General features: G+C 45.9%; 1 protein-coding gene across 1 annotated transcript; it reads right to left on the reverse strand.

The window, feature by feature from the left end:
• Positions 1-837: 837 nt before the first annotated feature.
• OASL (2'-5'-oligoadenylate synthetase like) lies at positions 838-32,758 on the reverse strand (the record flags this gene model as incomplete). Its single annotated transcript, XM_084253203.1, has 12 exons — positions 838-1,352; positions 2,798-2,942; positions 5,246-5,493; positions 10,249-10,424; positions 11,458-11,731; positions 16,166-16,379; positions 23,142-23,620; positions 25,603-25,744; positions 26,236-26,477; positions 27,930-28,108; positions 29,190-29,478; positions 32,564-32,758. The coding sequence occupies 12 exons, from the start codon at positions 32,756-32,758 to the stop codon at positions 852-854; spliced, it is 3,084 nt and encodes a 1,027-aa protein (XP_084109329.1). The 3' UTR covers positions 838-851.
• Between the last annotated feature and the right edge of the window lie 39,331 nt (positions 32,759-72,089).

The raw sequence follows: 72,089 nt of genomic DNA on the forward strand, positions 1-72,089 counted from the left end.
TCCTTACCCTATAAAACCCTGCTTCCCCCTAACAACGTGCATGGCTTCACTGACCCCCACCTTGGGTGTGTGAGGTCCGCCCAGGGCGCAATGAACTTTCCCTCCCTTTGAGAAATTTAGCCTGGCTCTCCTTTTCTTTACCGCGGAACCTTTCAACTATGTCACCCGAACCTTTCAACTATGTCACCCTCGCTTGTTCAGACTTTGCCTCTCTTTGTCTCAGTTTCTTTATAGTCTTCACTTCCAGAGTTGAGAGGCTCAAATGATTAAGCAATAGCAACTGGGATGGCATTAGCACTATGGAAATAAACAAAGGACACCTAAATGAGAATGAATAAAGGTTATTTATTCCCAACTCTATAGAAGGGAGTCAGTCATTATCCCATGTGTTTAGCAGAGACTTAAAGACAGGTATGGCAGTGGGAAAGCTTTATAGTGGGATCAGAAAAGATCCTGATTAAGGTTGTTGGCATGGGGTAGGTGTAGGTAGGCTAACAAGCAGCGGGGCATCCTGAGTGACTGGTTAGGGAGCTTATTTGGCTTTTTCTGTTGGGCTGGGGATTAGGGAATCTGTCAATTGTTGACCAAGTCTTGATGGTTTTGGGTTGACTACTGCAGAGATTGTGGTCAGGATTCTATTGTCATATATGGTCTGGCCATTGTCCATTTGTATGTCTGATCTTTCAAATCTCTCCTCTTTCCTCTATTGGCAGAGCTAGGATAACTATTTACAAAGTTGGTTGTGACATGGGACCTCCCCAACAGAGAGCTGGAAGGACGGCTTGATAGGATGAGTCCAGGATTAGAGTGCCGTCAGAGGTAGAAACTACAGAGAGGTTTCCCAGAGGAAACTAGCTGGGTGGGAGTAGAGCCTTTCCAGCTATTTTCCTGGAAAGCATGATGATGTCATTGTTTTGGATACCATAGTTCCTAAAAACCAACCAGTCCTGCAGGACCTGGCCTCGGAACTCCAGCTGTTGCTGATTTTTGAGCAATCCCTGCTTGTTTTCAATTTGCTGCTTCAGGCTCAGGATTAAGCTGTTGGGGTGGAGGGTATAGGCGTGACTCCCACCATTAGGATTCTTCACAAAGATCTGGATTTCAAGGGAGATATTCTCCTCCAGACAGATGTCAGTGTCATAGAAGATCCCGTAATCAGCCAAGGAGCAGTGGGTTTTGAGGAACTGCCTCTTGCCACTCGGTTCCTGGAAGGACAGATGATGCTGGTCGAAGTAGCCCCAGGCCCGCTGAACTTTAATTTTAATGTTCTTTATGATATCATAAGGGTTCACCCAGAGGGTCAAATCTGAGGAACCCCATTGCTCCACCGTCACTTGGATGTCTCGTGCTCCCTGGAAAGGAGAGGAAAGAGGGGTTGAGTGGAGCCCATATTCCTCTGTCTGATGTGCAAAAGTTCCCTTCACCTGTTCTTATCTTTCCAACAACAGCAAAAGCAGCAAACATTTAGGGGATGCCACCTACCTTCTAGTTCCCATGTCACACACTTTTCAGATTCTTAGTGCCTCTTATTCTCAGTCTGAGGACTGGTTCTACGAGTATCCCGTTTTACACAAGAGCACAATGGAGCTGAGCAGGGCGAAGTAATTTACCAACCGTCATAAGGTAGTGACAGCAGAACAGGTATTCAGACTGAGGTCAGACATACATTGGACCTTCACCAAAATTCTGTCCTTTTAACACCCGGGCCCACCTTCAAGGGCCTGAGAGTCCCTGGGGGCTGAAGAACATCTGGGCTCCTGGGGAGGGCTGGACCTCTAGCAGATGTATGCCTGGCATTGCCAAGTCTTCTAATTTTTCCAGATAAAAATCTTTGCACGGTACTTTCTTTACTCAGGAAAAAACAAAAGGCATGTATATTTCAGTCTCATTTGCTTTCCCAGCTTGTAATCTCTGCACCTTATTAGAGAGGCTCTGTTCTGCTTCTGCCTTTTGCTTCAAGCAGGCCAGTCTTTTGTTCCAGCCTCCATCTCCATTCAGCCCTTTGCCCTGGCCCTTTACCAGGGGGAGTGCCCTATGGTTTGAGTGTCTACATCCACCCACAGCTTTTAGGGCCCAACTTCAAGCCTCAACTTCTTCAAGTAGTCCACTGCAGTGACTTCAGATAACATTTACTTTCCATTCCCAGAGCCCCACAAACTCCTGGGTGTGAAAGCTGGCTCTGTTGCCTCTCAGCTGAGTGACTTTGGTTAATTAACCTCTCTGTGACTCGGGTTCCTTATCTGCAAAATGGGGATGATAATCATGATGATAATCATGATAAAGTACTTGATCTTTCTACTTTACAAAGATGTCCCCGTCAAGCACTTTGCGAATTGTAAAGCACCACGTGAATAAAACAGATTGTTAACAGTATTGGCTACAAGCACAGACGTTAGAGATTTCGTCTCCTGTGTGAGCCCCCATTAACCAGGTCTTGTTTCTATCCTATGGTTGCCCCCTTTCCTCCACCTTGGGGCTGGTGCAGTAGAGCTCGTTCACTTGATTTGCCTGGGTTCAGCTCATGCAAAGAATGATCGGAACCAGGACTGGTTCTCAGATAGGTTATGGGATGAAGAACCAGAAAAAAAAGGCGGAGGGATAGGGTGAGGGAATAAGAATTTGGAGGTAAGAAATCTGAAACTCAGAGAGTTAAACAATTTCTCTAAGCTCACTAGCCTTAAACTATCTAACTTGCAAGCCCTGTTTGCTGCATTGAGGCAGGAGTAAAAACATAAATACTACATAGTTATTTCATTCTCAGTCTCACGCTCCTGGCAGTCCAGAGCTGTGTCATTACCCTCACTTCCCAGGTGGGGACTGGGTCCTCCCCATCGTAGCAACAGTCCTGCTTCAGGCAATGGCTGGCGCGCTGGGCAACTATGTCCCATCTGTATCCTTCTGCCACGTTGTGGGTGGGGTCAGCTGGATCCAGGATGATGGGCCTGCAACACAGGAAGAGGGTGATCAGGCTCCTTGTTTGGAAGCCGGAAGGAAGCCTTCTCCAGAGTCTTCATTTCAAGCCACTGAGCATCCGCTACATTCAGAGTCCCGGGTTGTGAGTGCTGGAGGGCGGAAAGCAATAGCAGAATGGAATGGAGATGATTCTTTTCCCAGGAAATTCTCTTGGGAAGAATAGGGGTCTGCAAGACATTTTGGGGGTGGGACCCCAAAAGCTATGCTGGTCAGGGGACCCAGAACTGGATGCTCTGGATTCTGTGTTTGTTCCTCCCAACATCCCTGGACCATTCCTGCCTGGAAGAGTCTGGCAGCAGTGCCAGGCTGTCTCCAGGCTGGGGGCCAACATGCAGGGCCTGTGTGCACTGATCAGACTGGCTCCTTTGGGGGTTTGCACCAGGGTTGATGGAAGTCCCTCACCAACAGGCAGTAGGAGAGCTGCGGGACAGGTGGGCGAGAGAAGCAGAGCATTGAGGGGAGAGGGCACCTGGGCCACGAGAGCGTGAGAAGGCGTCTACAGGCTTGTCTAGGCCCCAGCAGTTTCCAACCTCAAGTTTCTTGGCATCCTTGCTAGTATCCTCTTTTCATAAGGAAACTGGATTTTTCTTCTGTGTAAAATAGCACCCAAAACTCACGTAAGGGGCCATAGACATTCTGGTGACACTGATCATACTGACCTGGAGCTTCCAATATAAAAATGGCTTCTGCTGCTGGGTCCCCCCCAGGAGCAGATCCCAAGATAAGGATCTTGGAGTGCAAGTAATTTATTTGGAAGGAGTTGCCAGGAAGCACCAATTAGGGAGTGGGAGAGTAAGATGGGGAAGGGAAAGAAGCCAATAAAGCAGCTGTGTTATGGTTACCACTGTGGGCAACTGGAGATTACTCTGACGGGGGGGACTCTGGGAAACAGTAGAGGCCACGTGATCCAGAGAGACTTCTTCCATCAGAGATGTGAGGGAGCTGGGGAATTTAGCCAACAACTGCCACCAGCCATTGGGTAAGCTGCTTTCAGAGCGGGAGGAAAACCCTCAGCCAAGGGCTGCAGGCACCAACAACTGAAGACTGAGCCAGACTTCACAGAGTTGGTGAAGGCCCAGGGGATGTGGACAGGGCGCAATAATTTGTGCATCAATCTGATATCTCCCAGAGGTTAGATACCGTAGGCCCTTTATATATGCTTTCCTAGCAGCCAAATATTATATTTTATGGGCAAGGCACGGGGGCTCACAAAGTGGGGAAAATGGCAGAGCTGGACAACAACTTGGGTTTCCACGATCCTTTCCACTTTCTTTTTTTTTTTTCTTTTTTTTAAATTTATTTTTATTTTTAAACAATAATTACTTCCCTCCACCCTTTCCACTTTCTTATGCTCAGACCATTTCAAAAGCACTGAAATGATCTGAGGGCAAAGAATGGGGTAAGGTGAGTTGCAGCTTAAAAAACAAGGATAAGCTACTGGGTCTCTATCTGAAGGACATGAAAACATTAATTCAAAAAGATATATATGCTTCATATGTTTGTTGCAGCACTAGTCCCAATAGCCAAGATACGGAAACAACCCGAGTGCCCGATGATGGATGCGTGGATAAAGATGTGGGGTATATACACAATGGAATACTACCCAGCCATAAAAAAGGTTGAAACCTTGCCAGTTGCAACAACTTGGATGGGCCTTGATGGGATTAGGCTAAGGAGAAATAAATCAGAAGGAAAAAGACAACATTATATGATTTCACTTACTTGTGGGAGATATAGAAAGAAACACAATCAAGCAAACAAAACAAAACAAACAAATCCAAATCCAAACCCTAGACTCTCACACCGAAATGGTAGTTACAACTGGGGAAGAAGTGCAGAAGCAATAATTTGGTGGTGAAGGATGACCTGACATTTGGTAGGTGGGGAGGTGTGAAATATACATATACGGTCGCTAAGGTGGGAAACTGTCCACCTAAAGCCTATACAGTGATGTAAATCAACCTTACCTCAATAAAAAGAAAAAAATTGCTATAAAAGATCAAATGATTCACAGAACTTTCCAGGCCCTCACTTAAATGTGTATGCATCGTATGTAAATTATACTTTAATGAGGTTGATTTAAAAAAAAGAAAAAGCATAGATACGCCTAATAGCTCAAGGCCCCTGGCAATTTTAAAGGTGCTGACTTGAGGAGTCAGCTATGTGAGCATAAGATCTTGGGTGCAGTTTTTTACTTAATAATGTGTAATACCACCTTTTTCCTTAATACTTTTTTTCTCTGTGGGAACTGGTGGGAAAGCTGGCTCAGTACCTCTCTTTTTTGAGCTGATTTCTGACGAAGTCGCTGATGCGTGCGTTCTGGAGCTGGAACGTGTAGAACTTGGTCCAATAGATGCATAGGTACTGGTATTCCTTCAGCAGCAGCATCACAGTGGCAAAGCCCTCATCCAGCTCGAAATTCACATTCTCCTGTGTACCTATTTCCCAGGCATAGATGGTCAAGAGCTCCAGGGCATAGAGAGGGGGCAGCTCCACCCATGGAGACTTGGCTCGCACATACTGTTGCAAGAGAAGGAGAGAGAGAATCCCCAAGATGCCATGTGAGGACACTGGCCCAGAAAGTGGGAAACCCATGTTCTTGTCTCAGCTCTGCCACCTGCTGCTGTGCTATCTTGGCCAAGTCACCCTCGCTCTCAGCTCCTTAATGGGGTTGCCCATCTCCCAATTAAAGGGCTGGCTTAGTCCACTGATTCCTATGTTCGAGGTAACTCCTGGAATGGAATTCTGAAGAGGTGTCCCAAGTTATGAGCACATTGGGCTCTGCCTTTGGTATCCCAGCCCAAGCAGCTCCATTTTAGCTTGTTGTAAAGTACTGGGCTTCAGAGAAAGGATTCTTCCTAATGAAAAGCTACCTCGTTAAAGGGAGGGGGTGGGGAGAGGGAACTCTGGGACTAGGTAATAGCTGGGATTCTGCGTGAACAGAGAGATAACATGGGGGTTATCTCTCTAGCAGATATCAGTGGTTGAAAAAAAGCCCTCTCTGGTGTTGGGTGTAAGGGCAGGAACAGCGGCGGCCATTTTGTCATTATAAGGGAAACCAGTCTGAGGACCAAGTTGACATAATAGAAGAGAGAAAGTGAGAGAATTATTGAGAAACAGAGCCAGGGCTCTCACCAACAGAGCCTGAAACTCCCTTCCCACCTTAGGGGTTTTCACACAGGAACTGATAATTTTCTTCATAATTTAAGCCAGTTTGAATTTTTTTTTTTTCTGTTACTAGCAAAGGAAAGCACCTTAGTTCAATCCAGGCACTTGCTGTCTTAAAAACCTCTCTAGTATTCATCTAGAAAATGAAAATTTTTCTTTATTTAACATCCAGCTATTTAGTTTGTGGAAGCAAAATTAACATCTTGTCCTATGGTCATTATAAATAAGATCTATATCACCTTACAGTTAAAGGGGGACCACCCCTACCTTCACCTTGAAACAAACAAAAACAGGGTCATCTTATCTAGTTCTAGCTTAGTCCCCAAAATAAATAAAACCTTGAGCTTTTCCTAGAAGTTACTGCCTGATTCACTAACAAAAACAATTTTATCTGTGACTTTAAAATAATTTTTAATGGCGTTCAAATTGATTTAAAAATTTGTGAATTTGTTTTCATAACATTTTGTGAATTCACACCTAATTATACTGTAAATCTTGATTAATAAAGTTATAATTTTAAGAGTGAAAGCTCATTTATTTTCTCCAGTACTACTGAGGTTTTATATTCTTAAAACTAAGATGATAAATAAAATGTGGAATGCTTGTAACCATACGATGTTAATGTAAGGAAAAATGAATGCATTTGCTTTGATTTCTTCATGTTTTGGATTTCTCTGACTTGCAAATTCCTGTCTGAAAATATATCATGACCTTACTAGATGTTATAAGCATGTGATAAAATTATTATTTTTCCATCATCAACAGAGACTAACCATAAACCTAGTAATCTTGGTAATCATTTTTTTCTTTAACTATCTATCCTATTATATATATAAATACAAATATCTACTACATATATTATTGGATTAAGCCTTTTCTTCTGCAGTCTGATTCCCTTGCAACTTCCCTTGCAAGTTCTTATTTAATAAATGATTTTTATCTCAGTGTTTTTTTTTCCCTGCAGTTGAAGATTACTCTGAGATTGAACTTATTTCCAAAACTGACTAAACTGTGTCACCTGAGAAGTGTACCCAGGGACTGTTTATACTCAAACATGCCTCGTGTTCAAGCTGGAGGATGATTCTTCTCCTCTCTTAAGTGGCAATAGCTTTTACTCTTGCTCATGTGGTCTCTCTCTTCCAGCTCTATTTCTATTTCTGATTCTGGATTAGAACTGATCTTGAGTAAGAGGAGAAAAAAAAAAAAAAAAAGACAAAACTACCAGGCAAACTATAGATCTGAGACAAACAGCAGGGGAGGGCGAGGGAGGGGGTCAAAACATAGGGGGAACAGCACAAGGGACTATGGTGATAGTATTAAAAAAAGAAAAAATTCTTTTCCTGATAAATGTGTTAGCTAACAATGTTTATGCATGCGTAGCCATGGACTATTAGCTCTGGAATGAGGCAGAGTTTATTGAGTTGGATCAATTTGTTCACAACATATTTCTCAAATTTCTTGATGTTTCTGGATATTGTAATTTCAAGGTCATATATTTTGTAAAACTAGAATTAGAAACTGGGCCCTTAACTTCTTTCCCCATAATATTAATTACAGCAGGACAGTCCCATAAGACATACTCTCTGCATCAAGAAATAAAAGTAAGATTTCAGGTTCAAAAAAAAAACTGATCTTGGTGAAGTCAGCTTCTGGCTTTTGTTCATATTTGCATAGGCTCACTTTTGTTCCTGTGGATAACAACAACCTGTGAATCTGGTTTTATGATTGAACCATCTGGTCCTCCCTACTGGGAGACAGATGATAGGAAGTTATTCTCTGCTGGGTGATATTCGACAGGAATTTGAATGTATTTCCTCTCTTATGCTTTTGGTTTGTTTGTCTTAAGAATTCTTCTATCTCCTGGGAGCCTCACTACTATTGTCATGCACACCCTGATGCATTTAAATCACTCAGAAATGTGTGTGTGCCTGTGAGTGTGCACAAGACTTGGGATATTAGCTTTATGAGATTAGGAGCTGATTGTCTGGTGGGGCTTTCTTATGCTGTTTGTTTTTAACACATAATTAAAGTAGGAAAGCCAAAGCTACTAGGTCATTTTGTCTTTATGTAAGGAAATGTAAAAAGTATTTTACAAAAGAATGGTCTGGCTACAATACAATCTATCTGCAGACTGATGTCTTTTTCCCCACTCCATGATAGAAAGTGCGGGGAATGTATTGGGAATAAATTCACGGAGAAAGGCTCATACGCTGCTCCCCGGCCACCAGAGGAGGGTCCCACATGGCGCGCAGACCTCTCCTGCTGCCCGCTGCTCCCTTAGCAGTGGACTTCGGTCCTTCTGCCTGCTCTGCTCCCTGCTCTGGCTCTGGTGAATTCTCTCACCCTCCTGCGCTTCTGACTGTACCCAGTGCTTGTATAAATAAATGAATTTAAAAAAAAAATCTTAAAAAAAAATCCTACCATACATTATAATTAACAAATAACCAGAATAACAAAGATAATTATTCTGTAAGAATAATGGCCTTAAAATAAAATGAACATAAACTGACCTTGCTTATAAACTTTTTAGAGTGATAGTGACTATTCAAAATGTCTGTTTTACATGACTGTGGTATTTATATAAGCTCAATGAAAAATTTGTCTGTCTTTCTAAGATAGATGGATAAATTAATTTATCAATAAATCAATAATAAATTTATAAGTAAATTTATATTCATGCCAGAAATTTCACTCATATAAGTATGCTTAGCCCACGATTAAGAATCAGGACATGGGCCTCTGTGGCACAGGGGTTAAATCTCAGTGCTATCAAGCCATTGCTAGCTACTGTGGCTTCTCCCCTCGGCAGAATGGGCCAATATAATGTTCTGTGGAAATGACAAATAAATGCGATTGTACAAGGAAAAAAAGACTTTGTAGCCTGAAACCAAGCAACCCAGCAACCTAGCAACCTAGCAACCAAGCCATCTAGCAACCAGACAGACATCAAGCCAAGCAGGCAAGCACACGAACCATTCTGTTTAGTTCTAGTTCTCTGAATCCACAAAACCTGGGCACACTTCCTGTGACTGACTCATCAATAAAAACAACGTCATCTTTAGCTTTGGCGTTGCTGTGGTATGAAGATAGGTCCCAACTCTGGCTGGTGTGATGGCCATGTAAGGAAATTGTTGCTTTCCTACCATAAGCAGAGTGTAAATTTACTAACTTCGGTCAGAAAATGACAGTCTGCTTTCTTTTCTCACTGAGCCAGTTAAAAAAAAATTGACCTATTTATTTTCTAAGAAAACATTTTTTCCCTGCTAATTTTTGTGTTTGTTTCTGAGTCTGCTTTCCTCAGTTTATTTATTTATTTATTTATTTGTTTATTTTTAAAGATTTATTTATTTATTTATACAAGCACTGGGTACAGTCAGAAGCACGGGAGGGTGAGAGAATTCACCAGAGCCAGAGCGGGGAGCAGAACAGGCAGACTGATGAAATACATTGCTGAGGGGAGCAGCGGGCACGGCAGGAGAGGTCTGCATGCCAAGTGGGACCCTCACCGGCAGCCGGGGATCGTGAACGCCAGGCACTGCAGAGCCTGCGGGCAGCTTCGCAGCCCAGCGCTCAACCGCTGCGCCACCGGGGGAGGCCCTGCTTTCCTCAGTTTAGATGACTCTGGATCATCTGGATATTTTGAAATACACTCAGCACTATTGCAAAAGTCACATGTGAAATCTAAACAGTGACTACCACATATATCCATGTATCCACTCGGTAAGCGTCATGGTACTAAGGAACTCGGCCATTTGGAGGGGAAATTGGTGTGGGTAGAATTTAATGAATTTCTCCTTCTGTTTGTTCTTAACCAGCAGGGATTAAGTCAGGGCACCCTGGTAACTGACATTACTGGGCTGTCACTGGAGCATTTTAAGTCCTTGTTGACTGAACTACTGTAAGTTCTTTATTTTCCTCTCCTCCTCCTCCAGCCCTCTCTGTCTCCATGTCTTCATTGTTTCACTTGACAGTTCAATAAGCAGCGGGTCCCTTCTCTTCCCTCCCACTTGCCCTGGAAGCAGTTTCCTGAGATGGCAAATCTGCTCCTGTCTCTCCGCCCCCTCCTGTCCCCTCCTTCCCTGCTGGCTGTCCTGGCAGCCCCCTTACCTGCAGATACCAGTGTTTCACCAGCCTCAGGAGGCTTTTCAACTTGGTTGGCCGATGTTTCACGAAGTTTCTCTGCAGCTCGCTGAAGGATGGGGAGAAGCTGCCAGGGTAGCCCTCGGCCTCTATCAGATCGTTGTAGATCTCAGGATGCACCTGCGAGTTGGGAACAGAAGGCCCTGGGGAGGGAGAGGGAGGCACTGAGGAAGCGCCAGGTGGGGTGTACCTGGGGAGAGCCTGCTAAGTCCTGGGAGTGTCTCTCTGGGGAAACCTGAGACCTCAGAGTGGAAAGGGCCAGAGGTTTGCCTGGCTCCTTGTCCTGGACAACCCAAATTTTTTTCTTTCCTTTCCTCAGGCCTCCCAAGGACTCTTGTCTTCTCTGGTTTCCCTTAATCTTCTGGGTCTCTTTCTCGCTGTTTATCGAGCCTCCCAACACCTATAAGGGAGACCAAGTTCCAGAAGAGAAAGCTGGGCTCAAAGAGCTCGTTTACAGAGGGGTGTGTTCTGTGGCACCTCATGAAAGCATCCAGACACTCTGTCACTCAGGTGGGGACCCATGACACCTCTGCAGAGTGACTCTGGCTGCCTTCTGGTTAATAGGGACCGGCACACAAGATGAAAGCTCTAATGTTGGTGCTCTGGCCTATACGGTTAACAGCACAGGCCAAGAACTCTTCACCTGAGGATAAATTAGAAGCAGCTCTTGGTCCGTGGCTGATGGGGATTTATTTGGTGGGTAAACTTCCAACATCCCCCTGGGATATGGCTGAGCCCCACTGCTCCCACAGGTGGCTTGCTCTGTGCCCACCTGGCAATGCTCCTTCCCTGCCCGGCTCTCTCCACTTTCCTACCCGTGTTTCCTGGGACTACTTGTCTTTAAACCCTTGTCTCGGGGTTTGTGCCTGGGAAAACCCCAGACAGGACCCCACACTTGGAGGAAGTGTTAGGGAGGCACCCTTGGTTGTTCTCCCAACTCCTTCCTCTCCCTGTGTCTCACCTCCCCCTGACTGTCCTCCTGAGAAGGCTCTTCCCCAGCAGGCTTTCTGTGGTCACCCAGTTCCTTTCCTGTGGCCTTTACCACCATTTGCAATCATCTATCTGCAAGATTCTTTGATAAAACTGTTTCCCAAGCTGACAGACAGAGTTGGGTCAGTGGATGGGGAGTTAAGGAGGGAAGGGCGGGAGTGAGTGGGGTGGGCATCCCTCCCTTACCCAGGGCCCTGTAGGCAGGCATGATGGTGACTGTGATGGGCTCTGCCATCCTCCAGTTCTGGATGGTGCAGACGAGGGCTCCCTGGTCCACCCTCACATTCTGGAGCCCGAGGTCCTTCAGGTCTTGGCAGCGCCAGGCCTCCCTCCGTAGCAGGTGCAGAGCGGCTTGGCTAAGATTGGCCTGATCCTGGAAACTTCGGAAGCAGCTCAGGAAGGCCACCAGTTCCACCTCTGCCACGTCCTTGAGCGCCGTGCCGTTCCCGAAGGAGCCCACCTGCCCAACACAGAGGCGGTCACCCACAGGCCGCTGCTGGGGCCAGGCGCTCCTGAGTCCCCAGCCTCCCCACACGGCAGGTCCCCATTCATGCCCACTGCCCTCTCCACGGGTGAGCAGACTGAGACATCAAGAGAATGAGCCACTCATCTGTGCCACACAGGATGGCACGTGGCAGAGCTGGGGCTGGAACCCAGCCTGCCTGATGCTGGGGCTCAGGCTTCTTAGCCAGCACCCAGCGCAGCTTCTGAGAGCGCTCTGCCCAGTAATACCAATCCCAAAGAGGCCATGTCTACCCCTGGGGTTGGAGAGAGAGAGAGAGAGAGAGAGAGAGAGAGAGAGAGAGAGAGAGAGAGAAAGAGAGAGAGTATGTGTGTGTAGTGTGTGAGTATTCTGAGTAGTTTTCTGACATTAAAAAGGGGGCAGCAGGGGCCTCCCCTGGCGCAGCGGTTGAGCACTGGGCTGCGAAGCTGCCCGCAGCCTCTGCAGTGCCAGTTCCATCCTGGGCCACAGCGAGGGTCCCACATGGCGCGCAGACCTCTCCTGCCGCCCGCTGCTCCCCTCAGCAGTGTACTTCGGTCCTTCTGCCTGCTCTGCTCCCCGCTCTGGCTCTGGTGAATTCTCTCACCCTCCCGCGCTTCTGACTGTACCCAGTGCTTGTATAAATAAATAAATAAATAAATATTAAAAAGGGGGGGGGCAGCAGGATTGCTGGTGGGTAAGAGCCATGGCTCTGTAACTGGGCATCTGACTTGGATCTTCCTCCCACCCTTGTTTCTTAGCTGCATGATCATTCTGGATCTTAGTTCTTTATCTATTAAATGAGAGTCGTGTTGGTGCGTGAGTCATCGGACTGGGCTCCAGTGAGTTAGTGTGGGTGAAGTTTGCATGGCGCCTGCCACAAGGAAGTTGCTGGCATTTTCTTCCTCTTTATCTAGTTGACCAAATGCGCCTCTGCGCTGCTTGGCATTCAGTTTCCTCCTCTGAAAGGAAGAAGCCTGAGCTGAAACTTCTAAAGGGCATTTTTGATGTCCTGGCTGCCCTCCAGTCCTGACTGCCTCTGGTGGACAGAGCCTGGCAACTCTGCCCTCCCTCTTTTTTTTTTTTTTAATTTAAAATTTATTTATTCATACATACAAGAACCAGGATACAGGAGGGTGAGAGGATTCACCAGAGACAGAGTGGGGAACAGAACAGGCAGACTGACTGAAATACACTGCTGAGGGCAGCAGCTGGTGAGACAGGAGAGGTCTGCCATGCCATGTGGGTTTCTCTGAGTTTCTCACCGGCCAGCTGGGATCGAACCTGTGCTGCAGAGGCTGCAGACAGGTTCACAGCACTGAGCTCAAACGCCTGTGCCATCAGGTGGTTTGTCACTCTGTTATAGGACAGGGAGAGGGGCAGCCCAAACCCCGCAAACCTGCCTATTCTAAATGGGTTCTGCCATCCGCCGCATCAACACAAAACACATGAGACTAATGGGAAGGATCTTTAATAAAACTAGGAAACAATACAGGAAAGGCAAAGAGTCTAGTTTCTAAATGAAGCACCCAAAGTTACCCGTCCCCTCGTGGGTAAAAGTCCATCCATATGGGATCGGCCCAGAACAAGGCCCCAAAGCCTGCTACAAGTCTAAAGCATCTTCCAGTGGGGACCCACAGAAAAGGGTCACAAACAACCGGACAAGCCCGGAAGGAAAAGAGCAAAATCAACATCAAGATAAAAGCTGCCATTGTCACCTCCCCACAGGTCTCACCCACATCTGTGTCACCCAGTCCACGACCAAAAGACAAGCGCAGTTTCTTTACGTGTCTCTAGGCTCCATGCACCTCCTCCAGGTCTCCTGGCTCCATCCTGCTTCCTTCCTTAGTCTCTTCTCCAGCTTCTCTCCTTCCTGCTCAGCTCCACCCTCCCTTGGGTGGGGCAGGGAACCTCCCCCTTTCCTGGGGACCACCCTGTTGCAACTCCTGCAGGGAGTCAGCGCCCAGGTCAGCTGCTTCTCCTGGCAAGTGGGGTCATTGCTCACAATAGAATCCTGTCGTCTCAGGTTGAACACTCTTGTGTCTTTTAATCTTCACATCCGCTGATGAAGTGGGCACTGTGAGAATTAGCCCTGATGTACGGACAAGAAAGCTGAGGCAGCAGGGGTTAACCAGGCTGCTGTGGACTCAGAGCCAAGAGTCATAGTCAAACTGAGGGTCAGATGACATGGGTTCCTCCACCTCCTCTGCCTTATGACCCGAGTCTATGAGCCAGGCCGTGCTTCTGGGGACTCTGCCATCTTCTTTTGCCTTTGTTTCCCATTCTCTTTCCCCAACATCCTTCCCTATGTGAGAGGGCCAGGGAATGGGACACTGTGTGTGGATGAAAGGCACATTCCCCCGAAGGCTGTGCCTTAACTGCCTTTCCCAGTGGTGAGACCCAAACGGAGAGGAAAGAACATTCTAGAATCAACCTCATAACTTGCTTCAGTTCAAACCTCTTTAAACCCAACTCAATTGCAAGGACAAGCATTCACTCATGTGTGAAAGGTCCATGCAGGGGGCCGGAATGCAGGAGCCAACCAGGAAGCCCACCTGGGGGGCAGGAATGCGGATACCTGCCTGGAGGATTCAGGCGGTGCGCCTCCCCCCTTCCCCCACGCCTCCCCCCTTCCCCCACGAGTCTCTTCTCAGACAAAGAACTCCTACCTGCCCCATGAACCTTTTCGCACCCTACAAACTTTTCCCGCTGAACGAGCCCACCTGACCTCTCCTCACCCTATAAAACCCTGCTTCCCCCTGACAACGTGTGCGACTCCACTGACCCCCGCCTTGGGTCTGTGAGGTCCGCCCGGGAGCAATAAACTTTCCCTTCCCCCCAAGGAAACTTGGCCTGGCTCTTCTTTACCGTGCGGAACCTTTCAATGTGGACCAACCCAGCTCACTAGATTTTGGGGATGGGATGGGAGTAAGGTTTAGGTTTCAGATAAAGTTACTTCTCATCAGTCATTGCTCTTTGGGTATTTCCATTATTTAGTAGTCTTGAGAGGAAGTGGCTATGGTCCAAGGGCAGAAATTGAGTGTTGGATAAATACCACATCCTGTGGCCAAAACTCATTCTGTTTGTAACACCTGTCTGTCCCTAGACTTCCCCATTCTTTATTTTCAGGGTTATGGGGGTCTGGAAGGGTCTCCTTGCCTCAGGCTGGCACCCAAGCTCAGAAGGAAGGTTCATTAACAATTCATGATTTAAAAAAAAAATTTAACCTGTGTCATGCACTAATCTAACCTACACTGCCTCCTTTGCTTAAAGGGATACTATGTTGAGGATGAGGATGGTGTCTCAATTACAGATAAGTAGAATGAGTGTTTAAGAGAGAAGTCTAAGGTCACAACTGGCCAGGGGAGAAGTCAAGAGTCAAACTTAGGCCTTATCTAATGTTAAAACTTTTGGTTTCTCACTTCTAAATCATATAACCACAGTTTCCAGATGTTGAGAACTGGTGTCCAGATGGAATGGGAGCCTGAGGTTTCTAAATCCTTCCCTGTTGTGGCTGCCACTGGAGAGGGAACAAAGGAACTAGGCAGGTAGCTCTTGCCCTTGCTACTCATCGCCCTGTGACTTTGGAACGCCCTGTGACTTTGGAACGTCTCTTACCTTCTCTGAACCCGAATTTCCCTCATACTTAAATGAGGGCTTGGTTGAGGCAGGGTTGGATCTCAAGGACCTGTCTAGCTTTGGTACTCTTGAATTTTGATACTGTGGCAACAGTTGGATCTTTGGCGTCAGATAGATGCTGGTTCAAATCTTAGTTCCACCATTAGCTGTGATCTCGGGCAAGTCACCTCCTCTCTCTGAACATCCACTAAGAAAACTTTGTTTTATTAAATCATTTTAGAGGAAACTGCAGACGCCAAGGAACTTTGTCCCTAAATATTTTAGCATTTGTGGCCAACAGTGAACAGTATTTCCCCCCATAACTAAAAAACTCTTTCACCACCAAAACCAACCATGGTTCTCTTATTTGATCTATTTAAAGTTGTCCCAGTTGTTTCCCAACTATATTCTACTGACGGGCTATCCACCCCGGATCTAATCAGAGATCTTACATTGCATTTGGTGGTTTTAAATCTCAAGCCTCCATTTTTTCTCCTCTCTACAATGGGAAAGGAATAGTACCTCCCTCACAGGGTGCACAAATTAAAGCTAATATACGTGGAGGGCTTGGTTAGTGTGCCCGCAAAAGTCAACTATTATTAACTTCCTTGCCAGACTCATTCTGCTCAAGGCAGCAGTGAGGTGGGGTGCAGGCTGGTAGGTGGGGTGTTCTGAGATGTCAGCAGCATGGGCTGGAGATAATGAGACAAGAGGACCCCAGAATCTGCAGGGACATGGACCCTCAGCTGGGTTTTCCCCCCACCTCATCTGTGGATAGGAGGGAACCAGTCTTACCTTGACCACCTTCAGCACCCGCACCTGGTCCAGTCCCCGCTCCCCTTGGAAGTGGCCTTCCCTCAGGAAGTTCTCCACTGTCCACACAGCCCCCAGCACCTCTTCTTTCCACTCGCGGCAGGGCTGCAGCCATTGGGCCACAAAGGAGTTCAGCCGGGAGGCAGGGATCTCATATAGCTCCGGGGGCAGTGCCATCTCGGTCTGAAGGGTACAACTGCAGGGCAGATATAAGGCCACAGGCTCATCTGGCTCCTGATGCACACACCCCTTTTTTAAGGGGGCTCCTCTTCAGCTGACCTCCAGCATCTTATGGGATAAAGGACCAGAACCAAGGGGAAACCAGGAGTGACTGGCTGACTGGGGGCTCCCTTTCTTGCAGATCCCATGTCACAGCAGGGGTACTGGGGGACACTGCACTGGGGCTGGAAAACTTCGGGCCACCTTAACAGACTTGGCTTCTAGCCAAACTCTCTGCTGTCGGTTTCGATTCTCAGCTGGTAGAATTTCCCTTTTATGACGTTTGGAAACTGAAATTGGCTTGACTTCGGCTCTGGATGAGGCAACTCTCCTTATAGGTCAGAGTTGGATGGTGTGTTGATCTAATCACCCCCTCCTGGAATATGAGGCTCATAAAGAGAGTGGGCTTGTGCCTCCCTCCCCGGTGGTGCAGCGGTTGAGCGCTGGGTTGCGAAGCTGCCCGCGGCCTCTTTAGCGCAGGTTCGATCCCCGGCTGCTCCCCGGCTGCTTCGGTCCTTTTGCCTGCTCTGCTCCCCGCTCTGACTCTGGTGAATTCTCTCACCCTCCCGCACTTCTGACTGTGCCCAGTGCTTGTATAAATAAATAAATAAATAAATCTTCAAAAAAAAAAAAAAAAAAAAGAGAGAGTGGGCTTATGATTTGGGGTGAGCTGTGGGAACTCTGGAGTCCAACAGAACAGTCTTTGAATGCCAGACAGTCCTTTACCAGCTGTCAACCTCTCTAACCCTCACAAATTTATGCAGAAAGTGGGTTTAATAATAATACCCACTCCATAGATGGTTGTGTGTAAACTTGAGAATGATGAGCAGAGAAAACAGCAAAAGTGGTATTATTGTTATTTTCAACTTCTGAGTTTTTATTAACATGAGTTTTCAGTAACATGCTGATAAGCATCTTTATCAGTGAAGGTGGGAGAATGGACGGGGGAAGAAATTCTGCTGTATTGATAATGAAGTTCCAGCTTCATCCCGTCACAAGACTCATGGTCCTTCAAAACTATGTGCCACTTCTTTGAGACAATCTGTTCCAATGTGCATCGGTTTGGGCTACAGTCAGCTTCTTAAGGGCCCCGATGGTGTCACGTGTATTGCACTTAACACGGACCTTCTTTCCATACCATCATTTCAGACCCCCAACATTCTGTCGGGAGCCGGAATGGCCTGGACCCTGCCAATGCATGACATCTTTGTCCAAGTTTGTGTTCTTAGTCCCTCATTAAACAGCTGTTGAGTGCCTGTGAGGTGCCACATATTGTGGTAAGAAAACAAAATAAGTTCCTGCACCCAGGGGTCCCCAGAGCAGTGGGGGAGATGGACAAGAAACTCTGAGTGCAGTGTGATGCATGCTAGGTTAAAAAAAAAAAAAAAAAAAAAGGGCACAGAAACCTGGTGGAAATTTATGAAGAAGAGTTTCTTTTGGGTCACCTGTGGTGTGAGTGGACACCTGCTTGAAATGAATCTTAAAAGACTGGGGCTGACAGTCCGGATAACCCTTGTGTATCCCAGTTTTGATTCAGTTGTCAAAAATGCCTTGGAATGGAGGGTAAGGATAAGAGAGGTAAGCCATAGGCCTGCATGGGTAGGGGCTGAATCTTGGAATGCTGTTGACACAGCAAATATTTATTGAGCAGCTACTATGTGTCATGCAGATGCTTGGAATACAGCTGTCACTAGGCAAGGATATCTGCTTGCAGAGGGCTTCTATCAGTCATAATGAACAATATAGTGATAATACTAAGCAGAAAAATAAAGCAGGAGGGGGCCTCCCTGGTGGTGCAAGGGGTTAAGTGTCAGCACTATGAAGCAATCCGCAGCTACTGCAGCATGAGTTTGATTCCCCAGCATGAGTTTGCTCTCTGGCCAGGGAAATGACCACATGGCGCAGCAGACCTCTCCTGTCTTGCCCAGTGCTCCCCTCAGCAGTGTATTTCAGTAGATCTGCCTGTTCTGCTCCCCACTCTGTCTCTCATGAATCCTCTCCCCCTGCCCCATGAATCCACACCTGCAGCCCGTAACTCAGTTCTCGTATGCAGAAATAAGTAAATCTTAAAAAAAAAAAAAAAGAGAGAAAGAAAGCAGGAAAGAGATTAGGAGGTACTGGGGGAGGTGCGCGTTGTGTTTAGGTGTTCCATTTTAAATACTGTGGTTAGGGAAGGTCTGAAAAGGCATTTGAGCAAAGAGGTGAAGCAGGGAAAGACTGAATCAAGAAGGTGTCAAATGGGCCTCCCTGGTGGCGCAGTGGTTGAGCGCTGGGTTGCGAGGCTGCCCGCAGCCTCTGCAGCGCCGGTTCAATCCCCGGCTGCTCCCCGGCCACCAGAGGAGGGTCCCGCATGGCGCGCAGACCTCTCCTGCCGCCCGCTGCTCCCCTCAGTAGTGTACTTCGGTCCTTCTGCCTGCTCTGCTCCCAGCTCTGGCTCTGGTGAATTCTCTCACCTTCTCGCGCTTCTGACTGTACCCAGTGCATGTATAAATAAATAAATAAATAAATAAATCTTAAAAAAAAAAGAATGTGTCAAAGGGAAAAGGATCATTCATGACAGAAGGAACAGGAAGTCCAAAGGTCCTGTGGCAGCAAAGCCTGGTATGTATGAGGAAGAGTGGTGACTGGATGGAATGATCAAGGTGGGCAAGAAAGGGGATGAGGCTTGAGCGGTGAAAGGGGTTTGAGGGTGGTGTTGGTGCTTGAAGATTACTGAGACTTTGCCTTAACGCGATTGAAATGAGGGGACCTTGGTGACTTTCAAGCAGGGGAGGGATATGGTTTGATTTTCTTTTTATCTTTTTTGACTTAGTCATTTACTTTAATATTCAAAACACTTTTTTTATTAAACTTTTAAATTATCTTACATTGTTGTTCATTTTTGTATAATATTTGATTTCTCCCCCAGGTGTATTTCCCACAAATCTCCCACCACCACCTCACCCAATGAACCAACCTTGTGCTCTTCCCTCCTCTATTTTGACCCTTCTCCCTCTCCCTCCCCTCCGAATAACTCAGATTTGTAGTTTGCAAGTTTTATCTTTCTTTTTCAACTCTTTGTTCAGTTTCTCTATAATTCTCCTATAAGTGAAACCATCTGATATTTTCCTTTTTTCTTCTGACTTATTTCCTGAACAGGATCACATGGTTGCAGGGCTGGGGTGGGAAGATTAGATTAAAGCAGAGGGTGAGGATGGAGGTGAGAGGGGAAGCAGGAGTTCAGTTAAGAAGCTCCTGCAATAGTGGAGGGAGAGAGGTGGCAGCTTGGATCACATGGCGCAGAGAAGGTAAGGAGTAGTCTGATTTATTTCTTTTATTATGGGAAATTTCAATCATAACAAAAGTAGAATAATATAATGAACTTCCACACACCATCTTCCAGCTTCAATAACTATCAGCCTGTAGGCAATCTTGTTTCAGTTATACCCTCTCACATCGCTTCCCTCCTGTATTATTGTGAGGACAGGAAGGAGACGAGGCGCCTTCAATCGCCAAGCTCCAGCTCACTGATCATCCAGCGTGATGCCCTCCCAACCACTTCCTCCAACAAGTGGTCACTGATACCATGGGGAAGGATGACTAATGCCAACATTTAAATGATGGGCAGAAAAGGGAAATTTGGAATATTGGATGGAATGGCCAAATCGGAGGGGACAAAGCCAGAGAACTTAAACATGTGGTCCAGAAGTTAGTGCTTCTCATAAGTTATGAAATATAGTTCTGAGAAGTACTCAGGAAGTCCCTGGTGACTGGAGGGGGCAGTTTCAGGGTAGAACTGAGAGTTGAAGGCAGATTAAGGAGAGTCGGAGGGGTCAGAGGAACAAACACCAAGAGTGTGGATAACCCTTTGAGGAAGTTTATCATGACAGGCGAAGGGGGAGAAGACAGGTTATGAGCTAGAGCAGATAGATAGTAGGGTGCAGAGTGCTGCTTGTCTTAAATATCATTCCGAAAAGCCCCCTCAATCACTACACATTTCAATTTAAACCTCCAAACTGGCTCACTCTAAATGGAAAGCATGACATCTTTTATTACCTAAACTTATGTATTTCCAATGCTTGGTAGTGACTAGTCCTTAAATATTGTAGTAGTTTAAAGAGCAGAGGCCATTTCATACCTAAGTCAACAAGAAAGTAAGACTTGCTGCTGCAGGAGGCCTTGATGCCCCAGCCAGATAAGACACTGGCAAGCAGCGAAGGTAAAGGGCCTCACACCGTGGGGCTGAAGAATCCTTGTGCCTCACACCGTGGGGCTGAAGATCTAACATTCCTTCATTTTTTGTTCTTGGTCGTAAAGAGAGACAAAATTTCCCAAAAAGTACATTAGGCTATAAATTATATGTATCAGCAGACTGCAAGCAATTGGCACAGAAAATTACCTGTTTAGAAATTAGTTACTACACAATTCGGCCCAATTAACAATGGGAGACAATTTATTGTATATATCTGACAAGCAATCCAGCATAACAATTATAGTAAATCCTTCTTTTGTTTTTTCAGAAGTTTCCTTTTTATTTAGAAGTTTCTTAGGAAAGTTTTTAAATGAAGTTAACTGTGTTAAGAAGTTTGCAGGTAGAAAAAATTCTGATAGCTGAGTAGCAGCTGGTCTCTGAAGGCCATGTGAATAAAATAGTCTTTTGATGCTGAGGCTTTAGCTGATAGGTGGCTATCCACTGTCTTAGATAATTGTCTAGCTGAAAAAATAAGTTTTAGTGTTAGGTCTGGTTTTTAATCTATTAACCTTGAAGGCTACCATCTAGCTGGGACCCGTAGGAGCCAGTAGTCCATGGGAATAAAATACACTAATTGTTTCTGCTTTACACATGACAATGTATTTTTTTTTCTGCTTACTAAAAATGAATAAATAAAGACCTGCTGAGTCTCTCAGCAGAAGATACTAGCACCTCACCAAGTGTCAGTGTCTCCTCATTCTACCTCATCCCCTTCCCCTCAGTCCTTTCGTTTTCGCCCGCCGACGCAGTCTCATCCTTTCAGGAACCCCTGACACGACATTTTGCTGGAGGCTGGTCCCCGGCAACTTGCCAAACATTTGCCAGAGGTTTATGACGGTAGGTAATTAACTCCCGGGGCATGTAGAAGTTATTCAAACAACAAACATTCAGACCTTATATATTTGTCTTTATTCACCTTCATGAAATATCTCAAGAGTTGAACAGCTTTCAATTACTTGATTGGTAAGACTGTGGATGGCATTTGAGGATTTTACAAGGGAACTTGGAGTGAGTAATGGGCTGTCTTTATGGTTTGTCAAAATGCCACCCAGTTGGGTTTGTTTCTATGGGCCAGGCAAGAGCCAGCGCGTAGGAAGGGAGTGTGCCAGGCTTGGGGCAGGAGGAAGAGATGTGAAGTTGGGTGTTGTCTTAGCTTGGGTTCCTCCAAGAGCAGAGCCTGAGACTAGGGTTTCCACGAGGGTGGTTTGTTTGGGAAATGATCCCACGGGATAGGTGTGGGGGTATCCCCCCTGAGAAAGAGGGAAAACCAATCTAAGAACTATTCTTAAATTGATTACTGTGGGAAACTGGGGTTCGATCTCACTTGGGACCCCCTGAGATGTAGCGTAGAATATGCCTTAGAAGTACCCACCTGAGAGGTGGAGGAGGGGTGCTTACATTCACTGGTGCCTGTCCCCCCAGTGACACCCCATCAGTCAAGGGTTTCCCTGTGGGATGTTAATGCCCTTGAATTTCCAGGCTTGCTCATGCATCATAATGGCTGCATGGATGCCCAAGGCATCCATGTGTGCCCATCTCTTGTGTGCACATCCCTCTGTGATGCTGAATTTGCAGTACCCTCCATCAAGAGGCACAGCCTATTTCTCCACTCTTTGAAGCAGGGCTTGGGCACGTGGCTAATGTGACATTAATAAGCATAATGCATGTAAAGCCTTCAAAAGTACTTGTCTGTTGGGACTTGTCTTATTTCTTGCTACTTGCAGTGCCCAGTGACTGTGTGAATGGGCTCAGACCAGCCTGTTGGATAATGAAAACCACATGGTAAAGGCATTTCTAATTTTCGAACTTCCATCCACGTGAGGGCGTTGTGGACTTCCAGCTTCAGGGAGGCCAGAACAAACCAGAAAAACTGCTCAACCAATTCAGAGAACCAAGCACAAATAAAGGTGTGCTTTGGGATGGTTTGTTATGTGGTGTGAACTAACTGATGTGCCTTGTAGAGTCACTTGAATTCCAGGATCCAGCTGTGCCAGATGTTAGTTATCCCTAGACTCTTAGGGGTTGTTGTGGTCTACTTATTTTTACTTCATTTTTTAAAAGATTTATTTATTTATGCATACAAGGAATTGGGGTACAGGCCAGAGGTGTGTGGGGGGGTGAGAGGATTCACTAGAGACAGAGTGGGGAGCAGAACGGGCAGATCTACTGAAATACACTGCTGAGGGGAGCAGCGGGCAAGACAGGAGAGGTCTGCTGCACCATGTAGGTCAGCTCCCTTGCCAGTGATCGAACTCGTGCTGCAGAGGCTGTGGATTGCTTCACAGTGCTGTGCTTAACCCCTTGCGCCACCAGGGAGGCCCGCTTCAACTTAATTTGAATTGGGTCTCCATCACTTGAGATGAAAAGGCCCTTGATGATTCAAGGTTAAAATGTGTGTTCTTATTTATGCTTCAGAAAAAGTGGAGTGGTGTGGGGAGAAAGGAGTGGGATGTGGGGTGTAGCCGTTCACATTGAACCTCTCCTGCCTCCATGGGCATTCGTGGGGACTAGTGGTCTCCCTTAATGAACATCATGATGGTGTCACAGTCCTTGATCTGCAGGTCGGAAAGGGTGCTGTTATTCCACACCTTCCGATCTGGGAGCTTCAGGGTCTGGCTGTTGGCGAGAGGCCCTCCCGCCTCCTCAATCTTATATTTCAAGTCACGGATGGTGTCATCAGGCTCGACGGCGTAAGATTTGCTGAGGCCACTGGCCTCCTTCACAAAGACCTGGATCTCCGGAGGGAAGGTCTCTAGCAACCAGACGCGCACCTTGGAGAAGATCCCGTAATCTGCCAGGGTCTTCCGGCTGCTCAGCAGCTGCCGCTCCTCCCCAGGCTCCTGGAAGGAGAGACGCTGCCTCCCACTGCAATAATATTTCTTCTTGAGCTCCGCTTTCATCTTCCAGATGGGCTGGTAAGGGTTCACCGAGAGGGTGTGGGCTTTCTCCCCTCTCTGTCTCACTGTCACCAGCACATCCCTGGCTGGCTGCAAGGCAGGAATAGATAATACAAGGGTAGCTGGTGGCCATGGCAGTCTGTGGTTTCTGTCTCCTTCCCCTTCTGGCTACTGACAATATAATTTATTGCCTACTAAGACACTTTTAGAAGTGGAAGGAGCTGTTAGGAATAATGTTCTCAGCCAATAGGCATAAACCAGGACTGTCCCAGGCAAAGTAGAATGTTCGATGATCCTAGACTTTCCGGGGCCTTAAGTCATCTTGTCCTCTGACTCACCTCAACCAGAGGAATCACTAGGAATAGTTTTCCAAATAACACACCTCCTATCTGGACTGAGTTTCCATTCCTCAGATGGAGATAACATTAGCCTGTATTCCATAGGTACATCATGGGGCTGTTGTGAGGTTAGGTGATTTAATGTATGTCAGGCACTGGAATATATAGTCAAGGATATTTACTGTTATAGTAAAATCTGAAACATCCTAAAAACATATCAGAGGGGTACTTAAGTAAGTTAAGGGACTTTCATTCACTGGGTGATATTTTCAGTGGTACAATGGTGATCTTTTCGGTGATCTTTCAGTGATATAGTCACTGAAAAGATTGATTAGATCCAGGATGACTCTATGTCCCTTATCTAGGGCAGCCCTGGTACATGCCCCTTGTCCTGGCATAATTAATAACACCCCATTTCATGCTCCAAAGTATCCCTGGTTCAGACCTAATGTTCCATGCTATGCCTTTTAGGTCTATGTCTGTGGATATGGAATTGTCTTTCAGATCATTTGATTGAGTCATCGAATAACCTGATCATTTAAGCAAATAAAAGTAAAAGCTCAAAACAAAGGATGTACAGACCCAGGCATGCACTTTTGTGCAAGGGGAACACCCATGGAAGAAGGTGTGATAAAGTGATAAGCGGGGGTCGGGCAGGGAACAGTACTGGGAGAATGGGGGTCAGGATGAGAGGAAGACAGTTACTTATGAACCCTTTCCAATAGTTTGGTTTTGAATGTGTGTTGTCTTTTTACAAGACATGAAATACTAACAACAACGCTGCTGCTGATGAGGACGATGACAGGGGGACGGTTCTTGGCAAGAGTTGGAGGACTGTTCCCTGGATCTTGTCTCCTGGGAGACCCCGGTCGACCCACTGGACATTCCACAGAATGGGATGGCTGGGTGACAGGCCCCTTGGATGTGTTACGTATTTGGTCCAGTGGTGGCTGGTTTGCCTATGAGACGAAACTCAGAGTTTTTCCTACAGGATATGAAATGTGGGACGGGCTACAAGATTTCTCTGGGAGTAGCAGGTTGGGGAAATTAGAGAAGATCAAGCAGAGTCCTGATCTTCGAACCCTGCATTGAGACCCAGGAATGCTGAGATTGTGCTGGACGCACCATGTGGAGGGAGGGGGCCTGGGAAGCCAATGTTGCTGCCTACAGTAGCATCTTTCCTATGTTCCTCATTTGTGGATTTTGGGAATGTATTTAGTCATGTGTTGTAATGAAGTACCGAAGGGGACGTATTTTGAGAAATACATTGTTGGGTGATGTCATCATTGAGTAAGCATCATCGAGTGTCATTACAGGACCCAAGGTGGTGTAGCTGACTACACACCTAGGTGGGGGACCACTGTCTACTGTCTGTCCTTGACCACAACATCATTAAGCAACGTGTGAATGTAGTCAGTCTCTTCTTGCTTGAACAACAAGAAGTTGAGCTTTCAACAACCCATAAAATCTTACCTCTCCAGGATGTATGTAGGTTAGTAAATTCTTCGACTATATCCTTCAAATAGCTACTGAGCAGGGCAGACATGGTCTGCCCATTTTACAGATGAAATAACTGAGGCTCAGACACTTAAACCACACAACTGGTTGGCTGGAACGTCTCCATGGAGGTGTTGCCTGTTCTGGGGACTGACAAGTGATGTGACAGAAGTTGGGGAGATTCATGTGGGGCTGAAGTGAGGAGATCACCAAGTCGTTGGTGCGGGTGGGTTGTACCTGTACGTGCCAGCCTTCGGTGGGGTCTTCAGTTCTGCAACAGGCCTGCTTCAGGCAGTGAGCAGCCTCCTTGGCCACCAGGTCCCATCCTCTTGTTTTGCCCAGGTTGTTGGTGGGATCAGCTGGGTCCAGTATAACGGGCCTGGGAGCGAGAAGGAGAGTGAATTTCCATTGCGCTCAAGACTCTGGCCTCTGTCACTCAAGTCTGTGGGATTGTACAAGCCTCTCTGTAGGGAGGTCTCCCCAAAAACTGAATCTCTGGGTTCAAGATTGAAGACAAAGTAGATGTCAGCTCAGTCAGAGTGAATCTCAGAGATTTTGTTGGAATGCTAGGGCAGACATGCCCTCCCTCTTGCACTAGAAGGTATGAGTTCAGTTGAGAATCCTGGAACTGGTGCAGCCATGAAGGAATTAGCCTGAATTCAATAGTAAAACTGGGAAGGGCAGAGCTGAGTCACTCACAGAATAGTAACCTGATGACATAACAAACACCTGGATCATGCTATACCTGAAACTTCACTTATTTTCAGCCTTTTCAGCTACAAAAGCCAATATATTTCCTTTGCTTTTAAACTTGTTTGAGTTGGATTTTCCAGTCCTTGCAGCTGAAAGTAGTGCAACCAACATACCCACCTGCTTTCTTTCAACTGTCGTTTGATAAAGGTTCTGATAACCTTATTTTTGAAATCATAGTACTTGGTCCAATATATGCAGATAGCTTCATATTCTCGGAGGAGTTTCATCACAGCTATAAATCCTTCATCCAGGTTGAAGTTCTCACTTTCACTTGTACCCAGTTCCCAGGAGTAGATAGTCAGTAGCTCCATCGCATATTTTGAGGGCAATGCTACTTTTTGATATTTAGGTTTCAAACACTGGAGAGAAGATAGATAGATGAGGCATTTGGGGGGAGAAAGAATATGAGATCATTGCTCTGGGAACTGAAATGTTTTCTGGCCACTCTGTTTTCAGGTACTATTTCATCAACTTCATTTTATATCTGGATTATGGGGCACATCCATAACATTACATGTAGACCCAGCAGCCTGGGGTCCAGATGAAATTATGTCTTGGGGTCATCAAGGTTTTAATTAAAGAGGAAGTTATGGCCTCTTGTGGATCTTCTGGGTCTTAACCCATATTACTCAGTTGGAATGGGGAAGGCAATATAATACAGTGAATATAGGGTATAATTGGAGAAAACAAAAACACACAGACTCTGAAATTATAAAACAATGTCAGAAAAAACAGAAAGGTGAAGAAGACTGGGCGATAATCTGAACTTTCCAATTCTTCCAAAATTTAGAAAGTTATTGCAATTATTTTTATGATCCACAATGCCTGAGGTCTGAAGCCTGTGGAAAACGAGGTTTGTGCACATCAGGAAGCATTTACTTGTCATCGAGCAACCTGCCATTGGAACCAGAGTCTGTAACCGGGACATGATGCCTCAGAAGTTAACAGAACACAGCTGCAACAAACAATAGAGTGCAAAACATTGTCCAGCGCACTATCGTTTACAAACAGCTTCTGATAATCCTAATTCATCTATACGCTAATTCCCCTTATAGGAGGGGGGATACTTTCCAAGACCCCCCATGGACACCTGAAAGCTGCCGATAGTACTGAACCCTGTAGTTGTAGACTATATTTTTTCTATACATACATACATACATACATACATACATACATACATGCATACATACATACATACCTATGATTGTTTAATTTATAAATTAGGTTTAGTAAGAGATCAACTACAATAACTAATAATAAAATAGAATAACTATGGGGCCTCCCTGGTGGCCTCGGGTTTAAGTCTCAGTGCTATCATCTTTGCAGCCTTAGTTCGATCCCTGGCCAGGGAGGTGACCCACATGGCGCAGCAGACCTCTCCTGTCTTGCCTGCTGCTCCCCTCAGCAGTGTATTTCAGTAAATCTTCCTGTTCTGCTCGCCACTCTGTCTCTGGTGAATCCTCTTACTCTTGCACCTCTGGCCTACCTTCCAGTTCTTCTACTTAAAAAAAAGTGAAAGTACTAAAGAAGTAAATTAAAAAAAAAAAATAGAACAACTGTCATAATAGACTGTAATTGAAGTTATGCGAATGTGATCTCTCTCTCTTACTCCATTTAATATTTGCAGATCAAAGGTTGACCTTGAGTAGCTGAAATCACAGAAAGGCAAGATAATGCAAACTGCTGTTCTATTTAACCCAGTCCCTATCCTGAGATAGGTTGGTTCCATTTTTTTCCTCTTTGAAAAATGCTAGGATGCACCCCCCTCCCTCTTTTCCCTGCACCTCCCAACTCAACACCTGTGCTCACACCTGCAGGTACCAGTGCTTCACCAGCCGCAGCAGATTCTTCAGCTTAGCAGGGCGACTCTTCACGAAGTGTCTCTGCAACACCACAAAGCTGGGTGAGAACTCCCCAGGGTGGGAATAGCTGTTTATTAAGTTTTCATAGATTTCTGGTGATGGTTTTGATGTATCTGGACACATGTTTCCTGGGATGAGAAAAAGACCTGGTCAGGAGAATCCAATTTCTGAGGTGAGGAAGATGGAAGGTGTATATAAAAGATCCCAAGCCGTCCTCACTGGAGCTTTATCTCCCTCATTTTACATGCAAATAAGTAGAGGCCTAGAGGGCTTAACAGTCCACCCAACAGTCACATAGATTTTATTTTATTATATTATTATTTTTAAAGATCTATTTATGTATGCACACAAGAACTGGGGTATATGGGGGAGTGTATGTGTGAGAGGATTCACCAGAGACAGAGTGGGGAGAAGAACAGGCAGATAGACTGAAACACACTGCTGAGGGGAGCTGTGGGCGAGGCAGGAGAGGTCTGCTGCACCATGTGGGTTAGCTCTCTGGCCGGCCCGGGATTGAGCTTGTGCTGCTGATAGCTTGATAGCACTTGTGTCTTTAACCCCTGCACCATGAGGGAGGCCCCACAGAGATTTTAAATAACTCGCATTAACCACAGATTTGCCAAGTGTCAGGCATGACTCATGGAGTCCTCAGAACAACTCTATAATATAGGTAAAATTAAGCTGAACCATAGAAAATTGCCTTTTTTTTGGGGGAGGCTTCAAATTTGATAAAATACTGTCAGTTTTCTGTGGCTCAATCCAAATTATTATCCTGTTTAACAGGTTGGTATACTGGGACTTGGAGAGGTTAAATTTCTTGTCCAAGGTCACACAATTACTAAATCTTAGAGTCATATTTGAACACATTAAGAACCCTATTTTTAAAATGATTCTAATTCACTTCTAAACTGCAAAGACCTTCTAAGGGCTTGTTTCCCAGGAAGTCTGAGAAGAACCTGCTCCTTGAGCTGGGTGGGAATCCATTCTCTGGGAAAAGTCCTCTTTCCCCCGAGATAGTGGGACATGGCTGCACAAGCATTTATGGGAGGACTGAACCTTCAAAGTGTCACTCCAGTCACCTCCCTCCACCCCTGAAAAGAGCAAACTCCACTTTCTTCCCATTGGTTTCCACTTTCCCAAACCTCCCCCAGGCCAGCTTGGTGAAGGGCCCCCAGTAGATCTCTGGATAAGACCCAACACTCTTTTTACCTAGAACATCGAAAGCTGGGAGCAGGTCCACCTTAATAGCTTCACTGCGCTTCTTGGCCTGCACATGGAAGGACAAGGATCGGGGGTCCCTCTTCCCCTCTCTGTGGTAGACTATGCTGATGCTGTAGGCCAGTGTCTTGCTATATTGAGTCAATTTCAACTTGATGAGGTCAATGATGACTTTACGGAGCTGCGCCTGGTTTTGGAAGCTGGAGAAGCAGCTGAGGAACAGGACTAAGTCCACGTCGGAAGTATGGTTCAGTGTTGTCCCCTTTCCAGAAGAACCACCCTGGGGAGGACAGCAATATTGAGTTTTACCTTCCCTGAGGCCTAAAGCTTAGAGGTTGGGGGAGAAGCCAGAGGCACCCATGTCAGAATGCTCACATGAAAGTTGTCCTGGTCTCCATCGGACACGGGTGGCCTTTGCTGTGGGCATTACCACCTCTTTTCATGGATTGGAAAATGAAACACCTGATGCTTAATTCAAATGATACAAATGAAATGCAAAACTCCATCCCACCCACACCCTACAGCCCTTCTCTAGAGGCAACCACAGTTACCCTGCCTATTGAATGCTCATTCAATAAATAGACTTCTGATATCTAGACCTGTGCTATCCAACATGGTGGCCGATGGCCACAGGTGAGTCTTTAAATTTAAATTAATTCAATCAAACTGCATCTTTCAGTCTCACTAATCTTGAGTGCCCAATAACCACCCAGGGATAGCAACTATGATTCTGGACAGCACATATAGAGAACATTTTCATCATTGTAGAAAGTTCTATTGGATGGTTCTGGCTACACAACATAATTTTGTGTATGTATTTGTGTATATATCTTGGACACATGCTTTAGGTGTGTGTATGAACACGTTTGTCCTTTAAACTCTTTTATTTTGAAATAATTACAGATTCAAGGAAAGCTGTCAGGAGAGGTGTGCCTTTCACCCAGTGGGCTTTGAGGGTCACAGTTACATAACGACAGTAGAATTCCAAACCTGGAAGTTGATACTGCTGTGGGGTGTGCGTGTTTATGTCATTTATACAGCTTCTTGTAGTCACCACCGAAATCAATATACAGAAATACTCCATTTTACTTTCTCATTCTATTTCTTTGAGGCGGCACCCCTGCCTCCCTGCCACTACCCTTACACCCTGGAAGACACAAGTCTGTTTTCCATCTCCATAATCTTGTCTTTCCCAGAATTATCCAAGTGGAATTATACAGTATGTGACCTTTTGACGCTGACTTCTCCCCCCACCCTCAGCACAATGCCTCTGCTACCACCCATGTTTTGCATGGATTCATAGTTTGTCTGCTGTAATCGCCCTCTTACGACTTGTCATTTTGAAGCAAGAAGTCGCTCAATCTGCTGCTGGGATTCTGCTGTTGCTGGAGCGGAAAGTTCCCAGGGTGTGCTGCTTGCCACAGCAGTAGCCATGGCTGCCTTGACCCCCTTCCCCAACAATAAAGAAAGTCCATGATGGATGGAGTGACAAGCTTCTGCATACAAACTGTGTAAAACCTTACCACGCCTGCAATTCGGGGCTCAGACTTTTAGGAACTATCCCACTGGGCCCACCAGGGTGACAAATAAACCTCTCTCTCCACCTCTCCGAGTGCCGTCTCATTTCTCTGGGAAATAGCAGTAACAATTTCAGTTTTGATTTTGCAGTCCCCAATTGGCCTGTGATTGTTTACTTTTCAGAGTGAACGCTTGCTCTGATGTCTGTCTAGAGTTTTAGTTGTATTTTGCATGAGAGGCCATTTGCAAGCATCTTTCTCCATCTGGGTTGCCACCAGAAGCTTATAATCCCTTTGAAAATAAATGTATTTATTAATGCACAGGAAGATGTTTTCTGAGTACTTGTAAGCATATAAAACGTGATCATAGCCTACTGATGTAAGATGAGCAAGACTGCAGCCATCTTGAGAGATAACTGTCATTTCAAAAGGGCACAGCTAGTTTCGTTTAGGGGCAAAAACCACAAGCCAAGGGTAAACGAAACCTAGCTGGCACCATGAGAGCGATCCAATCAGGGTGGATCCTGCTCCAGGTGTGAAAAAATCCCCGCATCCTGTCAACAAAGTACAAAAACAGCTGGTTGCTCTGGGAGGGGGTCCCTCTCTCAACCTGATGAGACTGCTGTGTCAGTCCTCCAGGCAGAGTTGGGCCCTAGCTTAAGCTAGCAATAAGGCCTTTTTGCTTTTGCATCTCTGGCTCCGTGTGGTCTTTAGGAACCCCGGACAGAGTTGAGGCGCCAACTCCTAACACTAAAATGTGAATAGTGCTTCTTGGTGCATGGTAACTTTGCAGTTTCTGGGGGTACTTTCTTCTTTGTTTTTGTGACGAAGTGTGTGATTCAAAATCATGAAGTAATTTTGACCTCTGATTTCTATGTAGCCTGGAACATTTTCAGCCCATTTCTGGTGCTGATGGGAATTTCCCTTTTCGGTTTTAGATCCTGGAAGCAAAGATGCCTGATAACATAGTTGTAAAGCAGAAAGCATAAGATGCACTTTCTCCAGGAAGTTCATATATTTACAAGTCAGAGTCCAGAAGTGCAAAGTTGAGTTTCTGTTCTGAAGCTCTGGGTTTGTTGAGAGCACCCTGGATCCTTGGTTTGAATGCTTAAAGGTTCTTTAAGGAGATATGTCTTTCCTTTTCAGTCTCACCCTTGGGAGCTGTTACCATTCTCAGGAAATGCCTAATTTACTAACGTTAATGCTAAGTGGTCAGGACACTGTTGTTTAGATACATTCAGATTTGAATTACAAGTGAGTCCTTTCCTAGGTGAAATCAAGCTATAAAAGGGTGTTGAATTACATGGTCATTCTCTAAAAACCCATTTCACTGAGGAAATACTCAGCTATCACAAAATTCCTCTGTTAGCACATAACTGTATAATAGAATAGTGTCATTTCAGAGGAAAAAGATAGGCGATCATCTTTATGAGGGATGGAAAGTAGGTTTTCTTAAATAAGACACAAAGTATCAATTTTCTAGAGATCTGCTATCCACATTTCACTGGCCTCTCTGGTTCTCCCAGAGTTGGATCCCAAATCACGCACCTAATTCTAACCACAGAAATAATTAAGATCATGGGGATAACAGTTTATCATCCTTCAGATTTGAGGAGTGATTTACTGTTTAAAAGCACTGTCCCACATTGCATCTCATTTTAACTTCTTATAACAATCCAGGATAAAGAGGAGGAGACTGTCAAGGGGGAAAAAAAATACATAAAAACAAAACAAGCAAGCAAAAGAGGTCGAGACTGAGGTATGACTTAGGAAATGACCCCTCTAAGGTTGTGCATGCCCCAAGCAGCAGACCTGGGAGTCCAGCCCCTGGGGCTCCTGTGTGCTTACCTTGACTATCTTTATCACTCGGGTCGAGCTCAGCAGTGGCTCATCCTGGAAGCAGTGATCCCTTAAGAACTTGCAGATTCTCTGCCAAGCATCCTGCACTTCTTCCTTCCAGTCCCCCTTTGGCTGAAGGCTCTGCTCCACAAAAGTGTCCAAAGAGTCTGAGGGGGTCTCATACAGGCTCTGGGAGGCCTCCATCTCGCCACAAGTCCTGTCTGCCCAGCCCTCTTAAGTGAGCATCCACCTCCCGGCCTTTCGCCAGGGGACTGCAGGACTGGCTGGCACTTTGCTCTTCCTTCCCGGACTGTCTTCCCTGTTTCGGCTGAATGGAAACTGAAACTGAATTTGTTGGTCTGTGGTTTCTGTTTTTGTGTAAGCTGCCAGCAGAAAAAAGACTGGGAAGTGGGACTTTGTGTCCCTTTGGATTTCCCTGACAGACTCATCTAGGAATTTCCCGGTGCCCCGAAGTTGAGGTCTCTCCATGCTCCATTTGCAGCTGCATGGAGAGGAGTCCCCCTATAGCAACTGGATCTTCTCTGCCCCTGGGGTTGAGAGGGGCTGATGTACAGGTGAGGGCGTTGGGAGGCTGAGCCTGAACCCCAGGATCTGTCACAGGGCAACCCCAATGTGTAGTCCTTGGTGTCTTGGGGGGCTTCCCTGGTGGTGCAAGGGGTTGAATCTCAGTGCTATGAAGCTATCTGCAGCCACTGCTGCATGAGTTCGATCCCCGGCCAGGGAGTTACCCACATGGTACAGCAGACCTCTCCTGTCTCTTCCAGGGAACAGACACACATGGTGCAGCGGACCTCTCCTGTCGTGCCCACTGTGCCCACTGCTCTTGCCTTGGTGTCTTGTATCTCTTTGGTCTGGGGTGAAGGTGGGTCCATAAGACCTATTTGTGGAGTTTGTTCAGGACATCCATTCCCACCCCCTCCTATAGATCCTGGGGGCTAGAATGAACTAAGCTCTTTATTTTCTTACTTTTTAATTTTCTTACATCATTGTTCTTTTTTGTACAATATTTGATTTCTCCCCTGAGGTGTAGTCCCCCTAAATCTCCCAGCACCACACCACCCATGAACCATCGCCATAGTCCCTTGTGCTCTTCTCTTCCCTGTTTTGATCCTCTCTCCCTCTCCCCTGCTGTACACCTCAGCTCTATAGTTTGCCTGCCAGTTTTGTCTTTTTTTCTGACACTTTGTTCAGTTTCACTATATTCCTCCTATAAGTGAAACCATCCTATTTCACTGGAAGCTCTTTATTTTCTAAGAGCAAAGGTGTCTACCTCCTTTATTTGCTATTTTGGTCCTGATACTTGGTTAAACATCTTCCTCATTCCCAGTAACTCCAACCCTAATAATTCAGGTGGCAATTAAAAAGGCAAAGCATGTTTATTTCATATCAAAACATTCCAATCTGGGGTACCCGAAGAACCTAAAATGTTCTCCAAGTGAGCCATAGGCAAGGGGTAATTTCTGGGGTCAATATAGCATAAAGAAAAGCCTCAGAGGAATAAGGGAGGCTCCAGAAACAGGGGCAGCAAATTCCAAAGGGAATTAACCAGACACTCCCTGAACTAAGGTCAGTGAAGAACTAACAGGACATTCCTGGAGAAGGACAATAAAGAAAAAAGGACTCTAAGCTAAGGGCTGGGATGCAAGCTGTAATTGAGGCACAGCAGCATTAAGGCAGAATGCATGAGACCATCGCGAGCGAACCATCACAAGGAGACTGATGGGGCTTCAGAATAATTAGGGGAAGGAGATAGATATTCTCTGAGGCCTGACTCCATTGGGGCTGGAGTCCCACTTTATTTCTGCTTCTTTTCTCCTTAATAAGCTTTCCCTCATATCTATTTCTCTAAACAAATTTACCTCTTTCGCTTGCTTGAGAGTCAGTGAAGTTGCTGCCGTGGCTTGGGGCCGACACCACCCCCGCGGTGCTCTGCTGGTTAGGACTCAGCGTCTGGCTGGGGAACTAGACCTGAAAACCTGAAATTAAAACCACAATAAAAAGGGATAAAAGTTCGTTTATGTTCCTAGAAGGGAACACTTACTAGACTGCCCAGGGACTTTTTAATGGAAAACTCACCGGCAAGAGGAACTGGCAAGAGCTATTTAAAGTAATCAAAGAAAAAGATTTCCCGTCTAGAATACTTTATCTTACAAGACCATCATTCTGGGCAAGAGAAGGGTAAGGAACTTCACTGGCAAGCAAAGATGAAAAGGATATATACTACTAGGGAATTTTAACACTCTTACCTACAACTATGGACAGATCAATAACAAAGAGGCTAAGGAGACAATAGCCGTAGATGAGGAGCTAGAACAAAAGTTCTATGTTCTGCGATGTTGACTGCAACACAACTAGAACATGGAAAAAGCATGAGTGCCTGCTGACAGAGGGCTGGATTAAGATGTTTTCTATCCACATAGCACAGCAGGGTGCTTGGAAGGACTGCAACAGGACACAGCAGGGGACCTGGTGAGCTGTGCTTGTTCTGAGACAAAGGACATGCAGAGGTGGCAACTCCAGCAGATTCCAAGACAGCTAAGGGCCTGGAGAGTTCTGCTTCCTCCTGCATTTCCCCCATAGTGGATTAAAAGGGAGAGTGGGAGTGAGGGTTGGGTGGGGGGAGTGGGCTGGAAAGACAGCTGGTAGGGGGGCAGTGCCTGCAGGTGGAGCGGGGCTCAAGCACACACACTGGGGTGGCAAGGAGGGGTGCTCTCAGCTGCCAGGCCACACACAGTGTGTTATGTCATTCCCTCCTTTGTCTGTATATTAATCTGGGGGGGGGGGCAGGTCTCCGCTCCTGCCTGGAGCAGTGGGTGGCATCTGCTTTCCCTTGTACCCATGGGTGCCACAGACCTCAGGGGACCAGGATCTGGGACCAGCTCATCAACCCAGACTCAGCCTGCACCATGGACATGATGGGAGCTCAAGCAAGTGTTGCTCTCAAGACCCAGAAGAGACTGTGGAGCTCAGGACGTGCATAAAAAATCCTGGGATGGGATCTCCCCTGATCCTCAAACCTGATTTGCTTTGCAAATGGTCCCCCAGGACAGAGGACCTTTGTCTGATTTATTTGTTTTGTAGTTCTAGGAGTGGGCGGCTGGGGCATGGAAGCTACCTCAATGTCCATTTGCTGGATGATTGGATCAAGATGTGGTTATCCACACCATGGAGTATTATACAGCCACGAGAAAGGATGAAAGCAATCATTTTCAACAAAATGGAGGGAATTTGAGAGAGAGTTTTATGTAGTAAAGTAGGTCATTTTTGATAAAAATGATAAAAACAAACTGGATATTTGCATAGCAGACAATTCAATAATGTGAAACATTCAAAATCCAGCGGACATCACTAAACACCCTGTGGGATCTGAGGCTCAGAAGGAGGAGGAAGGAAAGAGACAAGGGGACATAAGCAATGGTGGGAGTGAAGGGGGAGAAAAATGACAAATGCAAATAAGAGAAAAAAAGAAAGTGGAAGGTAGTTTGGCGATTTGTGTAGAACGGACCCAGGTTTAGGCTCTGGCCCTCTCGCTGGCTGTGTGGCCCTGGGCAAGTCGCTTTCCCTCTCCGAGCCTCTGCCTCCCAGATAGAGACTAGTCATCTCTGCTGAGGTGGGTAGTGGAGGTGATGAGCAATGACGGGCCCTGGTGAGCTGGGAGAAATCGGGGGTACTTAATAAATGTCACCCCCCTGCTCCTTGGTCCTTTGGAATTACTCTATTAGTAAAATTTCTACTTGACAGATTAAAAACATTATTTTCCACTAACAAATAAGAATTATATTTGCTTGTCTGTATTTTATAAAGCCATATGAACATTATTCACACCGGACACCAATACTTCGCCTTTTTTATGTCCTTCAACCTGACTGGAAATGGTAAATATAGTAAAGTAATTTCCATCAAACGTTCTGAGGAAAAGCGGGCCCTTTGCTTTTCTCTTGATAATGATGATGATGACAATGATGATGATGATGAAGGTGCAGGAGAGGCCTCCAGGCGTGGGTCCACCGTGGGCCTGGTGCTCACTCCACTTCTCCATCCTCCTCAGCTCTGAGCAGGCTCCAGCAGCATCTCCGCGGGGCAAGCGCCAGGGAGAAGACTGATTTGCTCTGAATTCTTGTGGCAGAAGGAGGCGGGAGGAGGGCTGGTGGGCAGGCCTGAGGGAAGGCAGAGGAAGGATGGAGAAGGGTAGGGAACAGCATGTGTCTGTCCCTGCTCAGCACAGACCAGCAGAGCCAGAAACTGAGGGACCTGATGTCAGAGGGAGTTGAGGTCGGGGCTCCGCAGGCCCAGCTGTGCCCTTACAGCCCTGGCCCCTGAGTGCTGGGGCCGTGGGGTGCTGGCAGCAGAGCTGGGCATGGGCAGGTGGAGCAGAGGGTGAAGATTGCCTCTGAGTCCACAAGACCCGGAGACCCAGTTCGCAGCGAAGCCTGGCGGGAGGAGAGGGCCTCCTGATCCGTTGTCACTTGGGGTTCGGACTCATCCTGGGTCCTGTTAAGGTGACCTTGTCTCATCCCCTCCCCTCCTGGGGACACCAGCACAGGCAGGCCCCTCCTTGGCTTCTCTGCTCACTTTGCCCAGCCTTTAAAGCTCACACTTCCAAAAGTCCCTGTGACACTGTCACTTCCCTGCTCCTCCACTAGATGCTGCTCTGCACCCACCGAAGATGGTTGCCACATCTGATTGCCAGGGTCCCAGTGTCCACACCACCAGGAGGTGACCTGCTCAGTTGTCCTCGTTTTCCGCACAGGATTGGGGCTGGGAGTGTTTACCAGGCTCTGACAGTGATAACTCCAAACGCGGGCCTCAGCGTGTCCCAGGCTCTTTACAAGGACCAGCTTGTGCAACCCTGCGGAACTCTATGATGTGCGTTCCCACCCTACCTGCGAGGCAGCTGAGTCCCACAGAGGGTGTGTCCTGCCCAGAGTAGCACAGCATGCTAGTGGAAGAGCCGGGATTTGAATCCAGCTTCCCAGGGCAGAGACTTGACCACTATGCTGTCCCGCTGCACAAGGCGGATGCTGTGCTGGAGCAGCTGTGATGTGCTGGGCACAGGGCGAGGCTCAGAGAACATGGAGATGAATAAGTCAGACCCGTTCTCAGGGTGGTTCGTCCCGAGTCCTCTCCTGTGGGAAGCTTGGAGGTAGCACTGGCTTATCTCTAGCACCTGTCACAGAGCGTTGCGCATGGTAGGGCCTCAGTTAATGCGCAATGAACGAATGAACTACTGCAGTCTTACAACAAGCACAAGTTGGGCACAAAAGCTTAGTTTTCAAGGGACATGGTCCAAGATCTTGGATTTTTGGGGACCTGGAGATTGGAGGTGGAGGAAGACATCATAGAAAAAAATTCTACATTTTGTTTGTAAGGACAAGAAACACCAAATAAACCCACTATATTATCATTTTGTTAAAGAAAGGCCATTTTAACACACAAAGAACATCCCGGGTCCAGGATGACTGTCCTACACAGAGGATTTTGTTTGGGAAAACTTCTGAAAGAAAACTTGTGCCACTGGTTTATGAATTTGAATCTTGTTTCCAATCCCGCCTAGCTGTGTGACCTTGGGTGAGCAACTCCACCTCTCTGCACCTCACCGCCTCCTTTTTGTGGTTGTTTTGAGGATTCAATGATTTAACCCAGGTAAAAAGCCCTTAGCAGGCTCCACAGTGACTGAGGCTACCGCGGGTTTAGGGCCACCATGATGCACCAGAGACAAGAGCGCCACCCAGTGGTCCATGCGGGGGTAGGGACAATAGCGATCCCACCATTGGGCGGAGAGTGGGGACCGTGTGTCTCCTCCAAGGCTGAGGCAGAAGCAGGGAAAAGCCATAAATATTCATGGTATCATTTAAAGCTCAGGCCTGTCTGTCTCCCTGAGAATAAAGTTTGTTCCTTGGGAGCTACTGTCCAAGATGTCAGCCCTGGAATAGGAGAGAAAATGAAATCTCTCTCCCTTGGGGGCTGCTTCATTTGGGGAGAGGGAGCTGTCTTTCCATGGTGGTTGACAGGGCAGTGGGGTGTTGGCACTGTAACCCACTGGGGTTGGGGCTGGGAGTGGGGTGCTGTCAGCCACAGCCCTCCCTTCCTCTTGCTTTCCTGTGAGGTTTGGAGATGAAGAAGGGGCAGTCAACTGAAGGTGGGGCCTTTGTGATGGTCACAAAACAGGGACAAATGTAAGCTCTGCATGCGCTCCGATAAGGGTCTTGCGCCGAGGGAGCCATTAGCCATTGGAACAGCCCTTTATCCTCAGAAGAGTAGTTGCAGGAGAGTCTGTGAGATTGGAAAGCCGACTTGAGCTCTCTCTCTTTTTACAAGCCTTCCCAGCGCGAGAGATTGACATTGATTTTCCTTTCCTGCCTCTGCGAGCAGACTTTCATTTAGCTGGTGAGCCTGGGAGGGAAGCTTGGCAAAGGACAAAGAAGGCTGGTTGGAATCCTGTTCTGACACTTGCTGCCGTGTGACCTTGGGCGAGGCATTGTCTCCTTGATCCCATTTCTGCCTCTGCAGACTGGAGCCGATAATGGTTCATTCCTCAGGGCTTCGGTTGTGCCACTTGAATGTGCTAATTTATCCCACCATCTTAGATGCCTACAGGGGCCAGGTTGGCATCGAGAATGAGAGAAATGGGCCAGGTGCAGGGCATTAGGGAGTGGTGGGGACTGTGGTAAATCAGGAGCATAAAACCCCATGTGATGGGGGCAGCTGCTGGTCAGGGTAATCTGATCCAGAGCATAATAGACAACCTCGAAATCCTAGAATCTGTCCTTTTTGTTTGCTTGTTTGCTTTGCTCAAGAAGGCTTTTGTATAACTACTCTCAGGTAGCTGACCTGAGAGAATAGATTTCCTTGGCAGTGAAGTGTGGTAGAAAGAAATGAAGGCCCCGTGTTGTCCTTTTTCCCCCTCAAAGTTCAAGAACAACAGGGAATCAATTCCATTTTCTAGGACTGGCAATTAAACCCTTTAACAAATCAATACCGTGTGATCCAGACTAAACCCTGTATTAGCAGTGTGACCTTGGGTAAGTCTCTTAACATCGCTGAGCTTCTATTTCTTTGTGACATACGAGAGTAAGACTACACCTAACTTCTGATCTAAGCAATTTACACAAGCAAATTGCACTATTCGTTTCATTTACACTGACCCTCATGTCTCAGTACAGATGAGGGAACAGGGAGCTAAGGAACTCATTCAGAACCCCACAACTTATAAATGACAGGACTATTGTGAGACTTTAGAAATACGCATATAAAGTGGTCAGTGACTATTAGCTGCTATTGTGTCATCATCATTATTATCATTATTATGAATAATACAAATGGCTGGAGGTCAGTTCTCACGCCAAGTTCATGGCCAATGGAAGCCACAAAGATCAGGGGCCAGCTCTAATGAGGTATGTATTTTTGCAGGTAGCTCTGACTGTTTTAACAGTTCCTTTTCCCCGTAGGGGCTGGGCCACCCCTGCCATGGTCTTCCTGGGGTGATAATTAGATTTAGACCCCAGTGCAGTGGAGAGATTCTCATCTTGAGGTGACCAAGCCAATCACGCCCAGCAATTTACAGCTTGAGTTGCTCTGAAATCAATATGGATTTGCTCTTCATGGAGTGGGCTGTAAAACATGGGGAACGGGAGGCCTGAAAAACAGCTGACAGGGAGTGGAGAGCAGCTGACTTGGAGAGGAGCCAGTAGGGGTGGTGGAGTGACCTCTAGGGGGTGGTGATCAGAGCTCGGGGGTTCCCTTGGGGGCCTACTCAATCTTGTTGAGAGATTAGATTTGCTTGGCAGTGAGGTATGGGAGAGAGCCGCGTTGGCGGGGACCTATATGTTGGGTGCCCCATTTTTTTGTGGTACTCTAGGGAGTGGGCTCCTGCACCTGATACTCAGCTTCTCCGTGCAGTGGAAGCAAACCTGTGGCCCGGGTGGGGCTGAAATGAGTCCGCATTGGCAAAGCTCTTTCTTACTGCAATGCGAGGCTAATATGAAGTCGGGCAGAATCCTGCCTCTCTCACCTCCTGAGTGATGTCCATCCATTGCGTCACCCTAGGAGGCTGCACCTCAGGGTGCTGACCAGGGGGCTGTGATCGTTTCATTGGCCGAAGTACATAAAAGCCCATTAGCGCCACCCAGGAATGTGCTGCAACGTCAGGTAAAGAGGGCGTTTCTGATCAGCCTGATCTCCCCACTCCCAGCTGGGCACAGAGGGGACTTCAGTGGACACTGGCTCAACTGCATGATGGATTAATGTTCTTCAGGAACTTGAGGACAATTACCCAGGAAGCTGTATAATTGGCAGAGAGCTTAATAAAAATAATTTGTAGCGTTAATATATGTCTAAATAATAAAATAGCCACTACAATCATACCCTCATGGGCTATAGATACATGGGTTAAAGGGCACTGAAATCCAACAAGGGAAATGTGTGCTGGGGCCAGGGTGGTCACTTGCCAACCTGAGTAGCTGAGACCATCTTTCCGGCCAGGTGATCTTGTGTTGCCTCCCAGGCAAATTGGAAGAAGAACCTTTCTATTCCATGGTCTGGAGCTTGACCATGTGACTTGCTTAGGGCACTAGGATATGCAGTAGGTTGTGCTATGAGCAGAGGTTAGATCTGTGGCTGCATAGTTTGGCTCACTCTCTTGTGCTCTGTCCTTTGCCATGAGAAGAACATGCTCCAGGGACCTGGTGGCCTCAGCAGGAGGACATCTGAGGAGCAGATCTGACTCCAACTGATAGCCTGGGCCTAGATCAGCTGAGCCCAGCAGCGCTGTGGCCCCAGAGCACAACCACACAATGTTCGCTCCTGCAGCCTGCTGAGATCATGAGGTTGTTTGTAAGGTAAAATCTACTAATGCTTATCTCTAGATTAGGGGGAGCTCATGGAGGTGCTGTTACTTGCTTGGCCAACAGGAACTGTGATTTCTGTGCAGGGGAATACACGATGCACCCACAGCAGGGCCTGGAATAATGCTCTTCTGTTTAGCATCCTTTTGTTTTAACATGGATGAGGAGGAAAGAATGTATTCCCTGCTGGGGCTGCTGTTTGGAGTTTGCACCTTCTCCCCAAGTTTGCATGGGTTTCTCCACACTCTTGGTTTACTCGTAGCCCTCAAAGATGTGCAGGTTGGCTTCACTGGCTGTGAAGTGTGTGTGAGTGTGTGTAGGTGTGAGTGTGTCTTATGATCAAAGTCCCCTGCCCAGGGTGGGGGTCCCACCTTGCTCCCTGAGTTTCTAGCCTCTGGCCATCTGCAACCCTGCCCTGGAATAAGGGGGTTGGAAAATGAATGAATACAAATTATTGTTTAACTAGAAGTATTTTGGTTTGGAAGTTAGGTGATGTTTTTGGTGATCAAAAATATGCCAAGGGAACTTAACTCTTGTATACATCAATTTGCCTATGGCAAAACTGGCTTCATTACACATCTCTTTTAAAGTCACAGTTTTAAGAACTTATTGTAAGCGAGGACTGACTGTACTCCCTTTAATCTTCTGCTGGCACCTGCTGGCTGGACTCAACTAGAAGTGGAAGCAAAGGAAACTTTAGGGCCACTAAAGATACATGAAGCCAGACCAACTTGACTTTGATTTGGGCTCTGCCACGTGGTAGATGGGTGTCCTTGTACCAATCGCAACATTTTATTAAGCTTCAGTTTCCTCATTTGTTTAGTAGGAGTCATAATTGCTTCTATGCCAAAGGATCATGGTGAACACTAAGTAAGTTAATGTTAAATAAGTGGACTTGTTGTGAGAGGGTCTCATAGCAAAGAATTGCAGATGTCTTCAAGGATCATAGAGCAACTACAGCTTTCAACCAGCAAGTAAACAGGAACCTCAGTCCTACAACCACAAGTCACTGAATTCTGCTAACACCCATGTGAGCTTGAAAGGGGACCTGAGCTCCAGAAAGGAGTCAACTGACACCTCAGTTGTAGCATGGTAGGACCACAAAAAGAGCCAGCTAAGCTGTGCCTGGACAACTAATTCACAGAAACAGATACTGTGTGTTGTTTTAAGCCACTAATTTTGAAGTCATTTTCTATGTGACAATAGATAATTAAGACATTAAGTAACTTGCCCAAGATTACATAGTTCCTCAGTGTTAGAGGTGGCATTCAGAATAAGAGTGAGCCACCACACTTGTTGGAAGATAACATGCTAGAGGGGTTAAAATGCAAAAGATTTTCTGATTAGCACTCAATTGACTGGAAAATTCAATTAATCAGGATCTCTAATTCTTGGACCTTATGATTAGTCAAGGACTTTCTGAATTTTTGAAATCAAGTTTTCAAAGGCAATAGGGTCAAATACCATGGATGCCTAGTGCTGCTGGAGATGTGAGCTAGACCTTCGCTAAGCCCAGGTCTGTTGCAGAACAGTGAAGTGGTTCCATTTCCAAAACATGATGGCGTTGCTCATTGCCATCTGCCTTTGTGCCTCTGCTGTGTGGTCCTCACTGCACCCCAGGGTCCTTTCAGCCCCCCTGTACCCCAGGGGCTGAAAAAAATTGCATCTCTGAATATATGACTTATTCTTTTTAAAGAGAATGACTCTGTGGGGGTGATGGTTTAGCAATCAAATAGCCCTCACCACTACCAAAATGGCAGCACACCATCATCTAGATGTTTCCTGAGTCTAACCCATTGACTTCTTGAGACCTCTGGGTTACCTAGGTAGGCTTTTAATTTGACACCTTCATCATTTATTTATTGGAGGTCAGGAAAATGAAGTTTCTATTAATAAAATGACATGCTTTTTTCAAACTTAGAATGTGGACTAGCTACTTCACTCAAGCACAGCAGGAAAGGAAAAAAAGTCATATCTACTCATTCACACCCTGGGGCCAGCAGGGTATCAACTACCAACTACCTGAAAACTTTGGACAAAAGATTTCTCCCTTTTCTTTATTCCCTTTTCTCACATGACTTTTCCTTTGTGGCTCCTTCAGAGATGTGTTGAAGGAATCAACATTCGGGTCATAAAACTGTGGATGGAAATGGTTTAGTAACTTGCCCAAGAAAACCTTAGGACTATATGATGGAGAAAACAAATTGAGTCCATGTCTGCTTGGCTGAAAGCTCATGGTCTCTTGACCCATGACTGCTGAAGAGAAGCACAATTATTTTCCAAGTGTCACCTTCAGTGTGGAAGAAGATAGGATGTGTAACTGGCCAGAACTCCTGCCTCCTAGGAGATTAACATCTGGAAGGAGAGACAGAAGCTGGTGAGAAATGTCTATATAGTGCTTACAATGCAGGCATCCGCACGACCCAGGCTAGAGAGCTCCTGAGTCTAATATTCCAGGAGTAACTTCCAAATAACTCACATTTGCCTCTTGTAATTCTTCAACACTGTGAAGGGGAGTCATGGTCCATACAAACATTTCTTAAACCCCCTTATCCTCTCTCCACTGATGCTCCCCTTTCCAGCCTCTTTTTGCCTTTAGTTTAAGATTCCATATCACTGAAGCTCCAAACAGCAGATAAAACTTGAACTAACACCTTTGTAATTCATGGACTGTCTCCTGAAAATTGTTCAAGTGCATGTGTCTAGATGCAGGCATCTGAGCTTGCACAGGTGTGTATACACACACACACACACACACTGGTTCCACTGGTTTGCCTGTCATTTTAAAACATCCACAGACCTTCAGAATCTTCCCCACAGTTTCTGAGTGAGAACCCTGCTGTTGGTAATCTGAATAGCCTTCAGCTCCTTAGCATTTGCCAAAGGAAGAGGGCCTCTCCTCTTTGCGTGTGCATGAAAGAATTTCAGAACTCGATGTAAAAATAGATGCACCCTCAACCAAATAAACCCCATGCTTGCTGCTTCAGAAGCTTGTCTTTCTGCACATTTTTCAGCCTGAAATGGCTTTTGTCTTCCAGAGAGCGGTGTGCTGTGTAATTAGGTTAGCTGATGACAAAGGCCTTAGTAGCGCTCCAGCTGTTAGTGCTAGTGGAAAGAGCTGGAACCGTCGCTTCCTTTTTAGTCTGAGTCCAGGTTGTTGATGAGTTCCTGCGTGGTTTTAATTCAACCAGAGGCCATGGCTCCGGAGACCAGCCGTTCTCAGCCACTGCGTATCGTCATTACTGCATCCTATCGGTTACCAGGGATATTGAAAAATAATTTTAACTATTGGAGAAATGCAACGTTAACAAATTATTTGCTTAAAAAACAAACTCGAGAGCATTAAAGTTTCTCCCTACAGTGACACTGTCTTCAATGCCCTGTTTTCAGGTGTGCTTTCCTGCAGGTGGGGGATGGTGGGAATGGGCCGAGGGTGGCATCTGAAGAATTCTGAACAACCCTGGGCTACCCCCACATGACTTGGCCTTGCTCTTCATGGTTCTTGATTTTCTTTTTAATGTTAGAAAGGGCTTGTTAACCCCAAGATACTTTTGTGTCAGTTTTCTTTTCTAAAACCATGTTTCACAAACCCCAGTTATTTTAATATTTCCTTGAAGATTTTTGCCCGAGATGCTATTGTTTTTTTATTTGAGATTTTACCTCCAAATATTCAGCCCTCATCATCTTGTCCTAAGCAATAATATTCATGACATCATGGCATCAATGTCTTTGTGATTTCCCCCTAAGGCACATTAAGGAAGTACACAAGTTTAGAGATAAAAGTCACTATCCATGCACCATCAAAAAATCATTCTCCACACCTCCCTAGAGAATATTCACCACATTGGAGGACACACAGTTCTAATAAGTGCCTTCCTAGGTTGAAGAAATGAACTTTGGTCCATTTATTAATTGGTGCATTCCATTTCTTCTTTCAAAATCATCTTTGAGGGGCTAACCATTGCCAGGCACTGAACAAGGCATGTTTGTGCTCAGTATGTCATTTAATTCTTGTAACGAATCCTTGAGGTTGATCTTGTTATTCCCATTTTTACAGATGGAGGAAAAGAGGCTCAGAGAGTCTGAGGGCTTTGCTTAAGATCACACAACCTGGATTTTTCCAAGAGAAAAGAACTAGGAACCTATTTTAGGGTGGAGAAAAATGACCAGCCACAATGGGGATGCTGGCTGACCTCCTCAAGTACCGGGAACTAGATTTCCAAGACAGCTCCAGTTCCTCTAAATAGTCAAACCACAGTGGAGACATTTGTTTGTGAAATATGTCACTGTGTTCTAGCAGCACAGGTTCTTTCCAAGAGTTTCTCAAATCCAGCAGAATAAATATCAGATTTTTTATTGCCCACCACATAATAGGAATATAACTTATTACCGTAGGAGCGCCAGACTTTCAGCAGCCTCCATAAATCTGGCGCTCCAATTGACTCCATATGCATTTAAGCAAAACCCGGCCCACGTAGGGGAGCAGTGGATGTAATTGGAATATGGAGTGAGGCTTTTGGATTAATCACATTCTGAATATTAACTGTGCATTATGCTGATTTCCTTGTAAATATATTCAGAAGCCCCAGTGTGTATACCTGACTTGGTCTTGTACAATCAGAATAGCAAATATCCTGAATTGGGATTGGTCACAGTCGCAATGGCAGTATATGAGACTGAGTCTCATTTCCCCAGAGGGGGGGAAAAATATTTCAACCATCTTCAGGAGGCCTCAAAACACAATGTATGGTTTTCCGACACCAGGAAAAGGAGCGTGTCTGTTTTCAGCTGCGTGGTTCAGAATGGATTTTGCCAAAGAACAAGTCCGCACTTGGCAGTGAATTTTTGGAGGGTTTTTCTGGCCCTAGAACAAGTCACTCCATGCATTGCCTTGCTGGGTAGTTGGTGGGGTTGGAAGGTGTGGACGAGGGAGCAGGATGGGAAACTGTCTGACCAAGGATTGAAGATTAGAAGGCAAACCCTGAATGACTCCCAGCCCTGCCAAGGGCATTGCTGGGGCAACAACCTCTTCCATGACTTGTTCACTCACAAAGCCAAGCAGCCACCTGCAGCATCAAACTTCAGACTCAGCTCTGAGTGGCAGGTATGATGATGAGACAAACCTGGACCTTGAGATGAGAATAAGCAAGGTAGGAATGAAGGACCTGGACTTAGGCACAAGGTGAAGGCAGCCCCAACAAACTCAGCAGTCAAGAGCAAACATATTTTGATGCCATATTTCAAAATGATGGCAAGAAACATCTATGATGAACAAAATATTGAAATTTTATTTTATTTAAAAGATTTATTTATGCATACAAAAGCTGGGGTACAGGCCAGAGGTGTGGGGGGTGAGAGGATCCACCAGAGACAGAGCGGGGAACAGAACAGGCAGACTAACTGAAATACACTGCTGAGGGGAGCAGCGGGGCGAGACAGGCGAGATCTGCTGCGCCATGTGGGTAGCTCCCTGGCTGGCCGGGGATCGAACTCATGCTGCAGAGGCTCTGGACCTCCGGACAGCTTCATAGGTTGCATCTTAACCCCTTGCGCCACCAAGGAGACCCAAAATATTGAAATTTTAAATGCAGATGTGCTTTGTTGAGCCCTATTGGAGCCTGAGGCAAAAGGAAATACCAATAATCCCTAGCTTGTCTTTATGTATCTTGATGTTGGAGATTTTTTTGACTTTTCTTTAAGCTTGGTGCCTGAGATGCATCCTTTCTTGTCGCACCCCAGGTCTGGGCCTGTGTTGAGCCAGAATGATGGCTTCAAATCACATGTGTGACCACATCAGGCCTCTGACTGAGTCCCTCTGGGGGATCCCTGTTACCTACATGAAAAAGTCTGGATGCCCAGCCTTGACTGGAAAAGCCTTCTGGAATTGAAGGAGCACTGACTGAATGGGGCTCTGTGCTTCATATCAACAGATGATTATAATTTTGGGGCTTAGGACACAGGCTCTGGCCGTAGGGTGGAGAGGGGTGTCAGCTTCCAAGCGAGACATTCTTTTTGGCCAAAGGCAATTCTTGAGATAAGAGGGCAGCTCTTTCACGAATGGGCGTACCTCTCGGAACAGGTACTGAGTGTCAACTCTATGTACAGAGGTTTGGGAACAAAGTACATATGTCATTTCCCATTTCTTCTTTCTAGACTGTATGTATTTTGCCTGAAGCTACCACTATCTTAATTAACAGTTTGCCTTGTTAACACTCTAGACGGTTCCCTTGCTGTGGACTGTGTCATGCCAATTAAGGTGAAGAGGGTGCTGAGTAGGAGGGCAGCATGTACTCACTTACTGGGGAACCCAGCCTTCTCTTGCTGGCTGCGCCCCCACATTTCTGCTGGGAGGTCACTATGACACAGGGTTCTGGAATGACAGTGGCTCCCAGGCAGTAAGTGGCTGTCACGTGGTGTGGGCTACCCACAGAGGTGGGAGCATGATGGGGTTGGAGCTACTGAGAAGTCTGTGTGTGTTCTGGTCCCTTTCTGTACCTCAGTTTCCATATCTGTACCTACCTCGTGGGATGAGACCATGTTTAACTCATGAGCAGTGGTGAGGCTTGAATGAAGAGATTTGTGTGCGGGTACTTAGCACAGGACTTGGCGTTAAGCATTGAAGTTCTTCGCCCCTCCCTCTCCATCTGCTGCTAGTGGATGTTATTTGTCTTTTTGGCCTAATGTTCTTCCTTGATTGGGGTGTTTTGCCTTTGGTGGGTAGGGGTCTCTCCTCCTCCAAGGAAAAATAACTCAGTTGTACGCATGTGCCCTAATCCTGAGACCCAGCCTGGGAATCTTGGATTTTGTTTGGGCAAACTTTTTCTTTTTTTAAAGATTTTTATTTATTTATTTATACAAGCACTGGGTACATTCAGAAGCATGGGAGGGTGAGAGGATTCACCAGAGCCAGAGCGGGGAGCAGAACATGCAGACTGACGAAATACACTGCTGAGGGGAGCAGCGGGCCCAGCAGGAGAGGTCTGTGTGCCATGTGGGACCCTCGCCGGTGGCCGGGGATCAAACCGGCGCTGCAGAGGCTGCGGGCAGCTTCACAGCCCAGCGCTCAATCGCTGCGCCACCAGGGGAGGCCCTGGGCAAACTTTTTTTTAAATTGAGGTAACACTGGTTTACAGCTCTGAATGTGACTCTGGGGCTCAGGGTCACATCTCCTCAGGTGCCTGTCCCCGCACCGCACCCACCACCAACGTTGTCCACTATAGTCTACTATGCCTCCTCCTCACGTTGCTTCTTCCTCCCCTTCCCTATCTTGTAGCCTCAAATCCACAGTCAGATTTCTAGGGCTTGTTATTGGTTTGGTTTGTTCTAATCTTTTGCTTTGCTTTTCTATATTCTACATATAAATGGAACCATTTGGTATTTGTCATTCTTCTGATTTACTTCGCTTAGCATAATGCCCTCCTCTGCTTCCATCCATGTGGTCACAAATGGCAGATGTTCATCCTTTTTACAGTTGAGTAGTATTCCATTGTGTTGATATACCACATTTTTCTAATCCACTCATCTGTCCTTGGGCCCTTAGTTTGTTTCCATAACTTGGCTATTTCAAACAGTGCTGCAGCGAACGAAGGAGTGCATATATCCCTTCAAATTAGTTATTTTGCATTCTTTGGGTAGATACCTAAGAGTGGAATTGTTGGATTGTTGGATTGTAGATACATCTAGTTTTAGAATTCTTATTACTTCATACTGTTTTCAATAGGAGCTGGATCAGTCTACATTCCCGCCAACATTGTACAAGGTTTCCTTTTTCTCCACACCCTTGCCAACATTTGTTGCTTCTGTTTTTTTTTTTTTTGTTTTTTTTTTTTCCAATTTGGGCCATTCTTTCCAGAGTGAGGTGGTGTAAAGGCAGGAACAGGCACAGTGCGGGTTTTCTAATATCCAGCAGACCGGGTAAAGGAGGAGTCAGAGTCCTCAGTGGTTTTTTTGCAGGTCTTTTATTGGTGTTACCAGGTACACGGCAGGCAGGGGGACAGGAGGGGGGCCGGGAGGCTGGCAGTTCTCCCAGCTCCCAGCAAATCCTCATTCTATCTGGGCTCTCTGGCGTTCTCTCTGCTGCTCTGCTCTTTCGTTTGTTCTGCTGCTTCTTGGCTTCTTTTTCGGCTTCTGCTGCTGCTGGTGTCCCCGTGACGCCACCCTTAAAAAGCACAGTCTTAGCCCAGGTGAATCCCATCTACCTATGCCCACACCCTACCCCAGGTGCCAGCCATCAGGCATGTGTTCCGGACCGCAAAGATTCATCATCTATCCTGATGGCAGGAGGGTAGAAAAGCCTGACATTTTTCCTTACCCTACAGGTGGTATCTCATTGTGGTTTTGATTTGCATTTCCCAGATAATAAGTGATGAGTGTTTTTTCACATACCCGTTTGCTATCTGTATGTGCAGAATTAACTCTTCTGCCCATTTTTAAAATTGGGCTTTTTTTTTTGTTGAGTTGTAGAAGTTATTCATACATCTTGAATACCATCTCTTTGTCAGGTGTATAATGTGCAAATATTTTCTTCCATTCAGTAGGATATCTTTTTGTTTTAATGATAGTTCCTTTTGCTGTAAAGAAGGTTTTAAAGTTTGATATAGTCTCATTTGTTTATATTCATTTTTATTTCTCCTGCTGTTGGAGGTGAGTCCACAAAGACCTCACTGAGGCCAATGTCATGGAGTCTTTTGTCTAAGCTTTCTTCAATGTATTTTATGGTTTTGGGTCTAACATCCATGTCTTTAATCCATTTTGAGCATTTTGTGAACTATATAAGAAATTGTTGCTTATCCCAAGGTGGTGAAGCTATTCTCCCATATTTTATTGTTTTACCTTCCACAATTAGCTGTTCAATTCATCTGGAGTTGATTTTTGCATATGGTGTGAGGTAAGGATCAAGGTGGCACTTTTTTCTCCCATGAGGATAATCAATTGATCCAGTGCAGTGTTTGAAAACAACAACTTTTTCCCTCGGCTTCCAATGAATCTTCTTTTATAAGCCAGGTGATTATATGTGTGAATTTATTTCTGGAATTAATTTTATTCCATCGGTCTTTATGGTTAACCTTTAGGAAATTTTATTTTATTAATTATTATTATTTTAATCAATTAATTAATTTTTAAATTTTCTTACAACACTGTTCATTTTTGTACAATATTTGACTTCTCCCCTCCCTTTCAGAAACTTTCATGTGGAAGAGAGGTCTGTGAAGAAGGAGGCACTGCAAGGAGTCCATTTTTGGTAATGGCTGCGGGAAATTCGGGAATCCATCCATCCAGTTTCTGGAGCTAGCTGTGCAGGGTCCTGGAGCCTTGGTAGTAGCTACACTGTGTCTGTAGCCTCAGTGGCATTGGCTGTAGGGTCTATCCCAGAGCATTCCAGGGGCATAAAGTCGACTTTCCCCTTGGCCATGTAGACTTGAAGCTTAATTATTTCTTCCTTCCATCATATTGGATACAAAGAATTAGAATCCTCTGTGCTTGCCTTCCCCTGAAAGCAATTTGCCCCCATGTGTTCCTTCCCCAGTAAGCTGTGAAATACAAGGTCTTCTTGTAATACTTTTATACACTGCTCGCTGCAGTTTAATATATGAGACACTGCATCATAGTCTGGAGGTTCAAAATTACCTCGAAGTAATCATTTCCTAGAGGGCTGGTAGTAAACATTCTGTCACACAGCTATAGATTGTTGCCTGTCACCATCAATCAGCCCCCAGGGAGCTACTAGGGGGAATGATATGGGAATGGATTGAGAACTGGTGCACGTGGCTGCTAGGTCTCTGCAGAGCAAAACAGGCTTGGTGGTCCATGGCAGCTGGCTTTGTGGGGGGTGGGCTCTGTCTGCACTCTTACCAGAGGTTGCGGGTTTGAGCTCTGGGTAGCCTGTGGAATCCCAACCCTACTCTGGGCTGTCTGCCGGCTTCCCTACAGGCTTCAGACCAAAGTCTTCACCAGTTTTGCAGAATAATAACAGTTGCCACTTAAGGGCAATTTACTCTGGCCCACTGAGTCTGCTAATCCCTTTCATGCCTCATTTTATTAATCTTCAGAGTGGCCTGACGAAGGAGCGAACTGAGTCTTGGGGATGTTGGGAAACTTGTGAAGTCCTATTTGGTCAGTGACAGAGCCAGGATTTGTACCTGGGTATTCTGTCTCCATAGGCCAAGTGCTAACTCAGTGGTTCCTGATAAACCCTTAGCACAGCACTGATGCCTTGTCTCCTCACTAAACTTCTTGCTGTCCCAGTGTGCAGCTGAGGAAACCAAGGCTCTGAGAAGTGCAGCCTCCCAGCCAAGTCCAGCAAGTGGATGGTATTGCTGAGTCCAGGGCTTGCTGGCTGCACACCTTGGGAACTCACTGACTTCCTCCTTGGGAAGGAGTAGAGAGAGCTCCTCACAGGGCTGCAGAGCAGATTATATGCCCTGATGGAGCATCGGAATCACTGGGAGGTGTCCTGGGCTGCCTCAGACTAAGTGGGTCAGCATCTCCAGGTGGGCCCTAGTATCAACGTTGTTTAAAGACTCCCAGGGGCTGGGCCTCCTCTGGTGGTGCAGAGGTTGAGCGCTGGGCTGTGAAGCTGCCTGCAGCCTCTGCAGCGCCAGTTCGATCCCTGGCCGCCTGTGAGGGTCCCACATGGCGCACAGACCTCTCCTGCCGTGCCCACTGCTCCCCTCAGCAGTGTACTTCATCAGTCTGCCTGTTCTGTTCTCCGCTCTGGTGAATTCTTTCACCCTCCTGCGATTCTGACTGTACCCAGTGCTTGTATAAAAAAATAAATAAATCTTTAAAAAAAAAAAAAAAGACTCCCAGGGGCTTCTGGTGTACAGTTGGTATATTAGTCAGAGAGGGCTGCAGCAGCGCTGTGAAATACACAACTCACAAATATCAGTGGCTTACAATAGCAAACATTTCCTCTTCACTTCTGTGTCTAAAGATGGGCTGAGATGTGTGTGATTTCAATTGGATATGACTCCAGGCTGAGAGTCTTGTTCTGGGGTGGCAGGAATGGAAGAGACAAGAAACACGTGAATCTCTGAGGCGCGGCTTAGAGCATTGACTCGATGGGGCTTCCCTGGTTGCCGAGGGGTCAAGTCTCTGCACTGTCACCACTATAGCCTGACTTTGATACCTCACCAGGGAGCTGCCCCACATAAGGTGCAGCAGTCTCTCCTGTCTCACCCACCGCTCCCCTTAGTGGTGTATTTCTGTAGACCTGCTTGTTCTGCTCCCCACTCTGTCTCTGGTGAATCTTCTCACCCCCTGAAGCTCTAGCCTGTACCCCAGTTCTTGTATGCAAAAAAAAAAACAAAAAAACTTTGGCTTGATGGCTTCCTCCACATCTCACTGACCAAGCCACGTGGTTACTAGACTTTGCCACCCCCAAGTCATGTGGCAAAGGAAATGGATGTATAATTACATTGAGGCAAGATGTGGAATGCGGAACTGTCATCCAATTTGCCACCGATGCTAACCACTGATACAGGGGCAAGCCCTGAGCGCAGGCAGCCCACAGTAGGTGCTCAATTAACACTTTGTCTTCTCCTAGAGAGCAGACTCTGCGGTCGCCTTGGAGGCTGTCATGGGAGAGTGCTTTTCCCTCTGTGATGGGTTCCAGGGACAAGTAGACTTCCCACCCCGGCATTAGGTCAGTCTCCAGGGACAGAGGTCTGTGCTGTAATGTATCAAATGCTTTGAGTTCCTAGGAAGAAAGATCCCAATGGGAAGTGGCCAGAACTATTATCAGCTGCTTAAATAGCTATTTCCCATCCACCGCTCACACAGCGCTCTATTTATTTGCACACTCTGTAATATAGCAGCGGAGGGAGAATTCATTAAGGCAAATTGTGAGGGTAGCTTTCAAAAAAAAATTCATCTCTCTGTTTTATGCAGTGCGTACTTGCCTGTTTAATGAGAACTCTGCAAGTCCATTTTCCTTAAGGGTTTAATAAAAGTATAATTTAAAAAATTAAGACAGATGGGGAAAGTGCCGAGGGAAGCTATTTCTCCCATTAACTCACAGAGTAGACCTTCACCATGCCGCAAGATGGGTGGGGAGGGGAAAGAGAGTTCTTTAAGGTTACATAAAAGCCCAGCCTGGGTTTATGTGGCCCAGGGATTCCTGCCGAACAGATAGGAATTAGATTTATTGGCTGAGTAATGGGACTGTTACTAGCTGGCAGTTTAATTAATGCTGATATAGGAGCTTTGCTTTCTCTTAGAATATGAACTACAGAGCACAAAGAGGAAGACATTTACATTTCTAAAACTTTCTGAATAATCTTGGCTGCATTTGGAAGGAAGAAGGGAACAGGATTTTTGAAAGAGGGACATTTGGGGTGTTGGGGGTTGATGTCCAGGAGATGCCCTGCTTGTGGTATCAAGGCAAATTGTTTGTTGCAACTTGGTCTCCTTCTATCCTTCTGTTCCACCGGCTTGAAGCAGAATAGAACTTGAGATACAATCATTTGATAGTAAATAATAATAATATTATTAAAAAAACAAGAATTAGCATTCGTCCGTTTTTGAGGGCTAATTTTTATTAATTTTCATTGGGAAGCTGGTGTTACCATCACCCCCATTTTTCAGACTGGGAAACCAAGGCTCAGTCATACAGAGTGCTGAGCTGGGAGCTGGACTTTGTGTCCTTGTCGCAACCCTGTGCGACCCTTTGCTGTGTGCATGGGCCAACTGAGGCTCAGAGGAATGGGGTCAGATTCCCAAGACTCAATAGCAAGTGAAGTACAACGTGGGGACTAATTTCTTAGCCAGCATTTTTACCCACTCATTTTTCAAAAAAAATTTTTTAAGATTTATTTTTATTTATGCATACAAGAACTGGGGTATAGGCCAGAGGTGCAAGGGGTGAGAGGATTCACCAGAGACAGAGTGGGGAGCAGAACAGCAGATCTACTGAAATACATTGCTGAGGGGAGCAGCACGTGAGACAGGAGGGGTCTGCTGTGCCATGTGGATCAGCTCCCTGGCTGGGGATCAAACTCATGCTGCAGTGACTGCTGATAGCTTGATAGCTCTGACTAACCCCTGCACCACTAGGGAGGTCCCTCATTTTTCAAATTTAATGAAAAGATTCTAATTCATTTTAATATTAGTTTGTATAACATCCATAAAGAAATATCATCTTGAAAATAGCAAGCAAGTTGACACCGATGGAGGGCTATTTAGTTCACTGAATTCTCACAATACCTATTAGAAGGAGGGTGTACAACTCTCCACTGTCGAGATAAAGACTGAGTCTCAGAGAGGTAAAATGACTTGCCCAAGGTCACACAGCAGGATGTGGTCCAAACAGGATTCAGGATTGGGATACAGGTCTGTCTGAAACCACAAAGCCTTGGCACTGAACCCCCCAGGCTAAGTAGAAACGATGGCTGGGTTTTCCTTTCCTTCACTTTACCTGTGTCTCAGGTTGCTTTGTAAGTGATAATTGAGAGGTGAAGGATGCACTGCAGCCTGTCACACCTGGGAGTTCCTTTTAGCCAGTTTCCACATAAATCCTTCTTCTCTGCAGGTGGGAAGGAGCCTGCTTTTCTTGGTGCATTCCCCAGTTGGCATATTGTTTTATGGTCTCCTTGCCATAATGTGTCGTAAATTAGGAGATTCCTGGACCTTGTTGAGACGGACGGGCCCCTGAGTCAGCAGTTTGGGAAACACGCTCCTCTCTGCTTTTCTCACACTACAATTCATTAAGTGAGACTTAAGAGAACATGATTCCTCTTAGACCAAGAAAATGCCTTTGGCTTCTCCCCAAGTTCAATGCAAAAGTAATCGGAAACAATTTTTTGTTTCTTCATCGTGTTGGCAAGGACATTGAAACGGATGGATAGAAGCAGAGAATGGAGAGGATGACCCCTAAATTCATGTTCACATCATCAAAGTTGGTAACTGGTTTCAAGTTCAATTAATTTCTACCTTGACCAAAGGAAATAAGGGGGCAGGTTTTGATTTTGTAAGAATCCTTGCATTTTCAATTGAGGATGAGCGGAAATGACTTTTGCATTACACAGACCTCTGCTGTCTAATTCTTCATCCATGCTGGATGGGCCTATGCCTGCCTTAGCATCCTTCCCAGCAGAGGGTACCAGGCAGCCTCTGCCACTGAGCAAAATTGGATTAGAAGGTGGAATCAATTTACCAAGTTTGACTGAGTGCTGTTTTACGTCCTTTTTGAATTGAGGCATCCGGGTTTCCCTAGCAGACAATCCACGATCCAGGCCAGAGTGGATTGAGTTAAGCTGCTAATCAAAGCATCTGATGGGAAAGCCAATGATGCTCCAATTTTTAAATAACTGGAAATGAAGCTTTGAATGGTGATTTGTTGAAGGCCACCCGAAGAGTAAGTGAGGGAGAGGGTTTAGTAGAGTGGGTGTCCAATAGACCCAGGTTCATGCTTTGTCTACACCACATTCTCACTTAGTGTTGTTGGGCGAGTCCCTTCAACTCCGTGGGTCAATTTCCAGCTCTGTGAAGCGGGAATAGAATACTACCTACCTCCCTGAATCATGGTGAGGATTAAAATGAGAGAATGCATGTGAGATGCCTAGGAGAGGACCTGGTAGCTAGAGGAAGTGCCGAATAAATGTTGGCCATTATTTTTCCAGCTTTCTTACAAACTCTTAGTCTCATGAAAAACCTAACAGATATTATCATGAAATCTGACAACCCTGGGGGATGGGTGCCACTAGTCTCATTTTATAAATTGCGAAATGGAGAGTCAGAGAAATAAGATGGCAACATACAGAAAATAAGTAGAAGCACTAGAATTCAAATCCCAGAAATGGAGGGCACAACCCTTAGTTCCTTACAGTTTTAATCAGATCCCCCCCATCTCCAGGTGGTATACTGTGACCATCCTTTAGGGTCCCAGCCTCTCTGGGGCCTCTCTCTTCCTCCTGCCACTGTTTTATTTGTCTCACCAATACACCTCTTACTCTCTGCCTTACTGTATAGTATGCTTATTTTATATGCATGTTTTTTTTTTAAAGTTTTTTTTTTAAGATTTATTTATTTATTCATATAAGCACTGGGTACAGTCAGAAGCGCGGGAGGGTGAGAGAATTCACCAGAGCCAGAGAGGAGAACAGAACAGGCAGAGTGATGAAATGTACTCTGAGGGGAACAGCAGGCGGCAGGAGAGGTCTGCGCGCCATATGGGACCCTCGCCCCTTGGCCAGGGATCGAACCGTCACTGCTGAGGCTGCGCGCAGCTTCACAGCCCAGCACTCAACCACTGCGCCATCAGGGGAGACCCTATGCGTGTATTTTTATTGTCTCTTTTCCTCCCCCTAGGCCAGGAATTTGATCCATTTTGTTAACTGCTGCATTCCCTGGTTGAGCACGGATATATTCACTCATACTTGACACATAGTAAGGGCTCAGTCAAGATTTGTTGAGTCCATTTGCAGCATTTAGCAACACTTTGTTCTTTTTCATTGTTGTATAATATACCACCATATGGATATACCACTTTTATCTGTTTGCCAATGGATGGTTTTTTCAACAATGTATTGCCATTAATGTATTGTCCCATTGTAAATATCCCAATCTCTGGTCAAGGGGCTCAGGCATATGCATGAAACCAATGCAGTTTTATACTGCATTATGTTTTCTTTGGTCTCCCCCTACTAAACAACAACGAAGATCATTGTGACTCTTGGTACGTCAGAGGATGAGCTGGACCCTCTGCTAAGCGCACTGTAGTGCTTGCCTATCCTAGTGATGATTATCATTGTCATAAGGAGTACTATGTGCAATATTTTCTATTCATGACCTCATTTTATATTCAAAACACCCCTCGATGATAAAACCCATTTTGCAGGTAGAAAAGTTGAGGCTCAGAGAGGCACACATATAACAAGCATATAGCATGTATTTGAACTTAAGTATCTTTATTTTTTTTTTAAAGATTTATTTATTTATACAAGCACTGTGGTACTGACCAGATGTGCGGGAAGGTGAGAAAATTCACCAGAGACAGAGCTGGGCGCCGAACAGGCAGAAGGACCGAAATACACTGCTGAGGGGAGCAGTGGGTGCAACAGAGAGGTCTGCTGCACCATGTGGGAATCTCCCTGGCCGGCCGGGAATCTAATCCACACTGCAGAGGCTGCGGACAGCTTCACAGTGCTGCGCTCAACAGGCTGTGCCACCGGGGAGACCAGAACCCAAGTATCTTTAGCATGAAACTCTGGCCGTTTCCAGCCCTTCTCATGTCATCACTCAGGTGGGTAGGGAATCTTGCCAATACATTGTTCTTACATTGCCACTCACTTTGGCTGCAGACCTTGTAGTTAATGAGCACAGTACTTACAAGCTGATCCTGACCCTTGTTAAATGACAAGAAATGACTTTGTTCTCAGCGCCTGTTTTTGATTTTCATCTTTGGATCAAAATTTTTGCTTGAGAATCATACCCTTGATCAACATAAAACACATTAGACCTCATGAGAGGACTCTATATTATACATATTCCAGGACCTACTGAAACAGAATCCCTGAAACAGAATCATCTAGTACAAACCTAGATGATTTCTATGATCAGGCAATCTAGAAAACAAGAATGGAATTTTTCTATATAGCCATCTAGACTTCTGTGCATCCACCCATCCAGCTCATTGTCTTTAAAGTAGAGATAATACCAATACCCACTTTATAGAGTTGTTGTAAGAATGAAATAAAAATATTTGTAGAAAGTCTTAAAACAGTGCCTGCCATGTCATAGAGCTGATGAAAAGAAACTTATACTTGGACACCTCCCATGGGCCTGACCCTCTTCTGGCTACCAGTAATATAGCAGAAATAGACAGACAAGGCCTTGCTCTTCTGGGGCTGACCATCTAGCAGCAATTATTAGGCACCAAATTATGGCATCAGATGAAACTGGTGGAATCACCCAATCATGTTAGTCATACTCAAGTATAAGCATGAAAAAACTACTGAACTTCTCTGGACCCATTTGCTCAAATGTAAAGTGAGGATCATGAAGTGCTTATTAAATGACAAAAAAATGTTTTCTAACATTTTTATTAGAGGAGACTGAGGTTCAGAGAGGCAAAGCAACTTGCCAAAGGTCACACAGCTAGTAGGTGGCAAAACTGGGACTTGAGCCCCTGCTTGTTAGGCTCTGAGGATATAATGTTACCTGTCATGTTTCACGGCTCCCCACAGAGAGAAATGGCTATCAGGAATCAACGGAAAGGTTTACAAATCAGTGAAGGTTTCATTCAACTGGCCAGCACATACAAACTGAAGCACATGACACTGAGGGCCTGTGAAAACCCAGCACCATAGAATGCCCGGACTTGCCTCGTTTTCACTGGCTTCACACCAAGTTCTGCAAAGCGGGAATTTGGAGAGCCCCTTGGAGAGATTTGATTTCTCTAATCTCACCAGGCACAGGGAGAGTTGGGGAACATGAAAAGCAGCAGTTATTTATTTCATGAATAGATAACGGCAAGCCATTTAGAGGGAGCAGAGGCAGGAAGATGAAAAAGCTATTAATACAGTGGGAAGCTCATTTCTTTCAGAGTGGTCAGCAGCCGCCAGAGAGGACAAAAATGAGAAAATATTGCAATGGGTGCTCCTGACAACACAAATTATTCAGGAGCTATTAAAGTGCATTGTTCACCATCGTAAACATTTTTTTTTTATGTTTATGAGATCTGTTCAAAGGCATCTTGATGGATGAAACCCAATAACATTTATAGAGGTGTGTGTGTGTACTCACATTCTTTTGTTCCAGTATCCTTTGTAAATCATTTCTTTGAGCCAATGACTCAGTTGTGGCTAGTCTGGGCCAACATAATCCAAAGTGAAGTCCAGGCCTCTGTGTCTGCTGCTTTGCAGATGGCGGCAAAAAGATATGCTCCAATTCCGGAAGGAGACCAGCAGGATCCTGGAGATGAGAAACAAGTAGAAGCGCCTGCAAGCATCTGCTGAGAACTGTATATTTCCACCCAAGAGGGCCCCATGGGAATGGAATTTGGGAAACTCTTGTACTTCTGATACCTGTGGGAGATTCACAGTGTGTAGAAACCTGTTCAAAGCTGTGTGATTCTGGAGGTGAAGTGATCCCCTTGACATGTCTTAGCTCTTCTTTTCCTGGTTGTTCACCGTAGGACAATACCTGAGGAAACACTGGCTCCTCAGAGAATGCCTTCAGGAATTCCATCTATAGGTGATAAAATTGAGCTAAAACTGTTAGTCATTGTAACTAAGTCACAATTTCATCTCTGCACATGATCATGAGCTCAATTACTTTAAATGGAATGACTTGTCAATTTAGCTAAGTGCTGACCGAATTAGTCTACTAGTTTGATAGATGTTTTGTTCCCCACTTGAATCGGTTTATTGTTTGATTTAGGACTCATGCACATAGCCATCTTACCTTTAATCCATAATTTAACTTTATGGATAATATTATTGTTACCCAGTTTTGTAGACTGATTAAGAACCCCCCAGTTTGGGAGTCAAACACATATAATTAATTCTGCCACATTTATTTTTAAAGGTGTGACTTCGGGAAACTCATCATTTAAGCTTCAGTTTGCTCATATATAAAATGGGGACAATAATAACTGCAACTGTTTTAGTGGATTGTAAAGATTAACTGAAATAATGCAGATAAAAAGGTTAATATAGAGATGGCACCTAGTGGATTCTCAAAAGTGTTGGTTATCACCATCATCATCACCACTACCACCACCACCACCATGATCATCATCACCACCACCATCATCATCACTGTCTTCAGAAGGAAGGAGTTGCAGTTGACAGGTGAACTGTAAAAATATTTCTTTCAGTATCAGGGATGCTTGAGAAAAGCTCGACTTTTCATAATATCAGCGGATGGAAAGTATCTATTGAAGGTGAGTGATGGTCTCAATGGGATAGTTACATGCTGATCACAGACCCAACAGTGTCCTAAGCACACTGTAACTAGGTTGTCAGTTTTGTTTATTGCATGACCTGTAGTTTATGGAGTGAAGCTGTGCTGAAGAATGGGAGGGGCAAAAGCACCCTCCAGGCACTGACATGAACAAGGTAGTCAAGTTGAGGGACCAGAGATCCCGAGTCTTCCCTTTGTGACTCATGTGGCATGACCCACAGTCATGCCAAAAGGGCATTTGGGACATTGGCCATTGACTCTGGATGTCCAAGGCCATTCTCATGCTGCTAGCCCACATGTTGCTCTGCTCATTATATTGTATCCCTGTATAAGGTGAGGTAAACCTTGTGCTTAGTAAGTTTGTCATGTCTTGTGAATTTCAGTCAGCCCAAACTTGAATGCTGTTCCAGTGATCTTGAAAGTATTATGAGATTTGCACCAAAAATGCCTGGACTTGGTTTGACACTGCCACTTACTCACTTACTAAGTAACTTTAGGTGAGTTATTTACTCTCTCTGAGCCCTAGGTTCCTCCTCTGTAAAATGGGAACAAAACCACATACATATCATAGAGTTGAGATTCACGAAAGGATATAATCTATGCCAGATGTCTAGGACAGTGTCTGACCCCCAAACTGAATGATGGTTATGTAAAGTCTGACATAATATCCTAAACAAGGAGATATTCCACAGACTTCTCTCCTGCTCACCAGGGACAGCCTGTGTCAGGATTCAAATTCCCAGTTAGTTATAAAGTGGTCCCTTGCCCAACACTTAGTTATTTCTGGACTTTCACTAGGGTTGTCTTAATCTAATAAATCATTAGTTTCATGAGCCAGGAAAGTCTAATTCATGTCTAAGTTCCTTCCCTCTCATATGGCAAAGGGCTATAAACACCTACAGAGTTGTATGATTAATGTGTAGGACACATGTCAGAGAGTTGAAGAAATTAAACCGGGACAGGTACGATGATGTCATGTAGTGAAGGAGTGTGGACTCTAGTATGTACAGTGGGGAGCCATGGATGGTGTTTGAGCAAGGGAGTAGTAGGATGAGCTCTATACTATATTTACAAGAGCAATGATGCTGCCTTTCACAAGACAATCGTACTGATAATGGGAACATTTTAGCTCTTCTTTTGTACCCAAAACTGTACTAAATCCTCACAATGACTCTCTGAGCTAAGAATATTGGGTAATTGGTCGTATATGGATGGATTGAAGGACAGAATAAGTATCTTTTGATACTCAAAACAGGTCTCAATTAAGGGAGCACAGTGAAAATGGAATTGACAAGCCCCTAAGCCCATAGCACATATTTGTCAATTTCACTGGTTGGCCAAACACCTCCTTAGTTCAATAAAATGTTCAACCAAATCCATTTCGTCCCTTGTGCTGGAACAGCCGAAGTAGTCATGACTTGTACAAAAAGAGACTTATTAGGTCTAAAGGGGACAGTGTGACTCATGTTCCCGGGGGCGGAAGATCCTGGGAGAACACATTCGAAGAAGCATCTGTGGCAGGGGCTTTGATGGTGTAGGTAATTTGGGGCAATTTTCTCCTAGCTAGAGGTCAAGCCCTCCTGACTTCAGATTGCCCTTTCAGTTCAGTGAATAGCTCTTCTGGGATCATTGTGAGACTTCCTGTAGGCCCTTGACAACGCTATCCTTCCCGCAATTTCTGCTCCACATGAGGCCACCTTTCTCTCACTTATTTAAGTCAGAAACAACTGTCTTCCTAGCAGCCCTCTCTGCCCCATCCTGTTAGTCACCACACTGGCCTAAACACAACCCCCAACAGTGCTTGTTCTTCTCTCCATCCCTGCTGCCCACACCCTCCACCCCCCACTCACCCTAGTGCCCTCCCTCTAGGGCATCAATGCTCCTACAGGGTCTGCCATGGCTTCCTTATTGAGATCCCCACCCCGATCCCCCCATTTTGCCTCTCCAATCTATTCTCCACATTGCCCCCCCTCACCCCAGTTTTGCCTCTCCAATCTATTCTCCACATTGCACTTAGAATGTAGTTTTGAAGATTCAAATTTGATCTGTCATTCTCTGGCTTCCTGACCCAAACCCTGCATCCTGGCCTTCAATGGTAGTCATAACCCAGCCCCTCCCCACTCCGTTTTTAGCTGCCACTCCTTGCTTGCTTCTGCCATGCCACACCTTAACACAGATCCCCAAATACCAGACTCCTTTGGGGAATCGAGTCCTCAGCCTGACCCTGCAAAGCCCTTGCAGGTAAATCTGTTTCTCCTGCCTTCTTTTTCTTGGCCCCATCAGCATGGGGGGCTGGCAAATGGGGCCATATTTCCCCAGGAAGCTCCTCTGAGGCCATAGCTGCAGTTCCAGCTGAGATTGATGAACTTTCAAATGATGAGGTTTCAGGGGGCACTTATTGACATATATAAATCAAACTCCAATTTATGTGAAGGAAAATCCCAGCTGGTTTACATGGCAAGATTATGAAACAGGTTTTTTTTGGGGGTCTTCATGCACAGCCTCTTATACAATGTAAAATTATTTTACTTTCCACAAAGAAAGCTTGGCTTTTTAACTTCTGCGGGCATTTCCCTGGGATGATTCTAGCTTGGGATTCAGTTGGATCACTGGTTCAACTGAAGGGGGAATGGTGAGTAAAATTTATTGAGTGTCTACTGTGTGGCAGGCACATCCCTGAAATAGCCAATTTTAACCCTCACAACAATAGGCAGGGGACTTGGAATCATATTGAAGGTCTCCCTCTCAACCACATGACTGTTTCTGTTTTGTTCCTGAGAGGGTATTAATATACCCTCTTAATTACTTACTGCTGCTGAATTACATACCATGTAGCTTAAAGAAACTCACATTTTTATCTATCCTTTTCAGTGGGTTGAGAATCTAGACACAGTTTAACCATCCTCTACTCAGGGTCTTACAAGGTTGCAGTCAAAATTTTGGCCAGGGCTGTGGTCTCATCTGAGGCTCAGCTGGGGAAGGCTCTGTTTCCAAGCTCAAGCATGTCCTAGCAGCAGTCCTCAACTAATGATCTATGCAACTGAGGATTTAGTTTCTGGTTGCCTGTTGGCCAGAAGTCACTCTTAGTTCCTTAAAGCCTGGCATTCCCATCATGATCACTTACTTCTCCAAGCCAGGGAGCCCAAACAGAGTCTTCAAGCAAGATGGAAATAACAACCTTATGGAAAGTATCATGGAGGGATGGCAATCCATCATCTTCATCATATTTATTGGTTGGAAGCCAGACACTGGTCTTGTCCACATTCAAGGGCATGAGTACTGGGAGGTGGTCATCATGGAGACCACCTCAGAGTCTGTTTGTCCCAGATGGGTTAAGACACTCCAGTTCATTCAGGCAGCTGTTTGTGGAGCTGGGATTTCATTTAAGAGGTTACACTTTTACCATCATGGTTTCCAGTCAGGTGATTCCACAGTCTGTGGGGAATTTATCCTGACTTCCGAAGTCTGGTGATTTCTTCATATCTGGAGCTACTGTAGGTTATCAACACCCAAGTCATTAATACTGAAGTGAAAGTGAGGCCATTCTTTAAAAGACAACTCAAGTCATTACCCGAATGGAGAAGGGATGTTGAGTGTGTCCACCCCTGCTGGGCACAGGCCTGCACAGGCTGTTCTCTGATGGAGAGAACACATCCTCAGCTGGTCATCATCTCGGCCTGTGATGCTCTGTGACCTTTGGAAGAAACCCGTCTGGCCACACGGGGCAAATGCCATCACAAATCTCGTGCCTTGTGGTCACCCTTGACAAAAGAGGATTTCACCATCTGGCTTATTTAGCAGGGTAATGCTGCTGTGTTTTTAATTTTCCACAAACATGCACAGCCTCCAATTTGAATCTTGGCACTCTTCCAACTCTTGGATTACGAACAAGACTTGTGTTAACTCCTACATGGCTGTCATGTATCGTTGTATGGATTGTGCACTGCATAAGGGGTGCTGGTGGAGCAGACCCTATGCCCAGTAAACACACTGAGACCATGTTTCCGGTGGGTGAACACACTTCTTTAATAACAACGCCCTAGTTTTTATGCTTTATTTTGTCTTGGGAGTCTGCCCCCTGACTCTTCCGCCTTCTTGCCTCTCATTAAGCTGGGGAGAGCTGTTTCTGTCTGGGGAAAGAGGCCCCCCTTTTCAGTTCACATAAAGAGTCCCATCTAGGCTTGTAAATGCAGCCTTGATGACTATTGCATGAGGCAGGGTTTTCTGCTGGGCTGGGGCCGTGACATGCTCTGTCCAAACTGACTTTGAGAGCAAGCAACTCAGCTTTTAAAACCAACCGACAGCTGCCTAATCACGAAGGAAATTCTGCTTTCAACATGCTGCACCTAAATTCTTAAGTCCATATGTAGAGTCATTTAACTAAGGAATGAACAGCTCTGCTGTCATGTGCCTTTAAATAAACCTTAAAATTGACAGCAAGGTTGGGCTCAATGCTGAATTTCAGACACAAAGGCTGTGCTCGGGGAGTGAGTATTGAAAAGCCACATTAAAAAATATGCAATCAACACCAGCTGTGGTCCAATTAAATTCAACGATCACAGGTGTTTATACAAATTACACACACACACACACACACACACACTTTACCCAATAATTCACTTCCTTTAAATGCAGAGTTTGAAAACCACTTCACGATCAGGTCCATGGATCCCCCACACCCAAATCATACAAAATCCTGAATAAAATTGTAGATGTTTTTGGTCTTCACCTTAGATCCAAGTGTTTTAGGGGTGGGAGGCCCAAGAATCTGAATTCTGGAAAGCACCTGAAGCAGTTTTAATGCCCAGTGCGACTGAAGACCTCGGCTCCCAGGCGTGGGCTGCAGTCTAAGGGCATCTGGATTACTGAGCTGTGTCGCTCTGAACTCTAAACCCAGAATAAATGGTTTACACTGGGTCAGTCAGGACCTAAGCCCCTGGGAGAAACCTCTGGAGATGTAGTTATTCTGGTCTCAGCAGTTGCTTTCTCCATCAGGATCCTGTAGATATTTTACAAGAATGCCTTTCTCTGAGTCTTTTCTCTCAAGCCCCTGACATCCCCAAGTAACCATGTCAGGAACTGTGCATCAGAACATGGGGAACAGGGCTTCCCTAGTGGTGCAAGGGGTTAAGTCTCAGCACTATGAAGCTGTCCGTAGTCACTGCAGCACGAGTTTGATACTCAGCCAGGGAGCCAACCCATATGGCACAGCAGACCTCTCCTGCCTCGCCCGCTGCTCCCCTCAGCAGTGTATTTCAGTCAGTCTGCCTGTTCTGCTCCCCACTCTGTCTCTGGTGGGTTCTCTCACTCCTTGCACCTCTGGGCTGCACCCCAGCCCTTGTATGCATAAATAAATAAAATAAATCTTTAAAAAAAGGAACCTGGGGAACATTTAAAAGTGACACCACCTGGCCCCCCTATTTCAAATCATTTAGTGCAGCAGTTTGGGTGAATTTGGCACAAGTAGTTGAAAACCTGTCATGGTTCAAATTGTTACCTTGGTGATGAAGAGGTCTCAAGGGAGGGTGCAAGGTTCCCACAGGGCCCTGGACTGTGAAGTGGGGCTGCGACCCTTTGCCCACTTGCCAGCCCCACCCCACAGTGGAGAGGGTGAGAAGCTCCAACCTCTGGCCTCATCCACCTGCTTTCAAAAGGGAGGAAAAAGAGGCTGAGGAAGCAAAGGGGCCTTGGGGGTGGAAGGGATCTTGTGGGTTCCTGAGGCCAGGTAGGAAGACACCTGTGGAGAGGTCACCAGTCCTCAATGGCAAACCGTCTCAGCTGAACTCCCAGCTCACTGTCAGCATGGACCCCCCTTCTTGGATGGACCAACCTAAGTGCACCTGTGTGTAAATGCAGTCACAGCCACCACCTGTAATACACAAGAATCTCCTACATCACTATCACTGGACAGAGACAGCTAATCCATTGTTTCACAACACTACCTTTGGGGGTGACCAAGATGAATCCCTGGAGAACAAACAACCCCCCAGGATGTGAACACGGGAAATTTACATGACAAGGGAAGCTTTCCAACTTCTTGCAGCCTTTGGTTGACAGCTGCTGCAGGGAGAAAGTGAGAGGAGTATATTCCTCATGCTTCCTGCTCTGAAATGAGACAGAGAAGGTTCCATAGGCAGAGGGCGAGTCTCCCCAAAGAATTGGATGAATGGGCAGCTGGAAGACGGTTGACCAGTGGGTGCACAGAAATGGTTGGTGGTGAGGGAGTGTGGAGAGGCTGAGGGCACACCAGCTTCTACTATACCTTGTCTAAGGAAGCAGTGGCCCAGATCTGGATGACCGTAGCCATAGAGGAACATGCACTGCACAGCATCTTGGCCAACAGTGGACCTTATATATAGTAGTGGTTCCCAGGTGTGAAGGGGGTTGCACCATCTAGGTTTGTATTTTACATTCTATGATATTTGCACCATGATGAAATTGCCTAATATTTCTCAAAATATATCTCCATTTTAAAGTGAGGCACATGTGGTGGCAGAGTTATTGAATCTCTGGCTTCTCAAGAAAAATCAAAAGGCTGGATATCCATGTACAATGTCACAAATTTTGAAAGTTGGAAAATGAAAAAGAAGTTGTACAGCTGAACCATAAAGGTCAAACAAAAACATGTTTAGGGGTGGATGTTGTGGGGATCAGTGCAAGATGGAATGGAGAGATCACTGAACCCATGGGGACGTGCCCGCTGGTGTCCAAAGCTCTGCCAAGGGCTGTGAGTGGTGGTGTTGGAGAGGATAGTTCTTGAATGCAGACTCACTTGGGCTTATAAATCCAGGCAGTCTTTGGAGGCGAGCAAGGGAGATGATCAGACTGGTGATTGGGAAAGATCATATGTGTTGCCCTGGGCAGAAGGAACTGTAAGACTATAGAATGTCAGAACATTGATTCATGCAACTCCCTTTCATTATAATGTTGATGAGAAAATAACTTCCTGACTGACAGTGAATAAAATGAAGTCATATGAGGACTTCCTTTCACTCTATTTGTTTTGCTTAAGGTCACAGTTTCCAAGAACCCATCCCTGATGTTGTGAGGTCTTATAATAGTTAAAATACTAATTTAGGAGACTGTTCTGGTAATTCAAGTTTAAATTGATGGCCAGAAGTGAATAGATTGGGATGTATTTAAGAGACATGAGCAGCAGGATGTAGGTAAAAGAGAGGAGGACCGGAATGTTAAGACTGATAACAGGTTTTCAGCAACTGGGTGGATGGTGGAGGGAGCAGTTTTATGGTACAGAGACTGAGTGTGGGAGAGATGCTTAACTCTTAGCTGGCTCTTCTCCGCCCCCCCCTGCATACAAGAAGTGGAATATAGGCCAGAGGTACAGAGGGTAAGAGGATTCACCCAAGACAGAGTGGGGAGCAGAACAGGCAGATTTACTGAAATATACTGCTAAGGAGACGAGTGGATTGTTCCATATATTGGTTAGCTCCCTAGCCTGGTGCCACAGTGGTGATAGCATGATAGCACTGAGATTTACCCCTTACACCACCAGGGAGGTCCCTTAGCTGGTTCTTCTTAACCTCTAAGCCACATACCTCTTTAGATTAAATTCAAGGATCTCAATTGAACTTGCCAGTCATTCTTTCTGAATCTTGGACCAATGTAATAAATACTTTAGGAGGCAAGTTGGGAAATTTCTTGTAAGTGTATCCTCTTGAAATGCCCAATTTTCTGCACATCTTTAAACTCAGTACAACAAAATGTAGTCCTCATCTACTCTGTCACTTTCTGTGCTCTGTGTTGAACAAGGAAAACATGGCTCCTGCCCTCATGGGGCTTATCAGTACATTCTAACTTACATTCTGGTATCTTCATCTAAGTGCTAAATCCGCCTGCCTGCTAGGGGGTGCCTGAACATGAATAGGAGTATATTAGTAAGTTATTGCTATGTAACAAAATGCCCTCAAAATCAAGTGACTTAAAGTAGCAACCATTTTGTTTAGCTTAAAATTCTCCCATTGGTAATTAAGGCTGGGCTCAGCTGGGTGGTTCTTCTATCAGCTGGACATATTCATTTACCTATGTTCCCATACAGGTTGGGTAGATAGCTTTATTGATCCTGGTTGAACTTTCAGATGCTTGAGGCCTCAGCTGGATAATGGTTCTGGATTGCCTCTCATTCTACCACCAACTAGTGCAGGTGATTCATGTGGCAGCCAGGAAGGTTTCCCAGACAGTGGAAATGTGCAAATGTCTATGTTCAGAAATGACACACTATCACTTCTGCTGTGTTCTGTTGGCCAAAGGTAGTCATGAAATCCAGTGCAGATCCCGGGGCGGGAGGGAGTGGAATAGGCTCCATTCTTTGGTGGCATCAGCATCTGTCTTATTGCAAAGGACATGGCATAGCCAGAGGAAAAATTGAGGCAATTTTAGTAATCTACTCTGAGAACTCATATATTCCTAATTCTTACCAGATGTAAAAGTAACCACGAAAGAGAACTCTAATGAGCAGATGATATGGCAATAGAACTATTTCTTATCTTTCCAAGCCAAACAGGACACATATTGAGACCCATTTTTTTCCCAAGAGGGCATTTACTCTACCCCTTTTAGCTGCCGGATCAGTCAATTTTTTCCATTTTAGTTTTCTGACTGTGTCCATTCTCGCCTTTTCATCTCCCGGACAACAGCCTGGGATTCTCTGCACAGATGTCAAAGAAATGAAATGTCAGTGGAGCCCATTGTGACCCTGGAGGCCCAGACTCTCCCCATCTCCTCCTTGTAGTTGCCTTTGGCAGGGCTGGTCAGCACTATTAATAAACCTTCCCCTTGCCTCAGGGGAACAGTATCAGATAGGCCCCATCTATCTCCCAGCTCACTCCTGCCAGCTGAAGAGAAGGTCCCCTGACATGGAGATAAGAAATCCCGACATTACAGGCATGTAGGGGAAGCTCGGGGTTCCATTTTCCTTATGAAAGGTCAAACTGTTTCTCTTGCAGTGTTTGGAAAGAAAAGAGCCAACATAATGTGCTTTCTAAATGCCAATGGCCTTGACGTCTCTGATAAGAAGTCGGTGAAGGGAGAGAATAGTCCAGAAGGAGAGCTGACTTCTAAGTGCCGGCTGGAGAAGGAAAGCATTTTTAATAACTCATGTTAAAGTCTGTGTTTAATTTGATCCTGGGTTAGGTTAATGCAATTATTGCTATTTAAAAAAAATTCCTGCTTTATTGCACTGAATATAAGCAGCAATAATAGTTCCTCTTCAATAGGCTTAGGACAGGTGTGGGAAACTGGCTGTACCAGCTTTTCATTTATTTATTCTTTCATTGCATACCTATCTGTTGAGAGGCTTCTCGTGCCACACACTGTGCTGGGCAGCACCGGTTCTGCTCTTAAGGAGCTCACTATGTAATTGAGAGCACGACAAGTCACCAGACAGCAGCAATTGAGAGTGATGGGTGTCAGCCTGGGAAGAGCAGCGTGTTATAAGAGCACCTCTACCCAACTAGGGAACATTATCACCTAAAGTTGCTTTCTCAAGCATTAGTGGCTCCAGGAAGCTGTGAGTCTGGTCTGGCATATCCACTACTATATCCTTGGTGCCTGGCACTTAGTAGGGCTTCATTCCTATTTATTCATTGATTTAGTGGTGGGAATCCTATATTTTCATCCCATGGGGCCACAGTCCTTCTCCAAACATCCCATGTATTCTTATTTCTGTGAGCCTTGGCAAATATTACCTGGAATCTCACTCTCTCTTGAGAGCTTAGAAAACTCTTATGTGTCTTTCAGCCCCAGACCAAATGCCCTCTATTTTGCAAAGACTTTTCTGAATCTGCTGAATAGAATCCATCCTCTCTCCATAATGCCTCTAAGCACCTTGGTTATATATCAAGTTTGCTCCTTATAGCAAAGGACTATTTTCTTATATTACCTGTTTTTTTTTTAAAGATTTATTTATTTGTTTGTTTGTTTGTTTATACAAGCACTGGGTACAGTCAGAAGCGCGGGAGGGTGAGAGAATTCACCAGAGCCAGAGCAGGGAGCAGAGCAGGCAGAAGGACCGAAGGACACTGCTGAGGGGAGCAGCGGGCGTCAGGAGAGGTCCGCGCGCCATGTGGGACCCTCCTCCGGTGGCCGAGGAGTAGCCGGGGATCAAACCGGCGCCGCAGAGGCTGCGGGCAGCCTCGCAACCCAGCGCTCAACCGCTGCGCCACCGGGGAGGCCCTCACATGTACATTGTTATTTGTTTTCTTGCCTATCTCCTCCTGCTCACTGTGAAGTATACAGAGCCATGGCTCGGCCCATGTGTGTCCATTTGTGTATCTCTTGTGCCTGAAATCGTCGCTGGCATGCGGTCGGGTGCGGGGTTTGATTAATGAATACATGTGCTCACCAGACCTTCAAACAGCTCCGTGAAGGAGATCTTGGGATTATTACCATCCTATTTCTTGCAGGAGACATTCGGGGCTCTAAGCGGGGAGAGGCTTATTGAAGCTGCTTTTCTAGTCAAGATAATTGAGCTGCCAGGACTGTAGAAAGTGGTTTTTTTTCAGATGGCTGAAGGAAACAGCTTAATTTATAGACATGTATGATTCCAGAAGGACTGGGAGGGAGAAATGGAAGACTGTGAGGACTCCCTGCCCCCCAGGCAGGACTATCACTAGGGTGTGCGCGTGTCAGGGCCAGTGTCTTCTGTGGGTCTTTGGTCTGTATCGACAAGAGTTAATCTGCTCCAGCAAGTCACGCCATTTTGTGGATCAGTTGCACGCAGTGCCGCCATTGAGGAAAGCCCACACTGGTGGAAATACTAACTCAGAAGGCCCTGGGCCCAGAACAACCCAATCTCTGGAGTCTCTGGTCAACCTGACACATGGGGTAAAAGTTCCCTGCAAGGGAGGAGCAGAGACTGGAGCTTATATGGGTGCTCATCTGGGTTTTAGGGAATCCTGCCTGGATGGCACTATAGCCTTAGCAGCTTCTAGGCTCTAGAGAGGGGGACTCAGAAAGTTTACAGGAAAGCAAGAAAGCCCTCCAAAGCCCAGGTCTCTTGAGCTGTCCGGCCTAGGGACGCTGCTATGTCAGGTCTCTGTTTCTCTGTCTTTCTCTGCCACAGGCCTCTCTGGCCCCAACTCTATTCTCTATTTCATTCATGTCTCTTTCAGTGCTTTGTCAGGCTGGCTACCTAGAGGAAGGCACCTCTTTTCTCCACGGTGGCCTTGGCTTCCTGATTTATACCCTTGTCGGCACATGTAGCTGAGTGCCTGGCAGCCCTCGATCCTCATTCCAGCCCTGGGAAAGACAGCCCCACTGGTGCTCTGTGATCCGGTGCACCTGCCTGGCCCAGCAGCCCCCACGGTGGGGGGTGGGTGTTGTGCCCAGTGACAGCTCGGTCCTGGCTGCAGTGCTGGGGACAGGATGGTGACAGTGGGCAAACGCCCTCGAATTGCTGTGGCTTATCAGGAAAAGCAAGGCTTCCCGCTGAGTATTCAACAGCCAAAGCTTATATTCTAGAACAGCCACTGACCATTCTCCTACTTCAATATCTCCACCTGAGGGGCCGACAGGACCCCAGAATCCTGATGACCCTATCAAGTGAGAGCCATGCTCTGGCTTTCAAGTCTTTTTAGCTTATTCTTCATGGAATGGGATGTAGGCTCTGGAGAAAGTGGGCACATCCTGTCTGCAGACGAGCTGACACCCATAGCAGGCCGCCCTCTGCACAGCCAGGTGCTGAGCACACACACATAAAACCCAGCAAATTACACTGGGATGAAAGCACATTAAAAGCACATTAATTGGGT

The sequence above is a fragment of the Talpa europaea genome, assembly GCF_964194135.1.
Source record: "Talpa europaea genome assembly, chromosome: 14".
Taxonomy (NCBI): domain Eukaryota; kingdom Metazoa; phylum Chordata; class Mammalia; order Eulipotyphla; family Talpidae; genus Talpa; species Talpa europaea.